Source organism: Lactuca serriola, chromosome 3 (assembly GCF_051521515.1).
Source record: "Lactuca serriola cultivar US96UC23 chromosome 3, Lser_US96UC23_V15, whole genome shotgun sequence".
Taxonomy (NCBI): domain Eukaryota; kingdom Viridiplantae; phylum Streptophyta; class Magnoliopsida; order Asterales; family Asteraceae; genus Lactuca; species Lactuca serriola.
This window is the reverse complement of record NC_136410.1, coordinates 4,945,321-5,017,409: the sequence shown is the minus strand read 5'-3', so window position 1 is coordinate 5,017,409 and position 72,089 is coordinate 4,945,321. Positions and strand designations below refer to the sequence as shown.

The window sequence follows — 72,089 nt, the reverse complement described above, 5'->3', positions numbered from 1 at the left end:
CATTCGGTTTTCAGCATTGAAAATATTGGTTAAACGGCTCCAAAACATTGGATCGCTCAACTTGCTTGTCTCGTATACATGAATATAAGCATGTGTAAGAACCAAGAACTCTTCATTTCTCCATGATATAGAACTCATTTTGATTGAAACAAAGAGAGTAGAATCTAAAAAACAATATTGAGCAGCTGTATTGGTTTATTTAATAAAGTATTTATGTAACTTAAGGTCAATTTATAGTAGTTTCTACACAAAATCGTAGTCCAATCTTCTAATATGTCTGCAATTCATAGTCAAAATTAACTGACGAATGTAGTGTACTATACTTATAACACAACAGATCACTGTTCGAGTTGACAAGTCATCCCGGGTCGAATGACAACACAATACATTGCTGCTAGAATTGACAAGCCATTGCACCAGGAAAGTAAGGAGTCGTTATAAATAGATTTTAATATCCGTTGCAATTGTATCGTATTACTTCCCTCCTTGCAATTATGGAATCACCACATATTTGGAGGAACGCAGAGGAGGTCGCTTTGGTTCAAGCTTGGATTATAACTGTAGAGGAGGATTTTCCACCGGGTCCCCCACAAGTTCGTGTTGGATCATTTTGGTCTCGTATCTGTCATTTGTTTCACCATTTAATGAGGCGTACTCAATATCGAAGAAGAAGAGATGTCAAAGAGAAGTTTCTAGATTTGAAAATAAAGGTGAAACAATTTCAACGTATTTATAACGAGTTGGATAATGAACATGCAAATACGGATGAAGACATTCTACGGCAGGTGGCTTTGGAACTATACCGTTTTGAATATTATGGTAGCGAGTTTACCCACTTAGATGCATGGAATCTTTTAAAGAATGTCCCTTATTTTTAATATGCATGTTGGTTAAGTTAATTGTTTTTCGTTATTTAAGTTGCTTGTTGTTGTATGTGTGTAGTCGTTACTATTTAATAAACGTCCATTTCTTTTAATGTATGTTGTTTCCTCAATAGCCAATACATAGAACGCCATAAAATATAAATGGGGTACATAAATAACTAATACATAATACGACATAAAATATAAACATGGTACATGGATAACTAATACGTAACACGACACTAAAATAAAAACGGGGTACATAAAAAACTAATACATAATACTACATAAAACATAAAGGTGCTACATGAATAACTACTGCATTGAGGTAGGTAACAGGACCACCGTTTCATTTGGTATTTCCCAATGCACATGTGATGGTATAGTATTCACCAACTCAGATCCATATGCAAGTCGATACACATAATTAGTGAACTTGTAATCAACCATTTTGTGAATGGATTCAGATGTACGGGTTCTTAGACATGCTATAGCGTGACCACATGGTATACCGCTTTTTTTCCATTTACCACAACTACATACCCTTCGTTCAAGTTGTACATTGCTGGTGGCAAAATTGTCATCGACTTCAAATGTATCCCCATACAAACGTCTTGCATTACAATTATAAGACTTGTTGAGACATTTTTGAACCTTACTCTCAACGTAAGGGGTCAACCCACCAGACAACCTCCGTGTAAAATTTGATATTTTAATAAAAATAGTAGCACAATAAAAAAAACTAAATATAACAATCTCCCTTACCCGCCACTTCGGCCCGTTCAGCATACTTTGATTGTATCGACGTGGTGATTAACTCAATTATCGTTGTTATAGGAAACTCACGTGTGGATATAATTTGCAAAATTTCAGGGACATCAATCGATTTAACATTGTAACGTATTTTTGGAAAAAATGCTCGTGTCCATTTTGAAATCGGTATATCGTCAAGCCAGTAAATTGGACTCATAAGCAAGGTGCAGAAAGGTGGTTTCCTACATGTACTTTGCAACCTTTCCAAACACAAGTAAAAATCATCAACGCTATATGCATTGCATGACTTCCAAAACAACGATTCGACTTCCGTATTGTTATGTCCGACAGACTCACGTATCTTTCGAGCTATATCTTTAGGACAATATCCATGATAGGAATCCGGGTAGGCACTCTGAACACCAAAGTCTATTTTATCACACAGGTTGCTTATGAAACCAACCTCTATGTCCTCACCTAAACAATCTTTTAACCTCATCATGAACCATCTCCATGATTCTTCACACTCTAAGGTTCCCAAACCAATTGCTATGAGTAGTGGTTCATGATTTCCATCTAAAGCCACTGCGAAGTACATTGTTGTCAAATAGCTCCCAAGAAGGGGTAAATAACCCACATATATCAGCGGTATCATGCACCTAAGGAAGGTACGAATCTACATAAAAACGAACACATATTAGTGATAAGTAAAAACTAATTGAGATACATTACCATGAAATATTATATAACTCAATAAAAGAAGTATGTTATACCACGCAACCTAAAGCGACAAAACAGAATTGAAAGCGGTTGGTATCGATTTTCTTAATGGCTATGAAGGTATTAGGATTTGTTCTTTGAAGGTTATGCAAGAAAATTGGTAGTTGAGAAAAGTTTCTTTCGCTGTAAGTACTCATTTTCAATACCGATGATAGTGCTCTACAATCATCACACAAATGCAATATGAAACAAATGCAATTATAAATAGAAAATATTGTATCTCTACTGTTCAAAATTCATAGTTTAACCTTTTAAATTCATAGTCAAACCAGTTCATTTCATAGTCAAATTTCACTGTCCGACATGACAATACTACAGAATGTACTTGTCTGGATTTCGTAGTTCAACTTTTTGAATTCATAATCAAACCAGTTCATTTCATAGTCAAATTTCACTGACCGACATGACAATACTACAGAATGTACTTGTCTGGATTTCGTAGTTCAACTTTTTGAATTCATAGTCAAACCAGTTCATTTCATAGTCAAATTTCACTGACCGACATGACAATACTACAGAATGTACTTGTCTGCATTTCGTAGTTCAACTTTTTGAATTCATAGTCAAACCAGTTCATTTCATAGTCAAATTTCACTGACCGACATGACAATACTACAAAATGTACTTGTCTGCATTTCGTAGTTCAACTTTTTGAATTCATAGTCAAACCAGTTCATTTCATAGTAAAAAAGAATTGTCTGTAATATGATTTCTTCTATAAATGGGTGTCACTCAGTATGAAAAATTTAACTGAGAAAGTAACTCCGATTTAAAAGAAAAAGAAGGCTAATGGCATACTGCAATTGCGGAGGAGAACGTATCGTTAGGATTTCGGGTACAGCTAAAAACCCGGGAAGATTGTTTTACGCTTGCCCATATTTGGTATCATGTTGTTAACGTCATTCAAATTTAAACCCTCGTGTTAAATTTAATAGGGACCAAAATGCGGGTTTATCAGTTGGGTTGATGAGGAGAAGGACGAATCATCTATGGTAATAGCTAAAGTAGCTAACTCTAATAAGCTCTTTCAATCAGAAAATAAGAAGTTAAAGATAGCGTTGGTTTGTAGTTGGGTGTTGTTCTTGGCAGTTCTTGTTTACAAGTTGTAAGCTTTTCAATATTGTTTTTATGGTTTTGAAGTTGTTAGGTCAATAAATTGTTGTATTTGTAACGTTAAAACAAATGTTGTAGTCGTTCTTATGTTGTATGTATTGATAAGTTATTAGTAGGTCATTAATTTGTTGTAATTGTCGTAACGTTAAATTTTTTTGCCATCCGTTGAGTAAACTGTAAAAATAAACTAATAATCAAATCCAACATTGATTTAGATATACAATTATATAATCCAACTACATAGGACCAAGACTAGACCCCCAAAAATTTTTTGCCATCCGTTGATAGAACTCTAAAGCTGCGTTCTTTGGGTCAATAAGAAAACGTATTGGTTGACCTGAAACGAATTGCTCCATAAACATACAAACAAAAACACCGCAATCTCCCAAATGACTACTTTGTTGGGGAACATTTTCTTCATAAATGAATTGCATATTCAATGGAATCCTTGGGATGTTCCTCCGGGCCCAATACTTAATCTTGTCCAAATAATTTGCCACCCGACGTTCAAATTTGGAAAAGATTACTTCAGATTTGAATTTTTCATAAGCCCCTCTACCAAGAATATCATAAATATGCACTTCCATTGACGTTAATCGTAGTTCCCCAAATAGCCAATGATTAGGAGATGAATGAATCGGCAATAAGACCTGTATAAGGATCAGAAAATAAAATTATGTTTTTTTACATCACAATACAAAAACATAACAAAAATAACGATATTATTTTTAATTTAAATAATTAAGTTTACCGTATCAACATCCCACCAAGCAACCATGAAGTTGGGGTACGTAGCAATACCAGCCATAAACGCCCTCCAGTCATGTCCTTCTTCCAAAGCATGAGAAACAAAAAAATTTGGAGGCATTATTGTATGTCGGTCGCTCTCAAACCGTCTATCCATCAATAGTCGGTACCAAATGGTTATATGCTGCACACATGATACTTTTGTTATTGACTAAAAAACAATTAACTTTTAAAATAATAAATTAACAATTAATTTACCGCTGACTCCAACCATCCGTCGTGTGTATGCCCAAACAATGAGCTCCAAAAATCTATATCTAACACGAAATTAAACAAACGATGTTGGACATCATATGAATGAAATAAATAATTTTGGATGACAACCTTACCGCCTGCTACGTAAGGTTGCAGGCGCAACATGGAAAAGTCATGGGCAACACCAAAAACTGGAGGAGGAACGGGACTTGTTGATTTGATATCAACCTTCTTTTTTGTTCTTCTTTTTTGCTTCGGTGTCGTGTGCAACTAAAAACAATATTCAAATGTTTAAATCTATATCTTTCAGATAATTCACATAAACATAAAATCATGAGTTTATAAATAAAACGAATACCTCGGTGTAAGGAGGGCACAAATATTATGATGGTTTTCGAGTCCTCGGTTTATCGGGTGTAATTTCTTTGCCATCATACTCATCAAAATAATCTACAATTCCCGTTATTATTATTTCGTCTTCGTCCGGCACATCATCATCAAATTTGTTCCCCGCATTGTCATTCCTCTCCTCCAACTCCTACATTAAAAATAAAACTTTATACTTAATAACGAAATACACATAATTTAATAAGCAATAATATCTAATTAAATAAATGATTTAATCTACTAAAAACAAAATATAAATTAATGTAACTATAAGAACCTCTTTAACTTCACTATAATCATTTACATCAAACAGATCATCATCAAATTTGTTCCCCGCATAGTCATTCCTCTCCTCCAACACCTACATTAAAAATATAACTTTTTACTTAATAACAAAAGACACATTATTAAAAAGTAATTATTAAAATCGTAAAGATAATATCTATAACAACCTTGTTGTCTTGAATATCACCAAAAACATTTTCAGTTGTATTGTTTTTATTCATCACTTCATCTTGCACAACCTATATTTTCAAATATAAAATATGAACACAGGTATTCATATATGTTAATAAAATTTAAAAAATAATGTAGCGTGTAACTAACCTGTTCATTATATTTTCTTTGTGACACTATCGGATCATCAAAAGTAATGTTGTTCCAAAATTGTTCAGTATTCACTTCTTCAACAAAAACCTCTGTAGGTTGTCGGTTCATAAACACATGCTGCTCCAGTGCATGTAGCCGTTTCAACACCTCGTCTAGGTTGTGTTTCCCACTGCCCCTACCTCTACCATGAGAGCGACCACTGGACGACATACTAGACGAAGATTCGTCTTGTCTCCTAAAATGGTCCCGTACTGGGGATGGAACTGCTTTCCCTTCACCATATACATACTCTTGAAATGACATATAATAACAAGATGTCATCTCACCATCACCCGGTAACATGTTTTGTCTTGGTGGTTGTCCCTCCTAAAAAATTAAACATATTAAAAATGCATATAAAAGTATAATAATCAAGTTTATTAATAATAAACGAAAAATTTATAAACCTGTATCTTTAACCATATCTTGTTCACGTCAACCCATTTCAATTTTTTTGTTCCACTCCATCGTTTCATCCGAGGCAAGTCTTTATTTTTTCTCAATACAAATCAACATGCACGAACAGCCGGAATCATCTCATATATCCATATCTACAATTTTTTACAATTACAGTAATAAAAGTTAAAATAAAAATAAAAAACATAACAATAAAACAATTTAAATATAAGAAAATTTTTATACCCTTATTGGAGCCGTAAATCCTGAGACGGAGTACTTTAAAGTTTGACGACGCTCAGAAAGTGATAAATAATTATGTATTTTGTTCCATGTATCCTCAAGGTCAACATAAGTAAAATCCCAAAGATAGCTACCCCAAGCGAAACTAACAAAACAAAAAAACAAAATTGGTTTTTATATAAATTATAACTTTAATAAAATAAAACTTTTAACGTAAACAAAATATACCTGTTCTAGAGATCCAAATTCTCAGCAAAAAAAAAAAAAAACCAATCTTGTGGCACCCGATCATTAACTTCTTTTCCCAAAAAACCTTCACACAAAATGTATATCAAACATACTCTAACTGCATCAACGTCGTCAAGTGCTAGGAATGTTCGATTTAAAATTAAACGTTTCAGGTCGCCGATTTTCACCGAACTATTAGTATGGTCCGGAAATAGCCGTTCACGCAATAAACATCTTTTTTTACTGCTTAATAATTTTTCCGACCCTTTTCTCCCAATGTTTTTTGGATACTCCCCAAAATTGAAGCCCGTTATCAAACAAAACTCTTCCGGCCCATAAACCATTTTCGTATTGCCTACTCGAAAATATAATCGTTTTATTCAATCTAGAGATAAAACAGGGTCCGACCGGATCTGATGAAGGAACATTTTATGGAACAACAATGCGTCCCCTTGTAAACGAGGGACATCAATAAAATAACCAAATACGGTATCTCTGAAAATGACACGTCTGACATCATCTAAAACTTCAAATACTTCCCATATGTTACCGCCCGAGCCTTTTAAGTTCACAAAGGCTTTCATATTGATAAAACTAAAATCATGTTGCAAAAAAACACAAAAACAAATTAGAGAACTAAAAAATATTTTGTTTTTAAAATATATGATTACGAACTGCAATAAGTACATAAACAATTAGTAATGCAAATACAATTTCTTAATTAATAATTTATATATTTCCGATAAAAAACAATAACATACACATATATAAACAATTTTCCAAGTTATACAACAAATATATTTACGATAAAAAACAATATCATACCTAATTATATAAACATTTTATTAAACAAATTTTCAACTTAAACGACAAATATATCAACGACAAATTTTCAACTTAAACGACAAATATATAAACAATTTTTATCTTTCTAATTAAAACTAACATTTTATAACCATATAAACAAACAATTTTTCAAATAAAACGACAACCAAATTAACAATTTTGCAAGTTATACGACAACTTTATACAAATTTTCAACTTATACGACAAACACAAACAATTTCTAACAATATATACGACAAATTTTCAACTTATACAAATGTTATACTTATACGACAAATATATATACAAACGACTATTTTGCACATACTATAATTTAACTATTTTTCACTTTATATAAACAATTATACGATAAGAATATACAAGTTTTCAGGTTATACAACAACTAAACAAACAACAAAAATAACAAATTGTAAACATTATCTACGCAGTCTCTATTTGTACATTCAAACAAACACTAACAAAATAGCATTTAAACTTCAAGTATACTAAAGAAATATTAAAACTATCAAACACAACAAAATTACCCTTTTTTAACACTAAATAATACAATAAATGATAAAATAAAAAAAAAGTTTAAACATTAAAAGAGTTAAAATCTAACCATATTTGCGGGATTGTTGACATAATCCCCAATTTTCTTCAAAAACTATCCAAAATTCCGAGAGAAGCCCAAAGATAGAGAGAGTTTTTGTGTAGAGAAGGGTGAAAATGGACAAAAAAAAACGTTTATATAGTGAAAGAGAAGGGGATTTCGTAGATGGACAACGATTTCGCAAATGGCACATCTCATCTGCAAATGTACAAGCACCTAAAGCACAGCTGTGTTGTAGGTGCTTGTACATTCGCAGATGAGATGCTGATTTCGCAGATGGGGCATCTCCATCTGCGAAATTGTGGGCTAATTTTGTAATTTCGATTTTTTTGGCTATTTTTGTAATGTCATTAGTGTAAATGGCTATTTTTGTCATTTTCTCTATAAAGAATGCTGAAATCTGAGTTATAACGAAGAAGTTATGACATGTCGAAGTTTCGCGACAGAACCGGTACGACACTGCGTGACGTAAATAGTGAATTTACGATAGAATGATATTTAGCCTTAGTGATCTAAACAAAAGTCGTAGAACACGTTAAACCGAGAGCGTGCATAAAAAGAAAGTCTAAATCTGACTTCATATGAGGAAGTTATGATTTTTCGAAGTTATAGCTTAGCAGTGTGTAGCCCAAAGTTCGAATATGAGATCGAGTGATTTTTAGTTCAAACAATCTAAACGGGAATCGTAGATCTCGTTAATAGTAGTGCAAAAGTAAAAAGACAGACGAAAACGGACGTCGAATGAAGAAGTTATGAATTTATAACGGACTTTTTATGTCCCGGTCTACTAAAAATATAATAATAAAAATAAAATCAAAATTAGCCGACGGAGTCTAAATGAAAGTTGTAGAGCATAGTCTCACCTACGCGTGGATATAAAGAACATCGAAAACGGAGCTCATATGTAAAAGATACGAATTTTAGAAGATTGGAAATTGGGAGTACGCCCAGCGTACTCTTATGCATGGTCTGAATTGGGCCATGAAGCCTACTCCATTTTCATGATTGCTCGGACTTGTAGTCTTGATGCATCTGAGCTTATCCGCTTAGTACGCCCAACGTACAATATGTACGCCCAGCGTACATGTCGACGAGCCAGTACGCCCCGCGTACAGGGACGCACGCCCAACGTAACTCGGGGTTTCAGCCTTATAAATAGTGAGCAAGGCCAGCCGGTTTTTGTTGCTAATTTACCATTATTCACCCTCTTCTTTCTTCTATTTTTCAAGAAATACCCCTCAAAGCCATGGTATCACCTCGACACCTGAAGCAAGCCCCGAAGATCCCGAGAAGAAAAGAGTTTCGAGCCGAAGCTCTGCCCGCGAGAAGCCCGGTTTTTGGAAGATATCCCGGTTACATCAAAAGAATAGTACTTGAAGAGCCGTAGTGCGGTCCGAGCATCGTCTAATCAAGTGAGTGTGTAGTTACTTTTTTCTAATACATAGATATGGAGTATTTGCTATAAAATATGTTTTATGTGTTTATATACTGATTTTTTACTTGAGATGGATGTTGAATGAATGTTTCATACAGGTTTTTAAATGGTTTAAACTGAATATACTTTTATCTACAAATATGTTGGGTAGAACATGGGTAGACGGAATAATTGGTGTGTGATGAAGGATGAGTTTGAGGATGAGACGAAAGATGATATAGATCATGAGATGAGGGTGACAGGTGAAAAATGAGTGAAACCTTTACCCAAACGATGGCCCTGTCATTCAGCAGAGTATGGATGACATCCACGGATTATTCTTGACAGTCCTGTGGAACACTAGCAGGCTCGCAACTTGTAGGTGTTGTGAACTTGTTGTTCACCGGTGTACTCTAAAAACCCTGGTAGCTATAGACTTAGTGCCTTATATAAGAACGATGATAGCTATGGATTTAGTACTATGTAGATGAAGTTTGGTAGCTATGGATTTAGTACTATGTAGATGAACAATGGTAGTTATGGATTTAGTACTGTGTAGATGAACGATGGTAACTATGGATTTAGTACTGTGTAGATGAACTTTGGTAGCTATGGATTTTGTACTGTGTAGATGAACCTCGGGCAGCAATGGACTTTGATCCAATTCCTTAGTTTAATTCTTAGGAATGAATGAAGGAAGGATAGTTGATTCTTAGGGTAAAACCTTAAGAAATAAAGAAGATAATGGGGATGGGTAATTAGGTTGTTTGTTTGATGATTAAATATAATAATTAGATTATTGTGGGTTGAAAACCCTATATGCTCACCAGGCTCCCAAGCCTGACCCACTCAGTATCTTTGTATTACAGGTAGTGGTGCGAGAGCATAAGTTGGATGACTTATCAAGATATTTTGGATTATAGATCAGTAGTTGTAAATAACTGTTGTAAGGTCTATCTTGTACTGTTTATGCTTTTGGTGTGTATCGGAACATGACACCCCGAGATTTTTGTTATATAATGCAAAATACATTTCTTTAAAGAAATGCTTTGATAAATTCTCATCACATTTTTTTTGGAACAAATTCCATAACTCTTTTAATCAAAAGATTACTTTGATTTTATAAAACAAAGCATAAACAAATCGGTCTTTTATGTCCGTGAAAATGGGGATGTCACACGTTGTATGACAGATGTAGTGGGTTCAAATCTATTACCCTGAATTAAACGCCTTGTTTCCTCCATCTATCGGTCTAGCATCATCTGCATCATTTCCTATACTCTTGCCATCGTTATTAGCTCGGGTGTAGTTGCTGCCTCTAGTGCACACTCGATCACTCGTGGGTCAGGCTGTTGGTTTCCATTAGCGCTTCCTAATCCGTTGCAAGTTCTCACCATGATTTCCTATATATCAATATGCACGTTCATTATACTGAGAACAAAATATAAATAGGGAAGGTTTAGAAGCGTTATCCCCCTTATCAATCCGTAAAGCTATATGTCAATTCTAATACCGTCATTAAACATTTAGAAACCTGAACACATAAAGTTTCCTAATTCTAGGTTGGCAACAAACCTTAAAGTAATCTAGATAGGCAACCTAAGGCATGTTATGCTATAGATCATTTAGTATATAAAAGCAAATTAGGCATCTTATCCTAAAGTAAGCTAGTGCATGTGTCAATTCTAGTGTACTGCCTAAAATATAATAGTCACACATCTCATGATCCTTGCTTAGCATTCTAAGTTTAAGTCTAGAGAATACAAGTGATTTTGTATTTTCATTCGACAAAAGCAAACACAAGTCAGTATTAAAAGACGCTTATCATGTTTCAATAATGAGAAAAACCTAATTTATGTCCCTTAAATGACGGCTGATGGTTTTTATGTGTTATTTGGTCCAAAAGACGTGAGAGTCCTCAAAGAATTTAAAACTCCACTGGTTTCGTTTCCTCGAGGTCACAAGACTGAAGTTGTATACGTGCTCAATGCAGAATCTGCATATGTTGAAAGAGCTAAAGGAAAGTCGATGGCTGACCTTCGGCAACAAAGGATGGGTCACACAAAGTTTGAGAAATTGGACCTTGTGGTGGATAAGAATTGGGTTCTTGTGCTTCCAAAATAGACGTGAATAATATCTTCGTATGTTTTTTATATGGTCTTCTTTAACTATATATCCTACGCCATTTTCTTAATATTTTGGAAAAATGTTATATTTTAAGATACATGATACTTAATATGCTTGAAAATCTTTAATCACAGTTGAAATGGGAGTTGGGTTGCAAAAGGAGGAGAACGAAACTGAAAAATACAATGTAATTGCAAAGCGGATGTTGCTGAACAGCCTGACCCCTTGCTAGTATTTTGGTAATATCTAATACTCATAACTCCGATTGAGGAGATTCAAGATGTTCCAGAAACTTGACAAAATTTCGGACGACTTTCGTATTCGTAAAAAATTCAAATTTCCAGTTCCCACATCGTGGAAAGGGCATTCCCACGACATGGTGAATCAAAAATCCTGAAAAGTTCTCTCTCTCTTTGTATACTCGTTCGTGTTTGGAAAGGATACCCATCACCACGATGTGGGGAGACCTTTACTTTGTTTTGAGGTCCAGAAACCCGCTAGGGGTCGATTTTAAAGCTAGAGATTCGATTGGAGAAAGGATTTGAACATTCAAGCGCTATTGTATCGAGATTTCACTTCGGGTTTGATTAATGATCGTGTCTCGCAATCTTTTGTTGATGTTTTTCTACTTTTTTTTACGGAATATGGTGTAAAAACCTTTACTTTCACTAGATCTTGATGAACCCTCGTTGATATGCTTTGATTTCGTTAGTAGGATTAATTGAGTTTTATTTTTACTTGTGTTTGATTGATTGATTTACCTTTCATGTTAAAGTTATGATTTTTATTGTTTATTATTGAGTATTATTAGGATTAGATGATCATTCTATCTTGATGGACTTGAATCATATGAATCTATGATCATTAGGTTTGTATGATTGGGACTTTGATCGTAAGTCTAGGGTTAGGTAATATTAATCGGTGAGTTTGATTGTGTTAGATAGCACTAGATATCCATGCTATGCTGAGATTGATTGTCATGATCTTTGACAAGAAATCACTAGATCGTATCTTTCATGGTTTGAATGTATTTAATTAATTATGTGATCACTAATTGCATGATCATTGAGTTGGTTGTTCATTAATTACTAGTACTAGGAAATCCGACCAATATAACTAGTCATATAATAATTCGGTAATCAACCCATTAATCCATGACACTTCTAATAAATCAAGCATAGAAACTTGGGTGATTTGCATTCTAGTGGAAGTACTTATCTATTGTTTTCATTTAGTTCTTTTGTTTCGTTTGATTAGTTAAGTGTTAAAACCAGTTTAAATTAGTTTATACAAAAACCCCCCATTATCATTTTTTTGTTATAAATTTAATTAACACTTGAACTGTTTCATCTAAAAAATTCCCGTTCCCTGTATTCGATGCCCCTTCTTACCTTAAACTATATTACTTCATGACTAGGTACACTGCCTATTTGTGTTTAAGACTAGTTGAGATTTGAAAGGACTTTATAAATAAAAAAAACTAGTGCATAAATAACACATTAGTTTTGGATGTCAATATGGAAAAGGTAAACAATTGCCTTTTGAGAAATCAGATTATCATTCTAAGGCTCCATTGGAGCTTATACACTCAGATGTGTTTTCCCCAATCAAGAAATCGTCAATGTCAAGTATCAAATACATGGTGATGTTTATCAATGATGTCTTACAATTTGTAGGGCTCTACTTTATGAAGGAGAAGTCTTAGGTATTTTTAAAATATAACGAATTCGAGATTAAAGAAAATATAGTTGTTGGAAATCATGTTAAGTGTTTGAGATCCGACAACAATGGCGAGTACATGCCGACTAATTTTGGAGAATATCTCAAGCAAAAGTGGGTTAAAAGACATTTTACGTGTCTGAATCTACCCCAAAAAAATGGTGTATCAGAATGCAAAAACAGTCATCTCGCCAAGGTGACTGGACGTTTAATCCATGGCAATAAGATGCATGGTCGTTTCTAGGCAGAAGCAATGTATACAATTGCTTACATTATCAATCGGGTACCGTCTCAAAGTCTCAAGCATATGTTATCATATGAGAAGATAAATAGATTAAGCTAAATGTAATTTAGTTTCATGTCTTTGGTGGTGTTTGTTACATGTTTGTACCAAGTCATCTTCACCATAAAATGGACAAGAAGGATTTTTGTTGTGTTTTTGTAGGTTATGAAACGGAAATGAAAGGGTAGTGATGTTGCAATCCTAATACTTGGAAGGTGTATATCTCTAGAAACAGGATATTTAATGAGAAATCATCCTAGTGGTCCTCAAACAATGAAATCCAACTTAATACTCAACAACTCAAGTCTAGCATCGAAGCTCTCAAGAAAAATCTTGAATTTAAAAGTCAAGAACCAATAGATAAAGAAAGTGAAGCCTTGGGGTAGCCCACTATAGATAAAAAAAAGTGGATCTGAATCAAGATCTAAGGAGGTCCCAAAGAGAAGAAAGGCCTAACCTAAATTATGCTAATTTTCCAATCTAGAAGATCTTTGGAAGGAACAAAGTGTCAAAGATGAATAGTAGGCAGTCACGAAGGAGGAGATGGATGTTCTGACCAAGAATGAGACGTGGAGTGTTAGACTAGAGAGAGAAATTGTATACAAACCCATTTGTATAATCTTTCTAGATCTAATAAGAGCTTAAAAAGATTTATTTACTCCTTGTGTTCTTGAATTTGTATGATGAATTACTAGATCTTTCTAATTCCGCACATGCCATCAAAATCAACACCACTACAATTGGTATCAGAGCGGGTGTTCTTGAATCTCATCAAGAATTGATCCATGATGGCTATTTTGATTTGGTGATTCTTTTTGTTCATTGATCTTTGTGTTTAGAGAGTGTTTTTGTGTTCTAGAAGTCGAATTGTTCTTTGATTTGATCCATAATTCGACTTTCTCTCTCTAGAATACTTGTTTGTATCACTTTATCTCTCTAGAAAACTCATTCAAAATCACTTTCTCTCTCTAGAAATCTTCAAGTTTTTGTGATCATGGTAGGTTTGCCATATGATTCTTGGATTGTGATTGTTAAAGATGTGAAATACAAAGTCAATGAAGATCAATTTTATGGGTTGGTGTTAAGCAAATTGATTTCATGGGGTAATATGGTTTCTTATGGAGGTTTGAAGGATGATCATGGAAGCTTGGTATTTCAACCAATTTGTAAGATTGCATGGTTGAATAAAATTGCCTTGTCCATATTAGTTTGTAGTAGAAATCAAAAGGAAGGAGAAGAAAGAGATTTGTTCAATAAGAAATATGTTTCTCTTATTGAAGACCCAAATGATCTTCGTGCTCTTAAATTTCTTGAAGTTCTTGATAATGGACAAAACTTAATGACGTGAAGCTGATAACTTGTAAGTGGGTTTATAAGATAAAACAGTGAGTCAATGGTTTTGTTGAAAGGTTTAAGGCACGGCTCGTGGCATGTGGGTTCTCAAGAACACAGAATCAATTACGAAGATATGTTTAGTCCAGTGGTAAAGTGGACTACAATTCAGATTTTTCTCGCGATTACATCAAGTAAACAGTGGGATCTTTGGCAAATGGACGTGGACAATAGATTTCTTTATGGGGACTTGGATCACGTCATCCATATGGAGCAACCTAAGGGGTTCAAAAGAGAAGAGTAAATGAATTACGTGTGCAAGTTAAATAAATATATCAATGATCTAAAACAATCCCTAAGGGCTTGGTTCAGGAAAATAGCTGAGTTTTTAGAGTTGATCGGGTTCAAGATAATGAACATAGATGCAAGCCTATTTGTGAAACATGTGAATGATAGAGTTGTGGTGGTTCCAGTGTACATGGACGATATAATTATTACATGTGATGTTTTGGAGGAAATTACTCAACTAAAGAGTAACATGTGTATTCATTTTCGTATGAAAGATTTGGGTAGGCTGTCCCGGTTCCTCGTTTTAGATCTGGAATATTCCAACGAAGGAATATTACAGCATCAAAAGAAATATGCCTCTGATGTTGTACAAATGTTTGGTACATTGAATAGCAAACTGGCGCCAACACCTATGAATTCCGATACAAAGTTGTATGCTCATTTGGGTAAGGATGTTGAAGACCTGACCACATACAGGAAAATGGTGGGCAACCTAATTTGTTTGACTCTTATTCACCTCGATATCTCCTTTTTTTATTGGAGTTGTGAGTCATTACATGCAAAATCCCAAATGACCTTACCTTAATGTCATTCGCAAAGTGCTCCGTTATGTGAAAGAAAGTGTGGGGGCAAGGAGTTATGTTTAAGAGGGAGTCAAATCCATAACTGATGGGTTTCTGTGATGTTGATTATGCCAAAGATCTAGACGGAAGACGATCAACCACCAGATATGTGCTCAAGTACGGATCAAGCCCAGTTTTATGGCTAAGTAAACTGTAGCGAGTCGTGTCGTTATCAACAACTAAAGCCGAATATAGGGCTGTTGCAATAGTTGCACAAGAATGTGTATGGCTAGCTTTACTTTTAGGGGAATGAATCAAGAAACTGGCTACAAAGTTCACCTGATATGCGTCAATCAATTAGCTATAAAACCAGCTGAAAACCCAATGTTCCATGCCCGCACAAAGCATATAGAAGTCCGTTATCATTTCATACGAGAAAAGGTTTTGAAGGGCGATATAGATATGAAATGGATCGATATAGAAGGTCAAATTATTAATGTGTTCACAAAGAATTTGTATCGGGTAAAGATGATGAAGTTGTGTGAAAATATTGTTCTAACTGAAGTGAACGATTAGAGGGAGTAACAAAGTTCGTCATGTCACGTGAATTTTGTTGTGCACGAGAAAATATGAAAAGTTATTTTTATTTTTATTGTTTATTTCACATGTTGATTTCCTTGGTCTTTTCAGTGAGTAGTGGTCTCCTGATTTAGTGGTAGTAGCGTAATGATATCTTAGCTCAAGTTTTATTTTGTATATTTAGTCGGTAGTCTTTCCTCTGTTTTAATAACATAGTCAAGTCTAAGCATCAATTGCTTTTTCCTTTTTAAATGTCAGAAAATGACATTTGCCACCAATTGTCTTTGTGTAATTTCCCTGATTGCTTTTGAAATCAAGTTCATCTTGTTTTACAAAGACGTGTTATGACACGCCATGGTGTGTTATGACGCGAACGTTTTCTTTCGAGACACATTTTTTTGTTCTTTGTTATACTTTTTATGATCGCACATATAATCATTAAGTTTTTGTTAGCTTTTTATTATTAGTTTTTGATATAACATTTCTAAAAACTTGATATATTTGATCTAAATCTATACTTATATGATAATGTAATTATAAATTAATACAAAATTGTCCTCATACATAATGTTTTAGAAAACATCAAGGTTTTGTAGAGTTTGATACTAGGCTTTACCACCACATCACACCTCATGTTTTTTAGAACCTTGATTTTGATATATATATATATATATATATATATATATATATATATATATATATATATATATATATATATATATATATATATATATATATATATATATATATATATATATATATAAAAGAAGATTAAATTTCAGAAATTGTCCCGAAAATTTTAATATACATTTTAGTCCATTTTTAGGATTTTTTTTTCTTTACACTTGGGCACCGGTAGTAGACTATTATTTTATGTTTATTTTAATTTAATAAATGTGTTATGTATTTATTTTATAATATGAATTATTTTTCTGTATTCTTTATGTTATTTTTAATTTTTTTTAGTTACTTCTTTTATAAATTTTATCAAACATTATTTTATCAAATAGCAAATAACTTTTCAGCTGTATTAGCAACTAGTTTTTTAGATGATCTTTATTATTGTTGCATCAACCTAACATTAGCTAGTAGTTATATGCAGGCCTGCAGACTCTATTGAACTTGTAATACCTTACCCACATATTAGAACACAGACAAAATAAACCGTCCAAGTTGGTGCAATATCGAAAAAACAATTGCTTAAAATTCAAACTGAATAGTACATATGAGATGTTTTAAAACATATATCTAAATGATTAACAACTTTTCATATCAAGAATTTGCTTTAACAATATTCTTTAAGAGTATTAACATATTTCGGCACTACCTACAACTATCGGAATGTCCTTTAAATACCTTCGAATATAAGCTTAATATTAATGCAACAAATTGTGTCAATACACGATAAGTTATATATGGAGAAGTGGTCCAAGTTCGATTACTAAAAAAACCTTCATTGCTTGTTTAGCAGAAATACATACCTTTGGATGATATATATTTTGATATATATGTTTTTAACCATCTTTTAATTGTTCAATCATTTTTTGATGAAACTACTGAATTGTCTCACTCATCCACTTTGAGAGACGATGAGGATCCAAAGGTCACCATATCATTCCAAGATTTAAACCATTACCAAATTGTCCAAAATCAAGGGTTTGAGTAGTAGGTCTCATGTCATTTCAAGACATAACTCATCATTAATTGTCATTTGACAACAATACCCATAGCCATAACTAGGGATGTAAGTGGGTCCAAACCTAGACCGGATGGACCCGGATCCGGAAAACCCGAACCTGTTAACGAGATTTTATAGAACCAGAAACCGGACCGGTATATCGGAACCGGTTCCGGGTACGGTATCGGGTAAAGTGGGTCTACAACCGGAAAACCCGGAAACATCAAAATGGGTAGGTTGGAACTGGATAAAGTGGGTTTAGAACCGGAAAACCCGTAAAAACCGGAATTTTTTGGTAATTACTAACTACTTAGTGGTTTGAACTTTGAAAATTTTCATATTGATATCCCGATTTTGGGGGACTGTAGCTTGAATATAAAACCAAAATTGACAAAATTATAGCCTAAAATCAAGTACAAACTGTAAACTACACTCTGGAAAAAACCGCATGTCAATCCGACTTTAAACGAATGAGATATGCATTTGTTAACATTTTCACAGAATACAAAGTACAAAAACATATAGCTAAAAAGTTGAAAATTTTCAGTTTTGATATCTCGACTTCGGGGGACTGTAACTCATTGAATATTAAACCAAAAATGACAAAATTACAGTCTAAACTCATGTACAAACTCTAAACTACAAGTTAGAAAAAACCATATGTCAATCCGGCTTTAAACGAATTAGATATGCATGTTTTAAAACTTTCACAGAATACAAAAAAACTAAAAACTTTTAGTTTTGATATCTCGACTTTGGGGGATTGTAAGTCAATGAATATAAAACTAAAAATGACAAATTTATAGTCTAAAATTATGTACAAACTCTAAGCTACACATTGGAAAAAAACCTCATGTCAATCAGAGTTGAAACGAATGAACTATGCATCTTTTAAACGTTTCACAAAAACCGGTTCCGACGCTAAAAGTGCTTACAGTTCCTAATACATGTTCTAGTTTTTAGACCCAGTTTACCTGAACCCGATGGACCCAAACCCGGATAACCTGAAACCCGGATAAAACAAATTTTTAAACCCGGAACCGGAACTGGTTCTAACAATTCCGGTTCCGGTCCGATTTTCCGATTCTAAATCTCATCCCTAGCCATAACTTATTAAACCATGGCTTCGTGTCTTATATTACAATATCACGCATTTATATATTATTATTATTATTATTATTATTATTATTATTATTATTATTATTATTATAACACCTATTTTTGCAAAATATATAAGTTGAAGATTTAGAGAGATCAAATGTAAGGTTTTGGAAAAAAAAAAAAAAACATTTTTCCACGACGTGGTAAATGGAGTACCACCATGTGGCATGCCAATTTCAAGAAACACACATCTAATGGTCGCCACGACGTGACAATAGGGATGCATGAACGTAGCAGTTGTTGCAGTCCAAACCCATAATTTTTAGGGATTCTTCCATATTTAAGCACCTAAACTCAAGGATTAGGGCATCCTCTTCAGCCTCCAACCCTTCAACATGAAACCCTAACCTCCATGCATTATTGAGAGCTTGTGTGCTTGACTGTGAACTTATTCTTTGGAATTTGGTGAGGCTTAAGGAAGAAGGAAGGTGGTTTTGGTCCCTTCCAAGGATGCTCATGGAGTTTGAGGAACTCTAGAGCATGTGATTGAGAAAAGAGTCATTTGTGGAGTCACTTAGTGTCTATAATCAAGTGTTTGTCATATTAAGGAATTAATGGACTTAGGGTTTTAGATCTTGCCTTGGGGTGAGGTCCTAATCGATAAAGTTAGAAACTTTATCCATTAAGTTATTAAAAAGGACTAGATCTGAAGTTATGGGTTTAGATCTGTAAGGATTAAGTTATTAATGAAGAATATGACATTATGCCAAAACAACGATGTGGCCAAGGGCTTTCCATGATATGGTGGTGTCCTACATGTCGACTGTTTTGTCCCGATATGCCCACAACGTGGCCAAGAGGTCTCCAGGTTATGGTGAGTACTAACTTGGTTGGACATTGACTCTTGTTGATCATTCACTGTTGACTCTTGACCAATTTTATTTTGTAACAAACTTGAAGGACTTGAGTTATTGATTAAGGATTTATTTGGAGCTAGTCGGTTCGCTTGAGTGATCAGTGTATGGAGTGAGGGTTGTGTTTCCTTGGGTCTTCGATTTAGGTGAGTTTCCTTACTATATTATGTGTTATAGTGTAATGTTGTATAAGGTGTCTAAGTCTATAAGTATAATTGGTATATACTTGACCCGAAAATAGCATGGTCCATTTGGGTTGCATTTCACCGGAACAATTTGACGGGATGGACTTTTGAGAAGAGGTTATTTATGATTTATTAATATATTATAAGTTCTAATATATTAATGTGAAATCATATTATTATTTAATTAGTATTGATCAAGAATTAATTTGGAATTAATTCAGTGATCAAAAGAGACTAATTAAATATACGGGTACTAATTTGGCAAATCAATGATTTTAATAGTGTGGGCCAACGGTTATTTAGGATGGGCTATAAGTCCATGGATAGTCCATGGAGGTTTAACCCATGGAGCCTAAGTAATATGAAAGGTCATGTCCATTAGGTTTTCCATGGATATAACCCTAGACTTTACCACATTATAAAAGAAGCCCCTTAGCTCCTAAAATCGGCACTAGTTGTTCTAAGAGATCATAAGAGCCGATTTTTGTGCAAGTCACTCCCTCTTAAATCCTCCATTGTTGGTGGTGTTTTGTGAAGCATTTGAGGCATCATACTTGGGGTCCTAGGTTCTTAAAGGTCCAAGTTAACAAGCTACAACAAGAGGTATGTCATCTAACTAGTTTTGGTTGTTCAAGTACCCATGCTTTGTCTGCTAGTTAGGACAATGTTTTGGAAAATCAAATTGCATGTATAATTAGATAAAACATAGATCCAAAGCATTTAGGGTTGCATGTGCACCATAAGGTTGTTAGAGTGCTCAAAACCCATCAGTGGTATCAAAGCCTAGGATTGTTTTCTGTATACTTGATGCTTATTGGTTTTCAAAGTTGAAAAAATTGATTTTCTGGCTTCTAACTGGTGAACGCGCCGAGTCCACTAGCTGACTCGACGCGTCCACTCAGTAACAAACCAACTTGACGAGTCCAATTCATGTACTCGCCGAGTTGGTGCTCCTGTATGCAGAATTTCGAGTTTTTGGCCAGAATTGGATTAGGATCATTACCCCAAACTTTTTTTTTGAACCATGAAATTTGTTTTTTGATATGGTAATGGTCATGCTTATCCAATTAAAGGATAATTGTCATAATTTCAAGATTTTTATTAGTTTATATGATTAGGCTAATTTCTTGAAGATTGTTGATATGAATTATCTTGTTCTTATGAGTTTAATTAGATCATGTATGAATTATTCGATTATTGTGTTAATTAAAATAATGACCTAAATGCCTTTAATGGACTCCATAACTTGTCCTCAAGTTATGGAAAATGAAAAGTTTTGAAGAGTTTCAAAACTTGCCCTTAAGTTTTGGAATTTGTAAAGTCACACTTATGAATACTTTAATTCCAAACCCTAGAATGTTAAAAGTTTAAAATTCAACCCTTATACTATTATAATATTATAAGTTTAATAATTATATATATATATATATATATATATATATATATATATATATGTATGTATAAGACAAGTCAGTCTTATCGTTAGTAGCCCTCATTCACGAAGCTAGTCTATAAGGGAGTATAAGGTTACTGCTGATAAAATGGTGGTTTAATGGGTGTCCACTCTCACCCATCGTTTCCTTGACTGGTGGAGGGTCGGTAGCCGAATGGGTAGGATAGGACATTAATTCTTGTTAAAAGTATAATGAAACTTATAAAGTAACTAAATGTTTTATTAAATTCCCAATCTTAGTTACTTTAGGAAAAATGTGAAATTGATGCTAATCCATGAAATGTGCTTTGCACCTTGCCAATTCATTAATGGAGCGTGTGTGGTTAACCGACACATTAACTTGGACTAGTTAGGGTGGCAAAGGGTAACTTGATGTTTGTCATAGATCGATGGAGCGTGTGTGGTTAACCGGCACACTGATTAAGTGATAAATGACATCGAGTGTACCAAGCATATTTGCATGGTTATTCACACCTTGTTTGTGATCCTCGGTATCTAAGTCACAAAATTGAAGGGCATAATCGAGATTTAAACATGCCATTGGAAAGTTGAATGAATCTCAAAGGAATCTAGGAATTTCAATCCAATTAAAACTTAATAATCAATTTCGTTTTTCATGGTGGAAATTGGTAAATCGTCATTTACTTACCTTCAAATATTTTGCATTTGGATTACGGCATCCCTTTTCCAAATTGTAAAATATTGTGTTGGGTCCTAGCCTTAATACTTCATTTTGGGTCTTATATTAAGGATTATTATCTAATCTAAACTTTGTCTTTCCTTTTCAGATGTCTTCTAACACTGCTTCTGGCTTAAACCCTACTGACTCCTTTTCTCTCATGAACTTGTGTGGGAGAGTCGTCTTTGATGGTACCAACTTCAATGAATGGATTAGGAACATCAGGATGGTCACTTGTTATGAGGACAAGGAATATGTCCTCGATAAGGAGCTTAAGGAAATCGATTAGTCGTCTACTACTCCTGAGGAGATCACTGAGTTTAAGACTCATGAGAAGGATGCCACCAAGGTGTCTTGTATCATGTTGGCCACCATGACAGTTGAGCTCCAAAAGTCCTATGAGGACTTCTACCATTTTGAGATGCACCAAGACCTAATGGAATGATACCATCAGAGTGTTCGTCAAGAGAGGTATGAAATCATCGCCTCCATGATAACAACAAAGATGAAGGATGGTGAACCCATCACGGCCCACTTGCAGAAAATGCAAAGGTTTGTGGACCACTCACTGAAGTTGAATGTGAACTTCGATGATGAGTTGGCCATAGATATCATTCTACACTCCTTACCTCCATGTTATGATCAATTCCGTTAGACCTATCATATGAACAAGGAGGAGGTCACGCTTAGAAAGATTCAAGGCCTTTTGAGGACTGCTGAAAGTAGTCTCAAGGGTAAATCTGTTGTTTCTACTCTGAATGCTACTGCCCCTATCTTGGCAATTGGACATGGGAAAGGGAAGAAGAGGAAGGCTCCCTCTAAGAGTTGCAAGGGAAAGTCTCATGATGGATCCTCTTCAAGTGAGACCAAGGTTGAATATGTTGCTCCCTCTACCATTCCTAAGGAAGAAGAGTGTTTCTATTGTCATGAGAAAGGGAACTGGAAGCGCAGTTGCCCTAATTACTTGCAGGATGTCAAAGATGGGAAGGTTAAGGCCACCCATGCAGGTATTTATACTATTCTATCTAATAACTCATCACATTCTTTTTCTTGGGTCCTTGATACAGGTTGTGGATTTCACATTTGTTCTGATTTGCAGGGACTAAGAAAAAGTAAGGATGTGGAGCACGGGACCATGAACTTGATCATGGGGAATAGGAAGGTTTCACCTATCACCAATATTGGAGTTTATTCTTTATTGTTTAGTAGTGGGTTAGAATTAGACTTGAATAATTGTTGCTACTCGTCTGAAATGGCGAGAAATATTATTTCCTTTCATGGTTTGTACAAACAAGGTTTTAGTTTTTCATTTGATAATGAAATTGATGCTATTAATGCTTTTTATAATGGTGTTTTTTTTTATTTTAAAGCATTTCCTTGTAATGGTGTATATGAAATTGTGATGGTTGTAGACAACTTAGGAAATAATGTGTTGCACATTGATTCTTCCAATGATTTGGATAAGGCATGCTTGTGGCATTTTCGTCTTGGACATGTCAGCAAGAAGCGCATAGGCCAACTCCAAAAGGCTGGAGTCTTGGAGTCATTAGACTTAAGGTTGAATGACACTTGTGAATCTTGTTTACTTGGAAAGATGACCATATCACCATTCACTGGTACTTGTGAAAGGGGTGAAGGTTTGCTGGATCTCATACACACCGATGTGTGTGGACCCTTCAAAACCACCACAAGCGATGCTAACCGCTTCTATGTGACTTTTATAGATGATTACAGCAGATATGGCTATATCTACTTAATCAAATGTAAGTCAGAAACCTTTGAAAGATTCAAAGAGTTTATAAAAAGAAGTGGAGATTCAGCTGGGCAGGAAGATAAAGATGCTCTGATCCGACAGGTTGGTGAGTATTTTAGTATCGAGTTCCAAGACTATCTTAAGGAATGTGGGATTGCTTCACAATTGACACCACCTAGGACACCACAGCTTAGTGGTGTGGCTGAGAGGCGCAATCGAACCTTGTTGGACATGGTTTATTCCATGATGAGTCGAGCTTCGTTAACTATCTCATTTTAGGGGTATGCCTTAGACAATGTTGTCTTCATTGAGAGGAGAGGAGTCTTTCGCGAGAGAGAACTCATAGGCCAAGGAGATAGTGGGAGGAAAATTGACCTTGAAGAGCTTCAAGAGTCAAGCGGTGAAGGAACCTCAAACACTAGCAATCAACCTGAAGAGGAAACTCCTGTTGAGCCGATTGATGAGTCTGTACCTCTGAGGCGTTCCAGTAGAGTTAGTGTTCCACCTGTGTTATATGGTTTCCATATAACATATGAGGGTGATACATTTATCAGTGATAACACACTTATAAATTTGGATGAACCTAACAACTACAAAGAAGCCATGGCAGGCCTTGAGTCTGCTAAATGGAAAGAGACTATAGATAGCGAGATCCAGTCCATGTATGAAAATCAAGTTTAGAACTTGGTTGACAATGTATCGGGTCATAAGACAGTCAGGTGCAAATGGATCTTCAAGAGGAAGAGCGACATAGATGGGAAAGTACACACATATAAGGCACGACTGGTTGCGAAGGGCTTTACTCAAACTCCAGGAGTTGACTATGATGAGACCTTCTCACCAGTGGCGAAGATTAAGTCTATTAGGGTTATGCTAGCCATAGTTGCATTTCATGATTATGAAATATGGAACATGGATGTCAAAACCGCTTTCCTTAATTGAAAATTGGCTGAGGATGTTTACATGAGTCAACCGGAGGATTTTGTCAATGCAAAGTATCCTAATAGAGTGTGCAAGCTTGAGAAATCCATTTATGGATTGAAACAAGCATCTCACAGATGGTATCTTTGTTTCGATGAGAAAGTCAAAGAGTTTGGTTTTTCGAGAAGTGAGGATGAGTCCTGTGTGTATGTCAAGGCTAGTGGGAGTACAGTTAGCTTTTCGGGGTTGTATGTGGATGACATACTTCTCATAAGAAATGACATCCCAACCTTGCAAGAGGTTAAGTCCTAGCTTGGGAACTGTTTCGCTATGAAGGACCTCGGAGAAGCTGCCTATATTCTAGGGATAAGGATATTGAGAGACTGGAGTAAAAGACTAACTGGAATTAGTCAAAGTACCTACTTGGATAAGGTGTTGAAAAGATTCAACATGATGGATTTCAAGAAAGCTAGGTGACTTACCCATCCAAGGCAATACCAAACTGAGTAAAACTCAGAGTCCAAGAATAGAGGCTGAGATAGCTGAGATGAGTCGAGTACCATATGCTTCCGCAGTTGGTTCGATCATGTAGGTGATGAATTTTACTCGCCCTAATGTGGCCTTTGCTTTGAGCATGGTCAACAGATATCAAGGGAATCCTGATAAGGCTCACTGGACTACGGTAAAGAATATTCTCAAGTACCTGCGGAGGCCTAAGGATTGGGTCCTTACCCTCGGTAGGAGTAATGACTTGAGAGTAACGGGGTATAGTGATGCCACCTTTCAGACTGAAAAAGATAATTTCCGCTCTCAGTCGGGCTGGGTTTTTACCCTAAATGGAGAAGCAATAACTTGGAAAGTTCCAAGCAGGAGACAATTGTTGATTCAACGTGCGAATCAAAGTACATAACAACAAGCGAAGCGGCGAGGGAGGCAATATGGTTGAAGAACTTCATCAGAGACCTTGGATTTATACCAGCTATAAAGGAGTCTATGGAGATTTTCTATGATAGCGAGAGTGTGGTTGCCATTGCCAATGAACCAAGAGATCATGGAAGATCCAGGCACATCAACAGAAAATATCACTTTATAAGACATCAAATCGAAGAAGGAATCCTCATAGCAAAGAGCGTATTGTCAGAGGAGAACCCAACAGATCCCCTCATAAAGGGACTGAGTAAGGTTAAGTATTTACAGCATGCGAGGTGCATCTGGCTGAAGGACGATATTAGTTTAAATGATTAGATAGAAATTTAGAAACTTCTAATAGTTGAAATGTAATTGACATTTGATGATTGAATAAAAGGTGTTTTTTATTTATAAGTAATGTTACTATCTTATGTCAATCATTTACTATTGTTTCGTTTTGCATGTTTTGACTTCCAGAATAATTATATTATTCAAATTGTCCACAGTCAATCATACTTTGGAAGTAGGTATTGAGGCAAGACTGTCATGAAATTGGCTTGTAGATTGTCTGAAGTGTACTAGACATAGCAAAGTTTGCTACAACATTCATGAGTGCTCATAAGTTCTGGGTATTAGATTAAACTCATGCTCACTTGAATCACTTCATGGAATTTATCTCGAGTGATCGTGAGATGATAATATCATATAAGTCTTCAAACCAAGATATATAAGTTGTTGACTGTGAGTTGGTTGTACATTGATAGTGCGAAACCGTATTAGTAAATTGATGTTATAAAACGCACTATTGTGTATGATTTAACAAGTAGTTAGTACAAACATATATTTTCGAAGTTTATCTATTCCTTTTAGTCCTTGGAGGATTAAAAGCAATATCTTGAGCCCCTCGATGATTTTGTTTTGAATTATGTGTCAGGACCGGTCAGAACTCAATTGATGTGTTCGATTATGTTCTATGTCAAACAAATCGGAAATTGAGAAACAAACTGCTGGAAAATAAGTATGACATTTTTCCATGTATTTGTCCGGCTGATATCTTGAAGAACAGAGGATTATATGATCCCTTATCTAAATGGCATGTCAGAGTTTGATAGAGGCTTTTTAAGAGCTACGATTGTTAGTTAGTTCCTGAAGTCGTAATTTCAGCTATAGTTATTAGACTTATCCAAGTGGGAGGCTTTTGGATAAGGTGTCTAAGTCCATAAGTATAATTGGTATGTACTGGACCTGAAAATAGCATGGTCCATTTGGGTTGCATTTCACCAGAACAATTTGACAGGATGGACTTTTGAGAAGAGGTTATTTATGATTTATTAATATATTATAAGTTCTAATATATTAATGTGAAATCATATTATTATTGAATTAGTATTGATCAAGAATTAACACCTTCTTAATGAAGGGTTTTGATAAACTTTTATCATATGTTGTTTGGGGACCAATTCTGCAACATCTTTTGAAATGATTTCTCTGATTTTATTTTAAAAAGCATAAATTAAATCGGTCTTTTATGGCCGAGAAATTAGGGGATGTCACATATCCATACTTTCCTTAAGAAGCATCCAGAGTCCTCTAAATCACCTACTCATAGTAATACTCCTAATACCCGCTAAACAGCGCAACAACCACACTAAAGCACTTCTTAGGCTCTCCTAGGATCTCATCTCATCCTGCCATCAGCTGCTGAAAGACGCCCATTGGTTCCAGTTAACTGCTTCATGAATACAATCACATGAAACATAACTTAAATAATCTTAGATTAAAAGATTCAACCCTACAATGGTTGGACTCAGACAAGAGCTGCGCAATAAAGAAGTTAATTCACACCTGATTATTTAACCCATGAAGCATGTGACTTAACGTATTCAATTAGTAGTTAATTCACACCCGAAAGAGTGCTACAAGTAACAGCAAGCAACATTCGAGCAGAAAAACTCTCTAGGATTAAGGCATCATAATTCAAGCAATTATATTATGCAATTCCTGAAGATCCCTACCCTACAACTAGCATGCAGTTCTATCATAAGCAAATAACAGTGTGGATATCATGGGGTATACTTTCTTGCTTCGTATGATCGTAAACATCTCACCCTTCTTTGGTTACCCTTGAAAACCATATTTGAAAACTATTTTGAAAATTATTCTAAAAATTATTTTGAAAACTTTTACAGATCCTTAGTTTGAGTCTGGATTCACACAAGTGCTCATCCAATTCTCACAAACCAGCGCTATGATACCAACTTGTAACATCCCAAAAATCAAGGTAATTTTTCATATTTCAAAACCAATCCATAAACCATAAATGTTTACAAAACATAGTTTCCAAAAGTTATAATCGTGAAATAGAGTATCCCAAAATCAAACATCATAAAATACGAAGGATGTACACGATCAAACCTTTTCCTTTCCCCTATCCTCTGAAGTACCTAAAATCATAACAATCAAACTGTAAGCCAAAACTTAGTGAATTCCCCTAAAGTACCTCACACAACTATACAAATAACAACATGCATACTATCACCCTTCAACTTAACTGGACCGCCTCACAGGGCCTACAACCTATCTGGACCGCTCTTCGGGCCTTCGACCTCACTAGACCGCCTCTCGAGCCTTCGGCCTATCCGGGCTGCCCCAGGTATCTTGGCCTTTAGCACAAAGCAGGACCGCCTCAACCCAATAACCATAACATATCAACATATACAATAAGAATCAATAACCAGCATGTATAGGTAATCGTATAGATTTACCAATCTAACCCATACTCGGTGAACACATGTAATCATATATATCTACCAGTCTAAAACATAACCAGCACACCATTAATTCAATATATTTGTATACATAATCCAGTAGGTCGACATTGGTGCCTTTGACCCACAAGTAAAGTGAGGAAAAATCACCTGAAATGAACGGCCCAGAAACACTGCAACACGCTTCCCTTCTGCATTGCTTGCTCTCACGATCCATCTATCACCAAAACATAGAAGAGTCTTAATGAACAACCCAAATCCTTCAAGTTTAACCCGAAGTCAAACTGGTCGAAAAGTCAACAGTCAAACTTGGTCAAAGTAAACGCCACATCCTAGCCTTCCTTGGCCACGTCGTGGCCATGCCAAAATAGGACAGTCATGGTTTTTTACTTCACCACGTCGTGGCTACCTTTGCCATGTCGTGGCTACTGGAAAAATGTCATTTCTCTCATTAAGAGCTTAATCCTTTAAGATCTAAGCTCATACTTCCATATCTATTCCCCCACACAAACTTAATGGATAAAGTTTCCAATTTTATCCATTTGGACTCTATTTCAAGGCTAGGTCTAGCATTTATTGTTTAATAGGTCCTTAATGAGGTTGAAACTTGCACATGGGGACAAAATACACCAAGCATAGTCCCTTTTCTCAATCAATAGAAATATAATGACCAAGAAACTCCATCACAAGTCATGCTTTAACTCTAAAGCATCCAAGGAAAGGAGCAAAATCATACCAAAAGGAACCAAACTTGCATCAAGAAGAACATAAGTCAAGATGAGAACTTTATACCTTCAAACACTCAGAAATCTGGAGAAGATAGTGGACCCAAGTTCTCTCCTTGATCCCCTGCACCAAGATTTCCCTCCTTCACAAACTTCACCAAATCAAGGGAACAACCCCAAAATCAAGTCATCAAGCTCAAACTCATGGAAAGGAGGCTAGAAATTCGAAATGGGGGAGATGGAAGCTGAATGAGATAACCTAAAGAGTGAGTTAAGGCGTTTATATATGAGAGAAACCCTAAAAATCTTGGATTTGAGTTGTAGGGGCTGCGACGACATGGCACCTCCCAAAACACACGTTCATTAAATTTCACGCCATGTTGTGGGCACCATGCCCCACATCATGGCCGAGCATTTCCTCCAAAACCTTATTTTGATTTCTTAAGTATTATCCAACCTTCTTGGAATACAGGTGTTACATTATTATTATTATTATTATTAAGTTTTGTTCATGTTTTTTATAAACTATTTCCAACAAAGTTATTGTAAAATACAATAAAAACATAATTTCAATCAATAAATTCCAATAAATTTTTTAATAATATATCATTTGAACTAACAAAGTCAAATATTTTTTTTATTTACAAAACAGTCTCATTGAATGCAAAACATAAATTTCCAATACAAACCATTATTGAATTATAACATAGAGTTATATATATATATATATATATATATATATATATATATATATATATATATATATATATATATATATATATATATAAAGGCAGTAAGATATACAAATTCAAAACAAAATATTTAGTATTCAGATTATAAATTTATTATAGAATATTTACATAAACTTTTATTCCAAATTGAAAGAATATTAACGTATTAAATAATATGTTATCACGTTTTTCTATTCTTGACCATGCCTTACTTTCTTAAGGTTTCTTAATTGTAAGTACACACAAAAACATAAATAGTAAGTTGTGTGTATAAATTCATTAAAAGTCTTCACATTTTGATTTTATTGGCAAAAAATCATTTTTTTTCTTTTTTTTTTCTTTTTCCTAGTTTAACCATTGAAACCGGTAAACATCACCAAATGAAAATATATACCTGGTTGGTGTCGGTCACCATTGTCATAAAAACTCTTATGTTTACACATCACCACCACCACACTCTGCCACCACCATCATCATTTGCCACTAAGAACACCGTCTACTACCACTAGCGTCTGGCACCACCACCACACTCTGCCACCACCATCCGTCAGCACAACAATCACCACAAACAATAAAGAAACCATCATCTTCACCATCTCAAGACCTTCGGTATTCAGAAGATCATGATCATCACTAAGATCTCCAAGCCCCAAAATAAATTGTATGCAGAAAACCATAACAGGGTAATATCATTAAGCAATAAGTTATATGTAAATTTAAAATAAATAAATAAATAAATTAAAAAAACTACACATCTTTTTTTACATGAAAAATACTGGAAGTAATGTTCATTCCATTCTAAGTTTATGCAAAAAGTAAGGTATATGAATTGATTGTCCCTATGTATCTTTCTGGTTTCACGAAAAGGAAAGAAAATAAGACAAATACTTCATAACTAAAGCTATGAGGAGTGGTCACCATCAACGCATCGAAAAAATGTTGTAATCTCTATGTCACGTCAGCTTCACCACTAATCCACTAGACATTGAAAATGGTTACCACTACACAATTATCGTTTTTTTTATTTTTTTACTTTTTGATTTTTTGTAACATTATATTAAATAAAAAAACATATTTTATAACATAAATCTGTTGCCGACCGGATCTGGAAACCTTATGTGTTCAGGATTCTAAGCGTACGACTACGATATTAGAACTTGTAAACGTTTCAGAGTGATAAGGAGAATATAGATATCTATTGTGAATAAAGAACTAAATTCGCCTTATTTGGTATATAGATTATAATGGCAAGAACTTGTAGTGGAACTGGAAATGCAAACAAAAATCAGTAACCTCAACCCCAAGTGATGGAACAGGTGCCTATAGTAGAAGCTACACCAGAACCAATCACAATGGCTGGAGTACGAGCCATGATTCAGGCAATGATGGCTGAACAAAGGGAGGAAATGAGGCAACTATTGCTAAACAATAGGAATGAATCTTCAATGCCTGTTAAACAACCTGAATTAAATGATGATCAGTCAGAAGAGGGAAATTACAGTAGTTTTGTTGTTCAAACTGAACCGCTTGTGGTTAGGAGGAATAACCACGAGGATGGAGTGGAGAGAAATGGATGAAAGTATAAAGAATTTATGACTTGCAAGCCATTAACTTTTACTGGAAAAGAAGATCCTGTCAGAGTAATGGATTGGATCTCGGAAATGAAATTGGCCTTCATGACATGTGGATGTTAAGGAAAGTTACAAACCATATTTGCAGTACGTCAGTTAAGAGGCGGCGCTGTTCCCTGGTGGAACACTCTGGGGAAGAACCTAAGCCCTAATGAGCCACTGCAACTAACTTGGGCAGAGTTCTTGGTACAATTTAAGTGCAAGTACTGCTCGGCACAAAATGTGCTTGAGCTAGAAAACCAATTTCTTAAACTGAAGAAGGGAAGTATGACCATTGATGAATACACCAATAACTTCACAGACAAAATGGAGTTTGCCTTGCGTATTGTCCTAGATGACCTGACGAAAATTGATAGGTACGCAAAGGGACTTCCATGGGAGTATGTGGTGCCGGTGCGTCAGACACTTACTTTGGAGGCAGCTATCTGGGCTGCCAAGTCTGTTGAAGATATGATTAAGGGGAGAGCCGCCAGTAAGGTTGAAGTTGGCGAAAAGAGAAAGTTTGAAGGAACTTCAGGTTCCAATAAGAAGAATAATTTCTCGAAGTCTGGTTCGAGGAAATTCAGGGGAGGAGCCGAAGCGAAATGGTGTGACAAGTGTAAGAAGAAACATGTTGGGAAGTGTAGCGAGGAAGTCACTTGTTACAAATGTGGAAAGTCTGGGCATTATTCCAATGAATTCACCTTCGTTAAGAAAGTCTGTTATGGGTGCAACAAAGAAGAGCACATTTTGAAGGACTGCCCGAAGAAGTAGGAGGCAGTAAGGCCCAATCATCCACCAAAGCCAAAAGCCAGAGCTTTTCCAGATGACACTAGAAGCCGCAAAGGATGCAGTGGATGTCGGATCAGGTACCTTTCTTGTAAATGGGTTGCCTGCCAATTTATTATTTGATTCCGGAGCGAATTACTGCTTTATATCACATAAATTTGGTGAAAGACTAACATTTCCTATAGAAAAACATGATGATGCCCTAATTGTAAAAGTTGCTAGTGGCAAATCCATACTTGTTAACGACTGTATTAGGAATAGCGTCATCGACCTGAATGGAAACGAATTACGTGAGAAGCTGTTACCCATCAAGTTAAATGGTTTCAACATCGTTCTAGGGATGGATTGACTTAGCGCCAATGATGCCAAAATATTGTGCAGGAAAAAGATAGTAATGGTAAATCCGCCTGGAAAAGAGCCATTTATGGTGTACAGAGATAAGCGCAGAGTAAATTCTAGAATCATTTCCCTAATGAAAGCTAGAAAATGTTTATCTAAAGGATGCACCTCATACTTGGCATTCATCATCGATGCTAACAAGGATAAAAACTATATGCAAAGTATACCAGTGGTGTGTGAATATCCGGAAGTTTTTCCCGAAAATCATCCTGGATTGCCCCCTGATAGACAATTGGAGTTTAGAATAGACTTGTTACCAGGAACAACACCAATAGCAAACGCCCCATATCGATTAGCATCGACAGAGATGAAAGAGCTTTTGACTCAACTTCAGGAGTTGTTGGACAACAGTTTCATTAGACCTAGTTCATCGCCCTAGGGAGCCCCTGTGTTATTTGTAAAGAAGAAAGACGGGAGCATGAGAATGTGCATCGATTATAGAGAGCTGAACAAAGTGACGATAAAGAACAAGTACCCGTTGCCAAGGATCGATGACCTGTTCGACCAGTTACAGGGTTCGAGCTATTTCTCGAAGATCGATCTTAGGTCAGGATATCATCAGCTAAAGGTAAGAGATCAGGGTATTGAAAAGACTACATTCATAACAAGATATGGACACTACGATTTTTTGGTTATGTCGTTTGGACTAACCAATGCTTCAACAGCCTTCATGGATTTGATGAATAGGGTTTGTAAACCATTCCTCGATAAATCCATGATAGTGTTCATAGATGATATTTTGATTTATTCAATAAGCAAGCAGGAGCATGACAAGCATCTGTGTGAAGTGCTAGAAGTTCTAAAAAAAGAGAAGTTGTATGCAAAGTTCTCCAAATGTGATTTTTGGATTCAAGAAGTCTAATTTTTGGGTCATGTGGTTAACCAAGAAGGGATTATCGTTGACCCAGCTAAGATTTAAGCTATAAGAATTTGGGAACAACCAATGAGTCCTACGGAGATCCGAAGCTTTCTAGGATTAGCTAGATATTATCGAATATTTATCCAAGGCTTTTCTTCGATAGTTGCTCCATTGACAGCTTTGACCCATAAGGGAGCTACTTATACTTGGAGTGAGAAGCATAAGGAAGCATTCGAGAAGCTAAAGAAGAAATTATGTGAAGCATTGATTCTTTCTCTACCCAATGGAGTTGAAGACTTCGTAGTTTATAGCGATGTGTCAGGAGTCGGGTTGGGATATATTCTAACTCAAAGAGAAAAGGTGATAGCATATGCATCTCGACAATTAAAAGAGCATGAAAACAACTACCCCACTCGTGATCTGGAGTTAGCAGCGGTAGTATTTTCCCTAAAGATATGGAGGCATTACCTCTATGGCATAAAATGCAAAATTTTCACTGATCATAAGAGTCTTCAATATCTCTTTAATCAGAAGGAATTGAACAAGAGGCAACGACGCTGGTTAGAGTTACTCAAGGATTATGACTGTGAGAAACATTACCACCCTCGTAAAGCAAATGTTGTCGCGGATGCTCTCAGTCGGAAGGTAAACCTTGAAAAGAAAAGGCCAAGAGCGTTGAGAACTGAAGTTGTCTCGACAATTGTGGAAAGTATAAATAAATCCCAGGAGGAAACTTCAGTGAAAAATGACGGAAAGGAAGAACGTTTGGGAAAAACGTTAGTGTTTAGTACAAATAACCAAGGGTTGAAGGTATTCCAAGACATGATTTGGGTACCTAAGATGGGAGGATTAAGAGATCTTCTGATGGAAAAAGCTCACAATACCATGTACTCGATTCATCCCGACAGCACGAAAATGTATATTGATCTGAAACCCTACTACTGGAGGCCGACGATGAAGCTCGATGTTGCAAAGTATGTGGCCGAGTGTGTGACGTGTACGAGGGTTAAGGCACAACATCAGAAACTATCTGGGAGTTTAGAACCTTACATGTACCCATGGGTAAATGGGAAGACATCGCCATGGATTTTGTAACTAAACTGCCCAGAATAAAGAATGGCCACGACATGATTTGGGTGGTCATTGATCGGTTCACAAAAAGTGCACATTTCATAGCCGCGAATGAGAAGTGGTCTATGGAAAAGTTTACAAAGGTTTACATAAAAGAGATAGTGAAAGCTCATGGTCTTCCCCTGACGATTGTGTCAGATCGTGATAGTTGTTTCAAGTCAAGGTTTTGGCAAAGTCTATAAGAGGAATTGGGTACGAAATTATGTCTAAGTACAGCTTACCATCCACAAACCGATGGTCAGAGCGAACGAGCGATTCAAACATTGGAGGATATGCTGAGAGCATGTACCCTGGAATTCTAAGGTAACTGGGATGAACATTTACCTCTGGTAGAATTTTCCTACAATAATAGTTTCCACTCAAGCATCAAGATGGCAGCTTATCAAGCTTGTATGGACAAAAGTGTCGAACACCGTTATGTTGGCTTGAAGCTGGGGAAAAGCAATTTATGGGACCCGAGATAGTTCATCAAACTACTGAAAAGCTGAAAGTGATTAGGGAAAGGATGTTAGCAGCTCAGGATCGTCAAAAGAGCTATGCTGAGAAGAAAAGACAACTGATAACATTCGAAGTTGGAGATTCGGTTTTACTTAAAGTCTCACCGTGGAAGGGACTTATAAAATTTGGCAAAAGAGGAAAGTTTAGTCGAAGGCTTATTGGACCATTTAAAGTTCTTCAGAGGATTAGGAACCAAGCTTACAAGCTAGAACTACCAGAAGAACTAGATGGTATTCATAACACTTTCCATGTGTGTTATTTGAGGAAGTTTATGGGAGATGTTCCCGATATAATTCCAATTTCTGAATTAAGGTTGGATGAAAGCAAGAGATTAATTGAAGAATCGGAGGCAATCGTTGACCATAAGACTAAGAAGTTGCGACGCAAGATGGTCGATTTAGTGCTTGTGTGATGGAAACATACGAATGGGCCAAATCTCACCTAGGAAATGGAGAGTCACATGATGAATCACTATCCGCATTTGTTTGGTGATGTATGAATCTAAGGATAGAATCATCCTAATGGGGGAGAAAATTGTAACTTCCGTGTTTCTAGGCTAGGCATTAATGATGATGTAATAGCCTACGCCAACCTTTGTAACTTGTTTTGAAATAATAAGATGTATTATCTGATTATTATGTGTTTTATGCTTAATTATTATAATTTAATGAATTAAGGGTAAAAATAAGCGTCGAAAATAAATGTTATACAAACCTGATATCTATGAAGAAAGTTGTAGTTGTTGAAATAAGGATTCCGGGGATATAAAGAATACCGAAATCCGAGTTATAACGAAGAAGTTATGACCTGTCGAAGTTTCGCAACAAAACCGGCATGACGCTGTGTGACGTAAAAAGTGAATTTATGATAAAGTGCTTTATAACCTTAGTGATCTAAACGAAAGTCGTAGTGTTCGTTAAACCGAGAGCATGCATAAAAAGAATACCTAAATCTGACTTCGTATGAGGAAGTATCGATTGTTCTAAGTTTCAGCTTAGTAGTAGACAGCTAAAAACTCGAATTTTAGATCGAGTGATTTTTAGCCGACACAACCTAAACTATAATCGAAGGTCTCATCAATAGTAGTACAACGGAAAAAAGACAGACGAAAACGGTCGTCGGATGAAGAAGTTATGAATTTTTTATGAATTTTCCTGTCTCGGTCTGTTAAAAATAATAATATTAAAAATAAAGTCAAAATTAGCCGACGGAGTCCAAACGAATGTTGTAGAGTTTAATCTCGCCTACGCGTGCATATAAAGAACGTCGAAAAGGAAGTTCGTATGAAAAAGTTACGAATTTTTGAAAATCAGGGCACAAAAACCAAGAATTTTCGCATGCACAAGGTCATGGTTCGGCCACGTCGCCTCGCATACGAGCCTGCCCCATGTCCGCCTTCTGATTCGTCCGAATGCACGGCCCAGTCATGATCCGATGCATGTCATTGTGGTGGAGGCATCCGAACCGAGACGCGTGTCTCGCCTCCTATCCGACGCATAGCCCTCCCCCTCGCCTGTGAAGCTGCCGCGTGTCCTCCCTTCTTCCCTCGGATCCGAACCTCGCAGGATATAAAAGGAGGTGCGAACCCTCCAGGTTCCTACACCATTTTTCATCCTTTTTCACTTCTTTCACCTCCCTAAACTTCCTTACAACCCCCTAAAGCCTCGGTATCATATCCAACACTCGAAGAACGCCCCGAAGTGTCCGAAGACCCCAAGAAATTTATCTTTTCGGTTTAAAGCTCAACCTTCGCAAGGCCCGACTTTTTCATTAAAGCTCCCGATTTTATCGGAAATGATCTTTTAAGAAACGAAGTGTTGCCCGATTATCGTTAAATCAAGCGAGTGTGTGGTCATTTTCATCTTACACATAGATATAAAGTATTTTCTATAAAATACATGTTATGTGTAATTATATTGTTTGTTTATTTAAGATGGGTGTTGAATAAATGTTTTATACAAGTTTTAAATTGTATATGTATTTTTATCTACAAATATGTTGGGTAAAACATGGGTAGATGAAATAGTTGATGTGTGTTAAAATGATGAGAGACCTCGATGTTGTTGTTGTTGTAGTCATCTAGCGGAGTATAGATGACGACCACAGACCTTTCTAGACAGTCCAGTGGAACGCTAGCAGGTTCGCAACCTATAGGTGTTGGTGAGCTATATGTTCATTGGCATACTCCATCCTCCTCATGGTTTCCTTAAGGACATGTATGGATGAGGAATCCCCATAGTAGTAGTGTCCATCCCGATGATGATCCTTAGGCTAGGTCCCTTATGATAAGTGTTTAGAGACGTAAAGTGAGGATAACGGGAACGGGTAATCAGGGTTATTGTTGGTTGATCAAATTAATAAATTTATTGTTGGTTGATGAAATTAATAAATTTATTATTATTTGTGGGTTGAAACCCCTATATGCTCAACAGGCTCCCAAGCCTAACCCACTCAGCTTTCTGTATTACAGGTAGTGGAACAAGAGCATAGTTGGACGATGACGAGGGATTTTGGATTATAGGCCAGTAGATGTAAATAACTGTTGAAAGGCCTATATTGTACAGTTTATGCTTTTGGTCTGTATCGACGTGGACATCCCGAGTTTTTAATGAGATGAAAATACATTTCTTTAAGAAAAGATTTGATAAATACTTTTATCATATTTTGTTTTGGGGACAAATTCCTCAATACTTTTTGAAAGATTACTCTGATTTTATTCTAAAAGCATAAAAGAAATCGGTCTTTTTCTGGCCGTGAAATTGGGGATGTTACAACCTCAATTTCAAGAACAAACCCATATTTGATCTTCATCGTGTTCATCAAAACTCAGGTCCGATCTTCATCTTGTAGAGTCGTTCCTGTTGCAGAACCTCGTCAGTGCTCCAATCTCGTCTTCTCCAGCTCCGATTTTTTATCCAAAAGTGGTGGCAAGCATGGTTTTTCCAATTAAGAAATAGGGAGGGGCAGTGACCGGAGGAAGGAGTGATTTCTGATTCACACACACATATACCTTCTTGAAACAATTTTAGATGCATACACACACACACACACATATATATCTCTTAATTCCTGCTTACTAGAAACAATTTCCAAAACCCTAACTCTCCAAAAATGTTCCCCACAGCAACCACCCTCATATCTGTAGATGGAAAGAATTTAACTGACAGTATCTTGTTAGTTACAACATTAGTAATATTTTTGGGAATCAACTTGTAACATCCCGACTCTCAGGTATAAATTTTTAAAGCTTTTATATTCATAATTATAGACATGCTCGATGAGTTGGCTGCCCCAACTAGTCGTGTAGAAACTGATAAAGTTGCGTGGATTCTAGAACCTACTCGACGACTTGGAGGACTCAACTCGACGAGTTGAGGCTGGACATGAAAACCCTAATTTTTAGGGTTTGCACCCTATTTAAAGGACCTTAAGTCCTTCCCTCCAGCCTCCTAACCACTTTTCACGTCCAGAATCAAACCCTACTCAAGCTAACCTACTTTTTGAGTGTGTGTGTGTGTGTGTGAGGCTAAAAGTGTGTGTTTGGTGCATTTCTTGAAGAGACTTGAAGATTTAGATGCTTGGAATGAGAAGGAGCTTGTATATCCAGCATCTACTTCGTTTTGGCATTCATTTGAAGGTAAAAAGTCATTACCTTGATCATTTTCTTGTTAGATCTCTTTATTCAAGAGTTTAAGTTTATTTCTAGCTTATTCTTGAAGCATTTCTGGGCTTGAGCACGTTTTGAAGTGAGGAGTTTAGATCTAGACTCCTCTAGGCCCTCATGGACACAAAGACTCAAGCTTTATCAAGCTTTGTCCCTTCTCCATGACCTAAACCTCTTCCTAAGGCTAGTTGTGGGTGTTTTAACCTCTTGAGGCCTTGCATGCACGTAAAGTTAGCAACTTTACGTGATAACTACACCCTAGGAGTCTAGATCTACAGTTTTGAGCCTTGGTTTCGCTTAAAAGCGTCTAAATGAGAAAAGGGTCGAAGGAACTCGATGAGTTGCATAGGAGACTCGACGAGTTAGCTAGGGTTTACCCGCCTTCTAGATTCTGAGTGAACTCAGCGAGTGGGTGAGACGACTCGACGAGTTGGTTAGGGTTTTCCTGATATTATAGATGCTACATGGACTCGGTGAGTTGACTCAGTTTTTCGCGATTTTCTGAGTTCTGAAGGAACTCGACGAGTCTATAAGCTGCACTCGACGAGTTGGGTCAACATGGACTGTTGACCTTGATCGTTGACTTTGACTTTGACCAAGGGTTGACCGGTTTTACGTCTGAGGGTATTTTGGTAATTTTGAATTTATGGGTTTGGATCAATGTTGGTTGTAGGTGTTAGAGTTTGAGAGCCGTGTTTCGGGAGTTTGATCTTTTCAGTTCAGTTCGACATTAAGAGGTGAGTTCTTCTCACTATATCAACAAGGTCGTAGGCACCACTATCGGCCCTTCTTTTGGATTGTTATCCTGGTTATCACATGATGATATGCTTAGTGACTTGTTAGGTCGGTATCCTAGTATATAGGATGATGTTATGTTTAGTGACCTGTTAGGTCGGTATCTTGGTATATAGGATGATGTTATGATTAGTGATCGGTTAGATCAGTTTGACTGTTTATACATGCTAGCATTGTTATCTATGTGTTGATTGTATGCTTGGGGGTGGGTTGAGGCGGACCTACTTTGTGATGTAGGCCAACATACCTAGGGCGGCCCAGATAGACTGCAGGCCCAATAGGGCATACCAGTCAGGCCGAAGGCCCGAAGAACGGTCCAGACAGACTAAAGGCCCGGTAGGACGGACTAGACATGCTGAAGGTTCTGAGAGTGGGCCGGACAGACTGTAGGCCCGGTGAGGGCGGTCCAGTCATACTGTAGAGTCTATTCATGTTGTTTGTTATGATATGGTTATGGTTTGTATGATGTTGGTATTTTGGGGAACTCACTAAGCTTCGGGCTTAAAGTTTTGGATTTTGTTTCAGGTACTTTGGATGATCGCGGGAAGGCGAAGGCTTGATCGTGCACCTCCTCGCATTTTATGATTTTGATTTAGGGGGTACTCTTATATGAAACTATTTTGAAAACATTTTGTAATAAATAATGGTTTTTGAATGCTTGAAAAAGTTTTAAATTTTCATGAATTTTATGGATGTTACACAACTTCATCGACTCTAAATTAACCGAAGATCTAACCCTAATTCCAGCATCCTTGTTTACCCCTTTTAATCGCGACTCCTCAAATACACTCAGAATCTTCTTGACAAGTGGTTCATCCGGTTTAGAAGAAACACTCACTTCTCTCAAACTAAGTGGCTTCAATTTTAGAGAAAATTTCTCAAGCGCAACTTTTGATTTGGGCGATTTTGGTTTCTCAGGTGCTTCGTAGACATTATCTATTATACCTGTTGATTATGGCTTTTCTCCTTGGTTTCTTAGAGATCTATGGGTTACAATTGGGATTTCAGATTTTGCTTTCTTCTTTGATCCCTAATCACAAACAACATATATAGATTCACCGACTTAACAAATCCATAACCAAAGTCTCCAAATCAATGTGTTTCAGTTTGCATAGTTGTATCAAGTGTAGAGAATGAAAGAGTTACATGTGGCGCTTAGTTGATGTAGATAGATCAGCAAGCTTGGAACGGATGTTAAGAGAAGCAAGTTGTTCGTTGTTTCGATTGATGTTTTCAAGGCGTTTGCGCTCATACTCTGTGAGTCTCTCAGACGGCATTGATATATATATATATATATATATATATATATATATATATAGAGAGAGAGAGAGAGAGAATGGTGGGTCCTCTATTGTTTTTTAATTGTTAAAATAAACAAATAAATATTAAATTTAAAAAACATGAAAGAAAAATGAAAAATAAATACCACATGGGTATTATAGTCATTTCAATTTTCGGAGAGACTATTTTCGCATACAAGCTAGTCCAAAAGGACCACGAAGCCAAAAAAAAGTCGTGGTATAGACTAAAACCCCAAAAAAATACATACTACAAGGATCATTTTTGCAGTTTTGTCAAGCCAAAAAAATAAAGTGGGGATCATTTAAACAAACACTCATAAGAATTCATAAAAACCAAAACTTTGCATTGTTTCATCGTGGAGTTGTTAGGAGGAAGTTGCATTTGAAGTGGGGAATTTGATGAGACCGTTGATAACGAATTGTACTCAGAGAAAAGAATGTAATCCAGGGGCGGATTTAGGGGGGTTCTGGGGTGGCACCGGCAACCCCTAAATTTTCCGGCCGCAGTGGAAAAACTTTCTAAATTTTTTAAAATTTTTATTTTTTCTACTATCGTGCAACCCCTAATCTTCCCGTGCAATCCCTACTATCAAATCATGCGTCCGCCCCTGATGTAAACGGAATGAGGAACTACCTGCATCAACCAACGATGTTGGCATCGACGATATTGATTTTCCAATTGATCACACCCTAGATGTCGCTTTGGTGAGAAATATTATGCGTGACTGAATTTCTGCATGGCAGAAGTTCGTCGTTAGCATGTAAGTAATGTCTATATCTCGTTTTGAGCTTCACTTGTTTCCCGTGCCCCATCGGCTCCCATTCCACCAACAAGTCGAAGCGATTGGGAATAGCTTGTAAGACGTTTTTCCGAAAATTCCGAGCAGGAGACGGTGGCGCTGTGTTTTTGGGAATAGTTTGTAAGACTTTTTTTATGCAAGCGATTAAGGAAAAAATGATTTTTATGATTTCTTTGAGTTTTGGTTAAATGATCCCTAACTTATTTTTTTTAGCTTTATGGAGGCATAAGGTGAATGGTCCTTACCGCATTGTTTACACGTTATTAGGGGTTAAAGGAACCAAAAAAACATATCATAACCTACCTTATTCCCTCATAAAACACTTTAGGAGTGAATACTTTAGGAGTGAATGAACCAATTCTAAAAACTTCATAAGACATTCTTCCAACTTTTAATCTATAACATACTTTTAATCTAAAAACTTCATTAGGGTACTTAAGTACTGTTTGATTGCTTTTTAAATTATCAATTAAAAACAAATTTGTAATTTTTTAGATTCAAAAACATTTAATAGACTTATAACTGTTTAATTGTTAAGCAGTCTTTTAATTTTTAAGAGAATAAGTTATATCTAAACAAAAATAAATAAATATATTCTAAAAATACCTTAATTTTTCAGCAAAACTTTTCTCTTTTCTCTCTGTATTACACTAATACTACCGCTTCCCTCTCACTACAATACAACTTCTCAAAAATTCAGATCAAGATCCTACCTGACAGACGCTTGATTAATTTATTTTTTAGTGTAACAAAAAGTGTATACTTGAAGGGTATCAAAAACCACAAACACAATACTATGAAAATCATAAATTCTCTATAGGAAAAGATATGACGTATCCATGGTCTACAATACAAAATTTCAACAAAACATGCAACCGCTATCTCGATTTAAGTTTTACATGGGCCATAAGTTTAAAAGCTCAATAATCCCGAAATTGCCCCTCACTTGGCTCCTCCAAATTTGTTCATCATTTTGGTGATCACAGGAGCCACCTTAGGATTCGCCTGGTGCTTGGCAAGATTACCCGGATTTTTCATCACTGCAAACGCCAAATTCAAATGTATAATAATCAACAAATAAAATAATATATAATAATATAACTATAAAATAATAGTAGTAATGTATAGGTAAATAAAAAATATTACCATCTTGTAATGCTTCCATTACTTCAGGATCTTGGAATGCTGCCATTAGTTCAGGATCCTGCCATGGTTTTTAAAAATTAATACCTAACAAATTTGTTGCTAATCAAATCTCCAAATTCATTCAAACTTACATTCAAAATCTTGGTATAGTCCATTCCACCAGGCATGCCGCCTCCAGGGGCGGCACCTCTAGGCATGCCGCCACCTGGAAACCCTCCCGGCATGCCGCCACCTGGGAAACCTCCTGGCATGCCACCACCAGGAAAGCCGCCCGGCATGCTGCCACCTGGAAAGCCACCACCGGGAAAGCCACCAGGCATGCCACCACCAGGAAAGCCGCCAGGGAACCCACCTGCACCTGGTCTTTCACTTGAAGATGCTTGTTCTTGCTTTTTGGCCTTTTCGTATGCAGCCTATAGATATCCAAAAAAGATTAAAAAGATTAAAAAGTTAAAAGAGTAAATTATAAAAACGGTCCTTGGCTGTTTTTATTTGAGTTTTGTTCCTTATTTGAGGTTTGTGTAACGTTTTGTAAAAAGACTATATTACCATTTTCTGATTTTTTTTTATTTGTTATTTAATTTAATGTTTTACAATTATTATATTTGGCACAAAATCCTGAAATAAGGACCACAGTTGCAAGGGAAAGCTTTTGGGGACTAAAATTGCAAAAAAAACAGTGATACTCATGGACTACTTTTGTAATTTGTCATATTATAATAATTGTTTGTTATTGAATTTAATTTTTTATTATTAGATTTATGTGGAAAACAGTTACCAAAACCACAAATAAGGACCAAAATAGCAAGCAAACTTTTTAGAACTAAAAATGCACGAAGCAGTGATATTCAGGGACTACTTTTGTAATTTATCATATTATAATAATTAAAAAAAAAAAAAAAAGTAATACTTAGGGACCTTTTTTTTAATTTAGTCATAAAAGGAATATATGAGTTGACCTTGGCTTCAGCTCGTCGACGTTGCCTCTCACGTTCTGATTTTCTGTCCTCTCTCTCTTTCCTCAATTTATCATATTTCCTTCGGTGTTCCTCTATTTTATGTGCATTAGGTTCAACCTTAATTCACCAAGTAATTGTATTAAAATAAAATTGCATAATAACAAACACAGTTATACATATTACTTAATGTTTTTCAAGATTAACCTTTTTCAGAACACAACTTATTTCCTCATCATAATCAAGCTTTGATGCAACATGAAGATCCTTTGCAGCCTCTTCCCATTGACCAAGCATTGACCGTGCCATACCTCTCGACTTGTAACCTTTAGCAGAATCCGGATTAATCTGCAAAATCAACAAAAAAAAATAGTTAAATTAATAACCAGAATTAAACATTATGATCATATAGTATATAGTATTGTACAAAGATTATAAAAAAAAATGGGATACCTGTAGTGCAGCATCAGCATCCCGAATGGCAGCATTTGGTTTCTTCATTTTGATATATACAGTGGCTGTATGAAGAAAAAGAAACCATGACATTTCAGATTAAGGGAACTAGAGTATAGTTTATATAAAACATAAACAAGGATAAAATCTCATAATTTTGTTTTTACTTTTACCTCTAGTTGCATACATGATAGCTGAAGTAGGATTGAGCAGAATTGCCTCCGTGAGATACTCAATTGCTTCCTCTAGGTTACCTATTTATGACATTTCAAGTAAACTTTAAGTTTGATCTTAAATTTGATGATAAAGAAGAAGAGATAGGAACAGACCATTGGCAATGGCTTCCATGCCCTTAGCTTTTGCTTCTTGGGAAGCATCACGATTTTCATCAGAGACTTCAACAGAAGAATCTCCCATCTGAGATGTAATATGTTCAATGCTAAATAAAATACGCCACCAAAAGCTTAAAAAGGGGATTAAAATGGAAGTCAGACCTTCTGTGGAGGATCATTATCAGGCTCCACGGTTTCTCCTTCAAGCTCAATGTCAGATTCTATTATCTCGTCTTCTTCTTCTTCTTCTTCTTGTGGTGGTTCTACTTCTTCGTCGCTCTCTTCAACCACATAAGGCTTCTGTGATGTCAATTGTCAAGTAAGAGTGTTCATATATGACCCATTTTACATCAACAACAAAATTTTGCAATCGAAATATATATAGCGAAAGCACCTGTAGTAAATTTTGTTTGATTTTATAAAGAAACGAATCATTTCAAAAGTGAAACAAAAAATCGACTTTTTCTATGAAGATCCCCAAAACGTTAAAAACGTTTCAACAAGAAGAAACACACGATAAGAAAACACTAAAACACAAGATCAGAGTAAGAGAAGTACCGATTCATTCTCCTTATGCTTTGAAGACGACGGAACCTTACCACCGAGACTGAAATAAAGAAATCCAAACATATACGTAGTTAATCAAGCAAATCCAGGAGAATGAATCAACAAATCGACAGTTATGAAAAACCGAAAGAAATTAAACAGATATTTGCCTTTCGATATAATTACGGAAGAAGGACAGCGAAGGGTCGTTGAGAATAGACGGATCGGACTCGCACTTATTAACAAACTGCTTTAATTGCTCCAGCTTAGCGGCATCCATTTCCGATCAGTGTATGTGATTTTGATTTTTGGGGGCGGGTTTGCCGAAGGTTACCTTCCGACACTTGAAGGTTTTAGCTGCTTCTAGTAGCTTCTAAACCAACGGATAAGATGAGACTCGGGTCAAGATAGAGACTTTTGATACTGTCGTTTCAAGTCCCTCATCCAATCTAGTTACTAAAAGTATCAATCAACTAATTCCAACAACCCTAACAAGACTCAATAATTAGCGAATATGTTTGTCTACTCAACTGACTTGGATTCTTTGCTTGCCTTTTTCATTACGGGCCCTCTAAATAATCCATATATAACCATACAAAATGGCTGACAAAATTTTCGGTTTCTTTGGGCATTTTCCTCGGTCCGCGGCAAAGGTAACGAGCCCATTAACCGAAGAGAATTACACCCCGCTCCCGAGTTCAACTTAAAGAGAGAAAAGAAAGGAAATGAGAGGAAAGCAAGAGAGAATGGTGCTCCCGAGTTTCATTAAAGGAAGGAAGTGAAAGGAAATGGAAGGAAAACTTTCCCTCCTATCTTTCCTCCCGATTTGGCAGGATTTGAAAAGAAAGAACAAAATGTTTAACTTTCCTTCCAATTCTCTCCAACTCGGGAGCACAAATGACAATTTCTTTTTCCTTTCTTTTCTCTTCTTTTCTCTCTTTACTTTCTTTTCTCTTCTCTTCTTTTCTTTGCTACAACTCGGGAGCGGGGTATTACTGAAAATGAATGCAAGGATCCGCTGCAGAACACTGGACGCAAAAGGGCAGCAAACAATGCATCGTTTCGTCCCCAAAAATATATATATATATATATATATATATATATATATATATATATATATATATATATATATATAGATATATATAAAAGAAACATTCAAAGTTTTCACTATAGATAGACTTATAGGTGATACCCAATTAATGCATGGTTTCGTCCCCAAATATATACTATAAAAAAAATATTCTAATAAACGTGTTTACGAATCGAAAATACAAGTAAGTCGTTTACTTAAAAATGTTATAAAAGGTGATCACGATTATTCTCATGAAAACAAAAGCATGCTCATCACGACTCTCAAACCCGAGTTTGACATGACTGCTTTGGGTTGGGGTGTCTCACTTTTTTTGGGCATTTTGGTCACCCATAAGCCCATGTGTACGTTCTGGAGCCAACATAAATATGTTGAGGAAATTCTTAAACGAGCCAACACGGAGAATTGCAAACTGGTTGCATCCCTTATATATTCTATAACTTAATGACAGATTTGGTGATCTAATGTTCGATCCTTCTTAATTTCAAAGTCTTGGGGGGTGCCTTTCAATATCTTACATTTTTAGGCTCGACATTTCTTATACACACCCCATGAACCAAACTACAATGCATTTAAAACACAGTATGAGGAACATTAAAGGAACCCTTGTTATTGGTCTCTATATCTCGTAATGCAGTCCAACATCATCGCACAACACATATAGGGATGAATATACATTATGTATGGGAAAAAGCCTACGTTTGGGCAAATTTGAGTACTACACATACTCTCTACATACCAATACTTAGATATTTTCATGAAGGCTCAACCTCATCGGTTATTTTTCGACTTCAGAGATACATATTGAATATCGGTTTTCCTTCCGCTCGAACTATAAGGATCTATCCAAAAACTGATTTGATCTTTGAAGATTTGATAGCTTGCTATTTTAGAATGACTAACTATACTAAATAATTAGATTTGTCAAAAGCATGTGATACAATTTTTTTAATAGTTAAAATTGTAATTAATAATTAATTAGTGATCACAATAAAATGAGTAAATAGATAAATGAGAAACAAGTTGTGATGGTTGTGTAAGTAAAAAATATTAGTACCTATGTAATTAAAAAAAATAATAAAAAATAATAATAATTCAACAAAATGAAAAAGAAGATACAACTCAAATGTGCAAATTGTTAGGTAGATGTAACATACTTATATTTGAGGAAAATAATAAATTTCATGAGCATAATTTTATATTTTTGTGTGTATTGTGATAGATGGTAAAATAATAGCTTTGGAATAATTTACAAGGCCACATATACATTTGCAGTTGTGCATGTAAATTGGTAAAATAACATACCAACAATAATCATGAATTGATATATAGTTGTGGGACATTTTGTCGGATGGAATTCAAATCTTGTTAATTCACGACGTGATGTTTATGATCAATTCCCTATATTTTATATAAAAAAAAAAAGGTTTCATGAATTATATAAAACATAAAATCACTATAAAATTGTAAATTTTAGGTGTTGGTTGTTTTTTCGAAACGGAAATTCATGAAGTTTACAGACTATCTTTGCAACCCTCTGCAGCAGAAGATGTTGATCAAACGACTGCAGTCTGTAATAAGAAACATGTTTGTTTTTTAACATTTGTAGATTGTTGCAATAAACTGAAATTTAAATAAACTAATTTTATAAAATTAAAATAGTTATCATGTAACACCCAAAGTCAGGAAGGCCAAGAAAGGAAATAAAACCCTAATTTTAAGGGATGACTCGTCGAGTCCAAGGAGGAACTCGGCGAGTCCGAGCGGGATCCGAGTCAATGAGTAAGTGACCGACTCGGCGAGTCAGCCAAGGAGACTCGGCGAGTCTGGTCTGAACGAGGAAAACCCTAAATCCGGGACTTGGAGCCTATTTAAGCGTCTCATTCTCTTCCCTAGGGTTCCTTTACTGCCTCCCTCACCCAAAACATCGAACCCTAAGCCCCATTGTTACTCATTCAACCTTCCAAGCCATTTTTGGGTGGTTTGAAGGAAGAAGAAAGAGGGAAATCATTGAGGCTTCAAGGATTGGCCTTAGATCTGGAGTTTGTGGAACCTTTTCTGAGTTATTGAAGGTACTACGTCGTTTCCTTCATTTAGATCTATTCTAGTTGTGAGTTTTGGGGCTTTTTAGCCATGATTAGTTATCCATTTGAGTTAGAAGCCAGATCTGAAGTTGCTACTTCGGATCTAAGCATATTTTGGCCTTGTGAAGCATAAAGTATCTGCCCTTGAGTTGATTATAGAGCCTCCTTACCTTAAACCCTAGTTCATGGTGTATTTAGCCTAGATCTCCTTCTCTACACGTAAAGTTTGCAACTTTACGTGAGGAATAGGCTTGGGAAGGGTAGATCTACAGTTTGGATTCCATGCATGACTCAAAAGCCCTCTGCATGTATGAAGATCTAAATGGACTCGGCGAGTCCTTTGAGTGGACTCGGCGAGTAGCATGAAGATTAGGAGGAACTCGACGAGTGGGATGAACAACTCGTCGAGTCGGTTGAAGATTGCCTTGGACTCGGCGAGTCAGGTCGCGAAACCCCAAACCCTTCGAGTTGAGACTCAAATCAGTGAATCGAGTGGAGACTCGGTGAGTCATGGACTGACTCAGTGAGTCGAGTCGCGAATGGAAGGACTTTGAGCATATGAATTCGGTGAGCCAGTAGGTAGACTCGGCGAGTAGGGTTGACCTGGAAGGTTGACCTTGACCAGGACTTTGGTTTTGGCTAGAGTTGACTTGGTTGACTTTTGAGAAGTCGGTTAGGCTAAGTGTTGTATTGATATTGGTAGCTCGGGGAGCTAGCGGAGCAACGGTTCAGAGAATTGTGGGTCAGCATCCAGAAGATTATCAGCAAGTTCAGCAGTTCGAGGTGAGTTTCCCTTTTATGTGAATGGGTCTACGGCCATAATGCCGGCCCATGTAGTTATGAGTAAGAAGACCCGGGGGTTAGCCCTAGGCACAGTATGCTAGTATGATATTCAGGACGAGGTCCAATGATAGCGGGTGGGTGCCCAAGGAATGGTTTATGTGATAGTTTATACTTGTTGTCTGTGTGATACTTGTATGTGCCTGGTAGGGAGGTGAGTGTGGGCGAGGTCCCATACCTCACCAATAGCAGAGTGTGGATGGTGTTCCACATCTCATTAGCAACAGATCAGGGGCGAGGCCCAAGTTAAGGAAAGAGTGAGTGTGGGTTGGGCCCGTATCTCACTATCAGTAGGAGCATGGATGGGGTTCCATGACTCATCAGTAGCAGGACAAGGGCGAGGCCCAGGATAGGCGAGGCCTTAGGACAGGATCCGCTAGTATGTGTTTCACTTATGTGTTGTGATATGTTTATATGTTATTATATGTTAGCGGGCGAGGCCCTGTGATAGGCGAGGCCTAAGTGAATCAGATCTGTATCCGAGCGGGGCTCGAAGCCAGGCGGGGCCTGGAGCGGCGGGGACGTTGTTGTTGGATTAGTGTCTAAGTCCATAACTATTTGGTATGTACTTGACTCGATTATGAGCATGGTCCTTTTGGGTTGCCTTCACCATAGCAATATGTAGGATGAATTAAGGAGAGAAAGGTTTAAATATGATTTATTGATATATTATGACAATAATATATTAAAGGAGAAATCATATTGTTTAATTAATATTAGTCAAGAATTAATTTTTGTGACTAAAAGAGATTAATTAAATTTAAGGGACTGGACTGCAATTATTGGATAATTGAGTTATTAGGCTAAGGAATGCTAAAGGAACAAGGGGTGAACGAAATTATGATAGGAGCCCATGATATTTTCGTCCATGGCCTTATCCAGAAGGTTCCATGGGCTGCTTAGAGTTTAAGCTGTCTATTAGGGTTTTGACTGAAACCCTAGTAGCCCACACAAGTATATAAAGGACCCCTTAGGCCCCAAAAACAAAAACAACTGATTCTCTAGGGTTTCTAGTCGTTTTTGGGCCGCCTCCTTTCTTTTCCTCTTCATCCAAGTTGCATAAGGTCTTTGTGACTCCATTAGAGGTGCAACACTTGAGGCACTAAGCTTTCTAAAGCCAATCAAAGCAAGGAATTGATTGTTATTGCAATATAACAATCAAAGGTAATTCTCTAAACCCTAATTCAGTTTATAATATGTTAGATCTAAGTTTATTAGTCTTGGATTCAAAGCATGTACAATAGAGAAACCTGGATCCAAGCATTAGGGTTTGTATGAGCACATAGGATTGTTTCTTATGCATAAAACCTATCAGAGGTATCAGAGACTTGATTGGTTTCAGTTGTATGTGATGCTTAACTGTTTTGTTTGCTAAAAATCGAGTTTTTGGCCTCTGCCCGACTCAACTCGGCGAGTCAGTATCTGGACTCGGCGAGTTGGCCCCTACTCGGCGAGTTCAGAGCTGACTCGGTGAGTTCGAGCGTCAGACAGAGGGTATTTCGGGATTTAACTACTGTTTTGACTTGGATTTAATTCCTAATTCGTTTTTTGAAGTTAAAATCCGATTTTTATCTTAAATTAATGATTATCCTTGCTAAAACAATAGATAATTTCAAATCTTTTGAATATTGGTTGTTTATATGATAAATATGGATTATTTTAAATTATTTGGTAATTATCTAGTGACTAAAATAAGATTAGGTCAAATATAGATAATGACTAAATTAATTGTTTAACTTATATTATTTGTTATTTGATCCTTTGTGATGTGAAAAAGTTTCAATTGCACCCTTTAGGTTTTATAGTTTAAATTTGAACTTAAAAGTTTTGTTTATGAAATTTAAATAAGTTAAACCCTAATGTTTTGAAATGTTTGAAAACTTGCCCTCAAGTTTTGGAATTTAAAAATTGATTAAATGTTTAATTTTGAAATGTTAAATTCTAAAACCCTAATAATTTGAAAAAAGTTCAAATCACACACTTATGGTTTTATTAATTAATTAGAGTGTATAATTAAAAGTGATTTAATAAATCCATAAAGTTTTGGTTTACATTTAATTAAATTAAATTAAAAGTATAATTTACTAAGTTAAACCACCTAGTATTTTAAAAGTGTAAAATACACCCTATACTATATATAACATTAAAAGTCTAATATTATATATGTATGAGTAAACAGTCAGTCTTACCGTTAGTAGGCCTCATTCACGAAGCTGGTCTATAAGGGGTGTTTAAGGAAATTGCCGATAAAATGGCGATTGAATGGGTATCCACTCTTATCCACCGCACTCCTGACTAGTGGAGGGTCGTTAGCCGAACGGGTAGGATAGGACAGAAACCTTCCATTATAAGTATAATGAAGTACAAAGTAACTAAATGCTTTTTCAAATTCCCAAGTCATAGTTACTTTAAGAAAAATGTGAAATTGTATGCTAATCCATAGAACTACACTTCGTACCCTTGTCAAACGTTAGTGAAGCGTGTGTGGTTAACAGACACACTAATTTGGGGATGACATTGGTAACGAAGGGTGACTCGATGTTTGTCATAGATCAATGGAGGGTGTGTGGCTAACCGGCACATTGATTAGGTGATGGTAGCATTGGATGCACCACGTGATTCGTATGGTTATTCACACCTTATTTATGATCCTCGGCATCCCAGTCACAAATAGAAGGACATAATCGAGATTATACATGCCATTGAAAAGTTCAATGAATCTCAAAAGATCTAGGAGTTTCAATTCATTTAAAACTTAAACTTCCTTTTCATTTTTCATGGTGGAAATGGGTAAATCGTCATTTACCTACCTTCAAATATTCTGCAACTAGATTACGGCATCCATTTTCTAGGTTGTAGAATATTGTGTTGGATCGTAGCCTTAATAACTCATTTGGGTGTTTTATTAAGGACTCAATCAACTTAACTTGAACTTTCTCCCGTTTTGTAGATGTCTGACTCTAACCGTGGTATTCCCGAATCCCAAGGAAAAGGTGTTCCTGATGAAAGTGGAAGCTTGGTTCAAAGTGAAGGATCAATGTGGACTAGCTTGATTTCACTTCCTCCTCTTCATCTCGTTGTTCTCCCTAACCCACAAGATCGAAGATTTGAAAGATTCAAGATCACCGAATCCATATTGGCAATGGAACATGAAGATGGTAAACTCGTGTGTGCTCACATCCTAGGGATGAAATCACACATTGATAGGTTGATTATGTTGGGTGCGTCTATTCCCAATAAGTTGGATGTGGACAGGGTTCTTCAGTCACTCCCTGAATCATATGATAAGTTCATAAGAGAGTATTATATGATGAATCTTGACGCTACCCTCATTGACTTGACTTACATGCTTATTGCTGCTGAATCAGAAATGATTTGGCGAAGTAATGGAGCATATTTGTCTGATAATTCAACCAACCATGCTTCCATGGATACTCTAGAAGAACCCACCTGTTTCTGCTGCCAAGAGAAGGGGCAATGGATACGAAGCTGCCCAAAGGACCTGAAGAGTCTAAGAGATGGGAGAGTCGAGAAGTTTGGCTCTACTTCAGGTATAAAATCCACTATCTAACTCCATTTAAATTCCTATTCTTTATACATAATGTGATAAGATTACATTTGCATGTTTTGCAGGATTAGAGAAAAGAAAGGAAGTTTGATGGAAGAGCAAGATGAGTATGATCACGAAGAAATGGATTACGATCGCATGGATTCGAAGATCAGATTTTGAGTTTAGGAAGTTATGATAGATTTGTTAGGAGTATATGATTACATAGTTTTTCATTCGAATTTTGCATTGTAGGGACATGTTTTCCGCTGCCTTTATGAATAAAATAAATTTTGGTTTTATCTTATTTGTTTATCCTTACAATGGCATATATGAAAAAAAAAATTGATGTATGTGTACTTCTATTGTTAGCAAAATGGATTTGATTCTTAATTATGTTATTTGTGGAAGTGTCAAAAGTTTACCAAATAGGGAGAGTTTCTCATCGCCCAAAGTTTCAATTGGACAAAAACTAGGAATCATACAATGTGTATTGTATGATGAATGAAAAAATTTCACATTTGGGAAACTTAGACTAATTCTTTGACAAAGTGTCAATTGAAGGACTAGGAGATCAGGTACACTAGGTCGTACGTTGATCAAGTCTACCACAAGAGTGACAAAGATATTCGTCATGATTTACTAAAGTTTAGTAAATATGGTTATACTTATAAGATTGAGTATAATTCTGAGTTAACTGAAAGAGTTTCAATCAATAGCAGAACGAATAAGAAGAATCAAGAAGGCAGAAAGATAAAAGTTTCTCCATTTTAAGAAGAAGGGAAAGTACCTTTTATTGTGTTTTATGATGAAGTCTTAATGATTAAGAACCATATCTCAATTGATTCTCTAAGTGAGTCTTAGTGCATTTACATGTCAAAGAAGAGGAATCGAGAATTGTAGAAATGGTTAAATCAAATACTCAATCATACTTCGTTCCAATATCAAGTCTTAGAGTCATACTCCAAGATTGTGACATTGAGTGAAAAGTCTTAAGTAGCTTTATAACATTCATCAAATGAGGAGTTTGGAAAAAGTTTATCATTCTTGCACATTTGAAATTGGTAAGTTGTGTTGTCTTGGATAAGACAAAGACCAACTAGGACCAATTATGTGAAGTGTTTTGTCTTGATAAGAACTACACTAACTCTTGAATATTTGCTTTATCAAGAAATGTTTCTTGACAAGAGAATCTTATATGTCAAGGAATCAGTGGGAGTCTTAATGGTCTTGAAAGGTTTCAAGAACAAATCAAGAATAAACCTTATCGATCATCACTAGCACACGACTTGAGGTTTACAACCTATCGTGTTGACATTATTTTGTTTCTGTGCCATTCCAATTGAGTTAATTGTGTATGTGAGTTCTATGAGCTCTCATTTGAATGCATATTAGCGCCTTAGTCGATGGAAAGTACATTGATATGTAAGGACAAGTTATTAAACTACTTGGAAGACATGGTGGGCACTCGTGTTACCATAAGGCAAGAAATCAAGATTAAGAAAGTTCAGTCCATATGAGTTTGGATTTGTCGCAAACTTTGGTTTTAGCAAATTCACATGGATAGGAACTCATACACCATAAAATCTAAGTGTCATATGATTCCCTCCTTCATGAAAATGACTGTGAGGAAATGCTTTCACTAAGAGAGATCTTAAGAAGATAGCAATTGTGAAAATTGTATTCTCAAATTCGATTATGGTTACGACATCCCTTTCCATAGTTCGAATTGTGATATTTGGCAATTAGTTTGAACATTTGGAACTTAGTAACATAACTTCTAAATTGTTTAAGCACACATATGAGCTATCTAAGGCAAAAGTGTATAAGTTTAAGAAGCTTAGATAAAGGCTTATCGAAGCATCTGGTATTAGAAATATGAATTTCAGAAATTCAATAGGCATCGTTTTCTGGAAGTTCATTTGTTTTCTAAATACATGTCCAAGCTAGTGGGAGCATAAGTGTTATGCTTATACGATAATCATGATAGTGGGAGCATAAGTGTTATGCTTGTATAATTATGGCGAGTATTGCAAGTTAGCAATATTAATTATAGAAAAATAAAGATTCAATTTGCAAAGTTGCATGGGGTGAAAAGTTGTTTTGCTATAATTAGGGGAGAGGATATTATACTTCGTTTCAAAATCTAAAGCTTAGATTGAGAAATTTTAATAAATTTAGTCAAAAGATACATAGTGTGTTCTCAAATTTCGATTATGACTACGGCATCCCTCTTCATAGTTCGAATTGTGAGAACGTGACACATAAAATATTATGGCAGAAGATTGATAAAGTATCATAACTTTATGTAAGACATTATGCATCGTGTCCCATACGCTTCAGGTATAGGATCGATTGCAAATGCTATAATATTTGACCATTCTAAAATTTTCCAAATGTCTAGCACATTAAGAGGGAAAAAGGACTAGAATCGGTTTTGACTAAAATAATTAAACAACTATCAAAGGACGATCCAAAGTTCGCTGAGGATTGGTCGCTTGTGAGTAGTTAGAAGTATGGTATTGGATGGACCATTTTGACATTATTATGAATAGATAAGATTCTATTAAGAATGATTTGTCATATGGAAAATGTGGAAATGTTTTCATATTAGGAGTTGGATATTGAGAATCGATGTCTAGATTATAAACTTTTATGCAAGAAGGATGTTCAAAGGAATGTACTTTGAATGTGAGACTTCACGTCTATAGAATTGTCTTGTAACAATTTCCGATAGAGTACTTTGTAATTTCATTGGCCAAGTCTTGGTGACTTTTGTGCTATGATTTTGCAAAAGGATCATTGCATAAAATGTTAGAATCTAGCATATTCTAGTAGTGGCAAGAACCTTGTGTTCTTACACTAACAGTTAGGATTAAGGAATTGTGAAATGAGCATCATTGGAAAAGTTTTCAGTTGATCTATTTCACAAAGCATGGACCATAGGAAACAAAGGGTGCATGCTTGGAGCATGGGACAATTGTTGTTGTAATTCAAGTAATGAGTTGATTATCCGAAACATTAAATGATAAATAATGAGTAATCAATATGGTGGATAAATAGAAGTGTTTTTATTTACTCTCACAAGTTTGGGGCCATATAGGATTAAGTATTATTGTTATGTTTCAGTTTGCATGTTTTGACTTCCAGAATAACTAGGTTATTCTAACATCCACAGTCGGTCATACGTTGGAAGTAAGTATGAAGGAAGACTGTCATGAAGAGTCTGTAGATTATCTGAAAGGTTTAGACATAGCACAAGTTTGCTGCAGAGTTCATGAGTGCTTTGATAAGATTAGAGTATTGGATTAAACCCACGCTCACTTGGATCACTTCATTGTTTTATCACGAGTGATTAGTGAGACAATAATATTGTATATTCTTGAAACCGAGACGTGTGAGTTGCTATTTGCTGGTCGGTTGCACATTGATAATAAGTAAACGCACCAGTAAGTTGGTGTTATAAAACTTATTGTTGTGTGAGATTCGATCAATGAATACAAGCAAGCATATGAGTCGAAGTTTATCCATTCCTTTTACCCAAAGTGGGATAAAAGCGATATATATGGGCCCCTCGATGATTTAGTGATGGCACTTAAGTGCTTGGCCAAGCCAGGACTAAGTTGATGTGTTTAATTGTAGTCTGTTGTCAGTCGTCATAAATCGGAAGTCGGGAAACAGTATAGAGAGAATGATTAAAATTCATGTCTTATGTCTATACGATATCTTGAGAATGGAGGAATATATAATCCATTATCTAAAGGACACGCGAATCTGATAAGATCAAAGTTGACAACGACTTTTGAAAGCTACGATTGCTGATCAAGTTCTGAAGTTATACGGAAATTAGTTATTAGACTTATCCAAGTGGGAGACTGTTGGATTAGTGTCTAAGTCCATAACTATTTTGGTATGTACTTGACCCGATTATGAGCATGGTCCTTTTGGGTTGCCTTCACCATAGCAATATGTAGGATGAATTAAGGAGAGAAAGGTTTAAATATGATTTATTGATATATTATGACAATAATATATTAAAGGAGAAATCATATTGTTTAATTAATATTAGTCAAGAATTAATTTTTGTGACTAAAAGAGATTAATTAAATTTAAGGGACTGGACTGCAATTATTGGATAATTGAGTTCTTAGGCTAAGGAATGCTAAAGGAACAAGGGGTGAACGAAATTATGATGGGAGCCCATCATATTTTCGTCCATGGCCTTATCCAGAAGGTTCCATGGGCTGCTTAGAGTTTAAGCTGTCCATTAGGGTTTTGACTAAAACCCTAGCAGCCCACACAAGTATATAAAGGACCCCTTAGGCCCCAAAAACAAAAACAACTGATTCTCTAGGGTTTCTAGTCGTTTTGGGCAGCCTCCTTTCTTCTCCTCTTCATCCAAGTTGCATAAGGTGTTTGTGACTCCATTAGAGGTGCAGCACTTGAGGCACTAAGCTTTCTAAAGCCAATCAAAGCAAGGAATTGATTGTTATTGCAATATAACAATCAAAGGTAATTCTCTAAACCCTAATTCAGTTTATAATATGTTAGATCTAAGTTTATTAGTCTTGGATTCAAAGCATGTACAATAGAGAAACCTAGATCCAAGCATTAGGGTTTGTATGAGCACATAGGATTGTTTCTTATGCATAAAACCCATCAGTTGTAGCGGGCGTGGCCCGAGGCAGGGGGCGAGGCCCAGGATAGCGGGCGTGGCCCAATATGTGCAGTATGTGGTTATGCATGGTATGTGGTAGGGTGGGGAACTCACTAAGCTTCGTGCTTACGGTTTTCAGTTTTGGTTTCAGGTACTTCCGGTAGCGGAGGGAAGAGCTCGGGGTGATCGCATGACACACACCATAGATTAGATAGCATGAGAATGTTTTACTCTGATAACGAATATGTGTTTGGAAATTAATACTCTGATTATGTTTTGGATTGATGATTTTGCTTTAAGTAATGTTTTATTAAAAGAAATTTTTAATCTTAAATTTTGGGACGTTACATATCAGGGATATATACACCAAAGCCCCAATATGTTCATCGATTTGACAATAAAATCCTAAACTTTATTTTTTTATAGTAAAATCCTAACTATCGGCAGTTTTTGACACTTTTACTCTTTTCTCTGGTTAGTCAGTAATTAGGACTGCCAAAAAAATAAAGTTCAAGACTTTCTTGTCAAATCGTGAATTAGGACTTTACTGTAAAAAAAAGTTTGAGACTTTCTTATCAAATCGATGAAAATATTAAGACTTTAGTGTATTTTCATAGCTCAAGAACTTTTAATTGTGATTTTCTTCGTAGCACCATTGTTTTTTCTTACCATCATCATCTTTACTCTGATACAATCACGATCAGGGGAAACAAATGCAAAAGAGAGAGCAAGAGAGGGTGAGAAGACTTGTAAAAACTTTCTTCCTGGTTCGCCGTTAAATCTTGAACTGAAAAGCAGGGAAATATTGTACAAATGCAAACAACATATGCCAAATGCCCAAATCTAAAGGGTGTGAATGCAAAGAAGGGGTAAGAAAGACAAAATCGTTTTTTCCGGTTTCTTAGTTCTCTATTTTTAGGATTGCAAAAAGCAAATACAACATTGATTCTTTCTTTATTTATTTATTGATTATCTTTTTTTTTTCAATGTCGCTTTATTAAAATTAAAAAACACTATTTAATAAGAAACAAACATTAAGAATTTCAATAGGATCTAACTGACCAAAGCAAGTTTCAATAAGTATTATGTTTAAAGACTGTCAGACCATTAAATCTCTAACAAGAAAAAAGGATATGTACACTCAGGTCTCACTATTTTCAACGATTTGACAACAATGTCCAAAAGTTTATTTTTTGACAGTAAAGTCCTAAATCACGATTTGACAAAAAGTCGTAAACTTTATTTTTTTGACAATAAAGTCTTAATTACCGGTTAACCGGAAAAAATGGTAAACGTGTTAAAAATTGTTGATAATTAGGATTTTACTATAAAAAAATAAATTTTAGAACTTTCTTGTCAAATCGTTGAAAATATTGAGACTTTAGTGTATATATCCGTAGTTCTCAACACTAAAATTAATAATTTTAATCTTAAAACATTGAAAGAATACTAAAAAGAACATGAAAAAAGAAACAAAAACTATAAAATTTCTAAAAAAAAAATTAAAATGTAAAAGTAACTATCAGTTTTATTCTAAAAAAAACAAAAAAAACGAAAAAGAAGTTGTATCAAATGCGTAAATCAAAGTTAAAAAAAAAAGAAAAAATCAAAGTTTGAAAAAAAAAAAGTTACATCAAAATTCAAAAAAAAAAAACAATTAGAAAAAATGAAAGTAAAAATGGTTTAAGAAAACAAGTCAAATATTACACATACACAAGTTTTATAGTTTGAAGCCTTTCAAAACAAAAACAAACTATGGCATAACTTGTAACTGTACTGAAAAGCAGCCTTTTGGTTAAGCCCATATTATTTGGGCAGCCCATAGGAAATGATTATAATCCAGAATACAAGAGTCGAAGACCCAATATTTGAGTTCAGTTTCAGAAATTACTCTATAAAATATCAAAGTAATCAAGATAATATCCTCTGCGCGCGTTTCAAAGGATAAAGCTCCAACCAACGTCGTGACCACCACCCGTCCCTATGGCCGGTACTCTTGCTCTCGGCATCGCCACCGCATCAACCGCCGCATTCACTCGCGTAACTATCAATCGTACCAGAACTTCCCCCAGCTTCAGAACCAAAATTCGCTGCATAGGATGGGTATACATTCACTCTGTTAGTTTCGTTACTACTTCTAATTGCCTCTCTTACATTTCTATCTGATTGTGCGAAGGAAGGATCCGGAAGGGATATTAGGGCCACCGAGCACAGGCCACTTAGCCAGACGTGAATTCCAGAAACGCCTCGAGAGAGACGCCGACGCCCGCGAAGATTTCCAACGTCAAGTCCAAGAAGAAAAGGAGCGTCGTCGCGCTTTGCGTGAGGTCAATTCTGAATTCTTTCTACGTTTTTTCCGAAATTGCGTCATTCGATTCTCATTTTCCTCTACAGCTGATGAAATTGGGACTTTGTGTTTGGAAATTGAATTTTTTTTGGTATCTGGTTGATTCTTATGTTAATGTGATTGCTCGTTTAATATGTGTTATAGTCTCGAGGTGTCCCGGATACTCCTGCAAAGTTGATTGAATATTTTCTTGATACCGAAGCTCAGGAGCTTGATTTCGAGATTGCAAGAATGAGACCCAGGTAAGTTCTTTCATTTCACCTTCAGTTCCTACTTCCTACTTGTGTGTTTAAACATTTACCTTATTGTCACCATTAAAGCCAAATTAACATCGTTATTCACAGGTTAAATGATGAATTTTTCTCTTACTTAAAGCTTGAACTTGGTCAGCTTCGGTTTGCTGTATCAAAAACGGAGGTATGATTGACTTCTTACTATATAATTATATTAAAAATATCCCAGATTAATAAATGTTCATGACTTCATGATTATGAGAGTAACAATGGCCTTTTGTAGGATATGGAAGACAGAGTGATTGAATTGGAAGCGCTACAAAAGGCTCTCCTTGAAGGAACAGGTTATTAGCTATTTCATGATATTTTCAAGTTCTTGTAAACCTTCAAGATTTCTTACTCTTTTTTTTTTTTTTTTTTTTTTTTTTTTTTTTTTTTTTTTTTTTTTTTTACAGAAGCATATGATAAATTGCAACGTAACATAGTGAAGGCAAAAGAGAACCTAACCAAAATCTTTTCATCAAAGGACATGAAAGCAACTGTATGTGACATAAAAACTATAACTTATCTTAAAAATCTTTAAGAGTCTTATTATGTCCCTTAATGTTTTTGACAATATTATTTTGGCAACACAGTTATTGGACATGGTGGAAAAGAACGAGATCAACAAGCCGTTATTGGCACTTCTTGATGAAAACATAGCAGGTGCTCGCAAGGCTAATCAGGTAAAAGAAGCAGAATTACAAATATCTTATTAGTAACAACTTTCTATGTTCAATAATAATTAATCAATTAATTAAAAAGCTAATTTATTTTTTGATATATATGGATGCTTTTTTTGATGATGCAGAAAGAAGCAGCAGAATACATGGAAAAGCTTCGTGGGGCTGTGCTCAAGTTCATTACTGTTTAGTGTCGAGGTAGAAAATATGCAATAGATTCTTGTCTATATCATGAGCATTTGGTGTTCTTTTTGAGTGCAGTTACACCATTTTGAAACGTGTTCATATAATGATACTTAAACTATGAGTTATGAGTATATTGTATTTAAACATTCGGTTATTTTTGAAAGGTGTTCATAATAACTTCCTATAATGATTCTTGTCTAGATAAACAAATTCATTGACATCTTTAAGATGTTCTAAAAATACAAAGAAATTCCAAACATCAACACTTCTTTTATTGTAAACAAAGAACCACTTGGTTTCAAAGAACTTACGATTGAAAACTCTCTACAAAAATCACTAACACTCTACAACAATCCTCACTGGTCACTACAAGACACTCCCTACACTACACTCACCTAATCTAACAACGAAGAAGAAATCTATGTAGTTACAAGACTCACAAACTCAAAACCCTAACACGAAGACAACGAGGAGAGAAATGAGAGAAAAGTGTAAGTTGTGTGTGTGTGTGATATTTCTAGGTTATGAGAAATAAACCCACACTCAATCAATATGTACTTTGGAGCAAACAACCATATCAAATACATATACACCCTGCTCCCGAGTTGAACGTAAGGAGAGAAAAGAAAGGAAATGAGAGGAAAACATGAGAGATTGGTGCTCCAGAATTTCATTAAAGGAAGGAAGTGGAAGGATCATTTTCCCTCCTAACTTTCCTTCCGATTTGGGAGGATTCGGAAAGAAAAAACAAAATGTTTAATTTTCCTTTCATTTCATTCCAACCGAATCATAACCCACGCGTCCACAAGAAAAAGATATCGGATCCATCTGCAATTTAAGAAAAAGAAAAAAAAATGAGCCGTAGCAGTCCACAAGGATAAAACAAATACACTTTTATCCCTTATGAACAATTAAATAACAAAATTAATCCAACAAATATATATATATATATATATATATATATATATATATATATATATATATATATATATATATATATATATATATATATATATATATATATATCCCTAACGTAATTACAATAATTCTGCATATAAGATATATGACATTCTCAACACCCCCCTCAAACAAATATTAGAAATACATTTATTTTTCTATGAAAATCGTCCATTAACCCATTTTGTCACACAAATATTCATGTTGATTAGAACACAAAGATTTAATCAAAGTATCTACATAAAGAAACTTTCTCTCTAATGAAATGAGTGTCAGCATCAAAATGTTTAGTCTTTCCGTGAAATACAAGATTAAAAACCTATTTTATAGTCGACTCATTATCACAAAAAATTGGAATAAGCATTAAGTTCTTAATCTACAGATTATATAAAACCTTCGAAATCCATATAATCTCACAACAAATAGAGCCTAAAGCACGATATTCAGATTATGTAGAAGAACAAGAAACAATTCCATGTTTTTTACTTTTCCAAGATATAAGAGAATCACCTAGGAAAATAGTATAACCTTTTTGAAATAAGACATTTGACCCAATCAACATCAACATACCCCTTAAATAAAAACATCGAGATCGAGAAGTTTATGCCTTTATTAGGATTAGACTTTAAAAATCGAAGTAAACACATGGCAATATTTAAATGTGAATTTTTAGGACTATGCATAAACCGACACAAAACGTGAAGTGTATAAGATATATATGGCCTAGTAATAGTCAAATATATTAATTTACTAATTAACTTTTTTTGACAACCTGAAAATCTCTATCTCTAAGTTACCTCGATCATTGAAAGTCGGACTCATTTCTGCTATATTTTAGCATCGTTTAGGGTCTGTTTGAGTATTCTAAGCCTAGTACATTCAAGGCTTAGGTCTGGGGATGAGTTATTTTAAGTTCATCGGGTTTCATTCAAGCCAAACACACCATCAAGAGGTGTGTACGGCCGCACACATGGGTGTACGGCCGTACACTCAAGGTGGCCGTGAACTCACCCCATGTGCTTCATATTCCTTCATTTCTCTTCAAGAGCTTTTAACCTTAGGGTATAATTAAGGTTGGAGAGATTGAATCGGTCCGGAAAACCGCTCACAAGGTGTGTACGGCCATACACAGGTCTACGGCCGTACACCACCCTATATATATATATATATATATATATATATATATATATATATATATGTGTGTGTGTGTGTGTGTGTGTGTGTGTGCGTGTGTGTGTATGTAGAGCTCATTTTCTCCTCTTTTCTCCTCTTCCCAACCATGATCACTCCCATTCTCTCTCAACTACCATCGGCTGTGAACACCCCAAGACTCCAAAAACTTAAGTGTTTCATCCTTAAACTTGTTATACTTGAAAGACCTCTTGATCCAAGCCCTGATTCTTCATGTTTCAACATGAACTTCATGACCTTGAAGGGTGTACGACCATAAACCCTTCATAAGTTGGCCATACACACCCTAAATCCAAAGTGAGAGTTCTTCCCTTATCAGCTAGTTAGACATGTTAAAGCCTTAATTCTAACCTTGAAACACCATAAAACTCATGATCATCAAGAGTGTACGACCGTACACCCTTGTTAGGGTGATAACTTTGAACCTAGAACACTTCCTAGATAGTTGTTACCCATTAGAACTCTAGAACCTTTGAATCCCTAATAATCAAGACCCAAATGTCACAATTCTTGGAGTGTGTATGACCGTACACTCATTGGCCATACACTCTATGATCGTACACTCTCTTGAGTGGCCGTAAACCCCCTTAAGTCAATCACATGTGATTGTAACACTTAGTTTCAAGTGTTTCCTAGTCCCTAATGGTGTTTCCGTGCATGTTAGCTGTCCAAAACACTAATCACATGCCCATATATGCCATTATATGTCATTTAGGACTTTTTTGTGTCTCGGAAATTCATTCGTGGAGCTATTCATCCTTACGCGAACCTTCATTCGAAACGCTTACTTCAGGTGAGTTCATACCCCTACATTTTCCGAGTTTTTAATGTTTTCAGGGGGAATACAAGTAAAAGCACAAGTAACCTGTGTTTAAAATATAATTTGATTTATTATATTTTCCTATGACTACTATACATTGAACATAGAAATTGTATACATGGTAAACATCATCACCACTAGACTTGAAATCAGTTTTACAAAACATGTTAAAATACAAACATTACAAATATAGTTTTCAGAATAGAGGTAACAAACTTACGAATTATGAATTAAAAGACATTATTTTATAAGGATTCATAACAAAAAGGGTTTTCATAGTATTATTCATGAATTCGTTGAGAGAGCCAGCAGTGCGAGACACCTTGTAACCAGAGTCTCCTGAGAGGGAGAGCGTGATTTTGTGTATAGATCTATACGGGAGTGACAGTCCCGCACCCTGACTATTAGCTATAGTCAACCGAGGGTGACAAACGTCATTTTTATCAACGTACGTCCGAGTACGTCGTATTGTTGAGCGTCCATAGTATGGTTATAAGAATCCACAGGTGAAACAACGACTCGTTCACATAATAATACACCTAACAAACAGACACTAAGATTAGTAACTATGTAATTACTTAGTATATACACCAAGGTAATATGAAATTAACATCCAACTTGCAGTGGAATGTGTGATCTCCCCCTCATTTCCTGTTCGTTGTTTGGTTGTGGGCTTAGGGCGAAATCACCCAATCAACTATTTGTTTGATCCAGATTTCTATAACTCGTATGCACTAAGTGATCACTGTTGGATTAATGTCTAAGTCCATAACTATTTTGGTATGTACTTGACCCGATTATGAGCATGGTCCTTTTGGGTTGCCTTCACCATAGCAATATGTAGGATGAATTAAGGAGAGAGAGGTTTAAATATGATTTATTAATATATTATGAGAATAATATATTAAAGGAGAAATCATATTGTTTAATTAATATTTGTCAAGAATTAATTGATAATTAATTTTGTGGCTAAAAGAGATTAATTAAATTTAGGGGACTGGACTGCAATTATTGGATAATTGAGTTATTGGGCTAAGGAATGCTAAAGGAACAAGGGGTGAACGAAATTATGATGGGAGCCCATCATATTTTCGTCCATAGCCTTATCCAGAAGGTTCCATGGGCTACTTAGAGTTTAAGCTGCCCATTAGGTTTTGACTGAAACCCTAGCAGCCCACACAAGTATATAAAGGACCCCTTAGGCCCCAAAAACGTGGACAACTGATTCTCTAGGGTTTCTAGTCGTTTTTGGGCAGCCCCCTTTCTTCTCCTCTTCATTCAAGTTGTATATGGTGTTTGTGACTCCATTATAGGTGCAGCACTTGAGGCACTAAGCTTTTAAAGCCAATCCAAGCAAGGAATTGATTGTTATTGCTATATAACAATCAAAGGTAATTCTCTAAACCCTAATTCAGTTCATAATATGTTAGATCTAAGTTTATTAGTCTTGGATTCAAAGCATGTACAATAGAGAAACCTAGATCCAAGCATTAGGGTTTGTATGAGCACATAGGATTGTTCTTATGCCTAAAACCCATCAGTGGTATCAGAGACATGATTGGTTTCAGTTGTATGTGATGCTTAACTGTTTTGTTTGCTAAAAATCGAGTTTTTTGCCTCTGCCCAACACAACTCGGCGAGTCAGTATCTGGACTCGGCGAGTTGGCCCTACTCGGCGAGTTCAGGTCTGACTCGGCGAGTTTGTGCGCCAAACAGAGGGTATTTCGGGATTTAGCTGTTGCTTTGACTTGGATTTAATTCTTAAATTGTTTTATGAAGTTAAAATCTGAATTTTATCTTAATTAAATGATTATCCTTGCCAAAACAATAGATAATTTCAAATCTTTTAAATATTGGTTGTTTATGTGATAAATATGGATTATTTAAAGTTATTTGGTAATTATCTAATGACTAAAATAAGATTAGGTCAAATATAGATAATTATGAAATTAATTGTTTAATTTGAATTATTAGATCCCTAATGTTTTGAAATGTTTCAAAACTTGCCCTCAAGTTTTGGAGTTTAAAAGTTCATTAAAAGTTTAATTTTGAAATGTTAAATTCTAAAACCCTAGTAATTTGAAAAAGTTCAAATCACACCCTTATGGTTTTATTAATTAATTAAAGTGTATAATTAAAAGTGATTTAATAAATCCATAAAGTTTTGGTTTACATTTAATTAAATTAAATTAAAAGTATAATTTACTAAGTTAAACCACCTAGTATTTTAAAAGTGTAAAATACATCCTATACTATATATAACATTAAAGTCTAATATTATATATGTATGATTAAACAGTCAGTCTTACCGTTAGTAGGCCTCATTCACGAAGCTGGTCTATAAGGGGTGTTTAAGGAAATTGCCTATAAAATGGCGATTGAATGGGTATCCACTCTTACCCACCGCACTCTTGACTAGTGGAGGGTCGTTAGCCGAACGGGTAGGATAGGACTAAAACCTTCCATTATAAGTATAATGAAGTACAAAGTAACTAAATGCTTTTTTCAAATTCCCAAATCATAGTTACTTTAGGCAAAATGTGAAATTGTATGCTAACCCATGGAATTACACTTCGTACCCTTGTCAAACGTTAGTGGAGCGTGTGTGGTTAACCGACACACTAATTTGGGGATGAAACTGGTGGCGAAGGGTGGCTCGATGCTTATCATAGATCAATGGAGCGTGTGTGGCTAACCGGCACATTGATTAGGTGATAGTAGCATTGGGTGCACCACGTGATTCGTATGGTTATTCACACCTTATTTGTGATCCTCGGCATCCCAGTCACAAATAGAAGGGCATAATCGAGATTAAACATGCCATTGAAAAGTTCAATGAATCTCAAAAGATCTAGGAGTTTCAATTCATTTAAAACTTAAACTTCCTTTTCGTTTTTCATGGTAGAAATTGGTAAATCGTCATTTACCTACCTTCAAATATTCTGCAACTAGATTACGACATCCCTCTTCTAGGTTGTAGAGTATTGTGTTGGATCCTAGCTTGATATTTCATTTGGGTGTTGCATCAAGAATTCTAATCAACTTAACTTGAACTTTCTCCCGTTTTGTAGATGTCTAGTTCTGACAATCATGGTCTTCCCAAATCCCTTGGAACAATTTTTCCAAATGAAGATGACGTTCCGAGATACGATCAAGGAAATGAGAGTCATGCTTCACTTCCTCCACCTCCTCCAATTGTTCTCCCTAACCCACAAGTTCAAAGGCTTGAAAAGTTCAAGCTCACTTAAGCCCTTTTGGCAAGTAAACACGAAGATGGGTAACTTGTGTGTGCACACGTCTTAGAGATGAAGTCACACATTGATAGGTTAAGCATGTTGGGTTTCGAGATTTCAAGCGAGTTGGCTGCTGATTGGGTTCTTCAGTCACTTCCTGAATCATATAGTGAGTTTGTTAGAGAGTACTATATGATGGATCACGACGTGACCCTCATTAATCTCACCTATTTGCTTATAGCTGCTGAATCAGCAATGATTTGGCGTGCTGGTCAAGCAAATTTGTCTGGTGAATCAAACTCTCAAACTTCAATGGACACTGGCAACATTGGAAGTGCAGAAAGAACTAAGTTACTGATTGTCCGATGTGTTGTGCCAAAGGAGTCGATTTGCTTTTATTACCAAGAGAAGGGGCATTGGAGACGAAGCTGCCCTAACTACCTGAGAGATCTAAGAGATGGGAGAGTCAAGACGTATGGCTCTACTTCAGGTAAAATCCATTATCTAGATTCTTAATACATGATGTGATAAGATTACATTTTGATGTTTTGTAGGATCGAAGAAAAGAGAGGAAGCATAAGGGAAGAAGTGAGCTGAATCTAATCGTGAAGAAATGGATTTCGATCGCATTACTTGAAGAATGGATTCTTGAGCTACTACTTGGAGTTAGAATAGATTGTTAAGAAATATGTAATAACATAGTTTTTCAATTGAATTGCATTGTAAGGACAAATTTTTTCCGCAATAAAATGAATTTTGACTTTATCTTATTTATTTATCCTTGCAATGGCATGTATGAAAGAATTGATGTTTGAATGTTTATATTATTAGCAACAATGGATTTGATTCTTAATTATGTTATTTGTGGAAATGTCAAAAGTTTACCAAATAGGGAGATTTTCTCATCGCCCAAGTTTTAATTGGACAGAAACTTGGAATCATGCAATGTATATTGTATGATGAATGAAAAACTTTCACATTTGGGAAACTTAGACTAATTCTTTGACAAAGTGTCAATTGAAGGACTAGGAGATCAAGTACACTAGGTTATGCGTTGATCAAGTCCACCACAAGAGTGACAAAGATACTCGTCATGATTTACTAAAGTTTAGTAAATATGATTATACTTATAAGATTAAGTGTAATTCTGAGTTGATTGAAAGAGTTTCAATGAATAGTAGAATGAATAAAGTGTTGGAATAGTGTCTAAGCCCGTAACTATATTTGGTATGTACTTGACCCAGTTGTGCATGGTCCTTTTGGGTTGCCTTCTCCAAAGCAACTTGACAAGGTAATTTAAGGAGAAAGAGAGAGTATTATGATTTATTAATATATTATAAGAATAATATATTAAAGGAGAAATCATATTTATTTAATTAGTATTGGTCATAAATTAATTAGGAATTAATTTGATGATTAAAAGAGATTAATTGAATAAAGGGGTATAAACTGTCAAATGTATGATAGTTGAGTTTTAGGTTAACGAAACCTAATGGGCTTAAGGGGGGACGAAATTATGATGGGTAACCATCATATTTTCATCCAAGGCCTTATTCCAGAAGGTTCCATGGGCTGCTTGGTGACTAAGTTGTACATTAGGGTTTAGACTGAAACCCTAGTAACCTGTAACTATAAATATGACCCCTAGGGCTTTGAATTCAGCTACCACTTGATTCTAAGAGATCCCTAGGCCGATTTCTAGCCTCTCTCTACCTCTCTCATATTGCCTTCTTGCTTGTGGGGTTTGTGAACCATTAGAGGAGTTGCATTTGTGACTCTAAGCTCAAGAAAAGAAGAAAGAGAAGATCTAAGCCAACAATTGAAGAGGTAAACATCTAGATCTAATTCTATATGTTAATTTAGTTGTTTATATGCTAGATTAGGGTTTGTAAGTCTTGGAATCAAAGCATGTTCAATAGTGAAACCTAGATCCAAGCATTAGGGTTTGCGTGAGCACATAGGAATGTTTCTTATGTCTAAAACCCATCAGTGGTATTAGAGCCTTGATTGGTTTCAGTTGTATGTGATGCTTAACTGCTTTATTTGCTTAAAATTGAGTTTTTGGCCCCTGCCCGACTCAACTCGGCGAGTCAGTATCTGGACTCGGCGAGTTGACCCTACTCGGCGAGTCCAGGTCTGACTCGGCGAGTCAGTTCGTCAGGCAGAGGGATTTTCGGGTTTTGGCTGCTGTTTTGACTTGGACTTGATGCTTAATTTGTTTTATGAAGTTAAAATCCGAATTTTATCTTAATTAAGTGTTTATCCTTGCCAAAAGAATAGATAATTTCAAATCTTTTAAATATTAGTTGTTTTATGTGATAAATATGGGTTATTTAAAATTATTTGGTAATTATCTAATGACTAAAATTAAGATTAGGTCAAATATAGATAATTATGAAATTAATTGGTCAATTTGAATTATTTGTTATTTGATCCCTTGTGTTTTGAAAAGTTCAATTCTTGCCCTCAAGTTTTGAAATTTGAATTCATGATTAAAAGTTTAATTTTGAGTAATCTTAATTTCAAAACCTTAGAATTTTACAAGTTTAAAATTCAACCCTATACTATTATATATTATTACAAGCTTAATTAATATATATATATATATATATATATATATATATATATATATATATATATATATATATATATATATATATATATATATGTATAACTTAAAATGCTAGTCTTACCGTTAGTAGGCCTCATTCACGAAGCCGGTCTATAAGGTGGGTATAAGGTTGCTGCCTATAAAATGGCGCTTAATGGGTGTATACTCACACCTACCGCTTGTCTGACTGGTGGAGGGTCGTTAGCCGAACGGGTAGGATAGGGCAACCCTCTCCTCATTAAAAGTATAATGTTGATTATAAAGTAACTACATGTTTTACAAATTCCCATTCCTAGTTACTTTAGGGTAAAATGTGAAAATGATGCTAATCCATGGAATTACACTTCGTACCCTTGTCAAACGTTGATGGAGCGTGTGTGGTTAACCGGCACATCAATTTGGGGATAACATTAGTAGCGAAGGGTGACTCGATGTTTGTCATAGATCAATGGAGCGTGTGTGGTTTACCGGCACATTGATTAGGTGATAGAGACATTGAGTGCACCACGTTTATTCGCATGGTTATTCACAAATTTGTTTGCGATCCTCGACATCCCAGTCGCAAATTTGAAATGCATATCAAGATTTAAACATGCCATTGAAAAGTTCAATGAATCTCAAAGATCTAGGAGTTTTCAATACATTTAAAACCTAAATTGCTTTTTCGTTTTTCATGGTGAGAATTAGTGAATCGTCATTCACTTACCTTCAAATTATTTACTTTTAGAGTACGACATCCCTTTCTAAGTTGTAAATAATGTTGTTGGATCCTAGCCCTAATTTCTCATTTGGGTGTTTAATTAGGGATTCATTTCTAATCAAACTTTGTTCCCTTCTTTTTCAGATGTCTGCAAACAACAACAACAACAACGCTTCTGGGTCGTTCTCGTTGATGAACTTGTGTCAGAAAGTGACATTTGATGGTTCAAACTTCAACGAGTGGATGAGGTATATCCGCATGATCACACGCTACGAGGACAAAGAATATGTCCTCGATGAAAAGCTTGAGAAGATCATCCCAGATGTTGCTACTCTTGAGGAATTGGCCGCCTTTGAGGCCCATGAGCGTGATGCCACGAAAGTTCACTACATCATGCTAGCCACCATGAACCTCGAACTCCAAAAGTCCTATGAGGACATGTACCCATATGAAATGCATCAGGAGTTGCTGGACAGGTATCACCAGAGCGCGAGGCAAGAGCGCTATGAGATCATTACTAACATGATCACCGCTAAGATGAGGAGTGGAGAATCCCTAACCTCTCATTTGCAGAAAATGCAGAGGTATGTTGATCATCTTCTCAAACTTAATGTTAAGTTTGATGAGGATTTGGCTATCGACATAATCCTCCACTCCTTGCCCTCCTGCTACAATTAGTTTAGGATGACCTACCATATGAACAAAGAGGAGGTCTCCTTGAGCAAGCTCCAAGGACTCTTGAGGACTGCTGAGAGCAACCTCAAAGACAAATCCGTTGCACCGTCCCCTGATGTGGCCGCTCCTGTGATGGCAATAGGTCAAGGAAAGGGAAAAAAGAGGAAGGCTCCATGTAAGAGCCACCATAAGGCGAAACCCCGTGATGGTTCATCCTCAAGTGGGACCAAAGCAGGCCCCGTTAAACCCTCTTCCGATCCCAAAGAAGCAGAGTGCTTCTATTGCCACCAAAAGGGCCACTGGAAGCGAAGCTGGCCACAATACCTGCAGGACATAAGAGATGGGAAGATCAAGCCCACTTTTGCAGGTATGTATTCTATTAAATCTAATAACTCATCATTTGCTACTTCATGGGTTCTTGATACAGGGTGTGGTTACCACATTTGTTCTGATATGCAGGGCCTAAAAAGAAGTAGGGAGATGGAACATGGGAAGATAAACCTGATTATGGGAAACAGAAAATCGTCGCCTGTGACCAGAGTCGGTGTTTATTCTTTAATGTTAAATAATGGGTTAGGGATAGATTTAGAGAATTGATGTTATGCGCTAGATATGGCAAGAAACATTATTTCTTTTCACGGGTTGTTTAGATAAGGTTTCAGATATTCTTTTGATAATAGTAATGGTTCTATTAACGTTTATTTGAATGGTGTCTTTTATTTCAATGCATTACCTTGTAATGGGATTAATGAATCTGTGATGATTGTTGATAATTTAGGAAATAATGTTTTGAATATTGATTCGTCTACTAGTCTAGAAAAAGCATGCTTGTGGCATTGTCGCCTTGTCCATGTCAACAAGAAACGCATAGCCCAACTCCAGAAGGATGGAGTGTTGGAGTCATTTGACCTTAGGGACGATGACACATGTGAATCTTGTTTACT

At 35.8% G+C, this 72,089-nt stretch overlaps 2 protein-coding genes across 2 annotated transcripts; one reads left to right on the top strand and one right to left on the bottom strand.

Annotated features, from left to right (window-relative positions):
• Positions 1–42,614: 42,614 nt before the first annotated feature.
• LOC145091349 (FAM10 family protein At4g22670-like) lies at positions 42,615–45,681 on the bottom strand. Its single transcript, XM_079029045.1, has 11 exons — positions 45,423–45,681; positions 45,265–45,313; positions 44,869–45,006; positions 44,704–44,791; positions 44,548–44,628; positions 44,375–44,439; positions 44,129–44,269; positions 43,925–44,041; positions 43,097–43,378; positions 42,966–43,023; positions 42,615–42,859 (listed from the first exon to the last, which is right to left on the bottom strand). Exons 1-11 carry the CDS (start codon positions 45,530–45,532, stop codon positions 42,762–42,764), a joined length of 1,227 nt encoding a protein of 408 aa, XP_078885171.1. The 5' UTR covers positions 45,533–45,681; the 3' UTR covers positions 42,615–42,761.
• A 13,681-nt stretch (positions 45,682–59,362) lies between these two features.
• On the top strand, positions 59,363–61,145 carry LOC145091348 (dimethylallyl, adenosine tRNA methylthiotransferase). The gene is made up of 8 exons (XM_079029044.1): positions 59,363–59,573; positions 59,651–59,797; positions 59,962–60,059; positions 60,162–60,234; positions 60,334–60,394; positions 60,506–60,591; positions 60,686–60,775; positions 60,901–61,145. The coding sequence occupies exons 1-8, from the start codon at positions 59,454–59,456 to the stop codon at positions 60,961–60,963; spliced, it is 738 nt and encodes a 245-aa protein (XP_078885170.1). The 5' UTR covers positions 59,363–59,453; the 3' UTR covers positions 60,964–61,145.
• Positions 61,146–72,089: the final 10,944 nt, after the last annotated feature.

What these genes read in the sequence shown, in the direction of transcription:
- LOC145091349 (XM_079029045.1), bottom strand. Translation starts at nt 45,532, where the DNA reads ATGGATGCCGCTAAGCTGGAGCAATTAAAGCAGTTTGTTAATAAGTGC. An exon ending in AGCATAAGGAGAATGAATCG is followed by an intron (nt 45,007 to 45,264) that starts GTACTTCTCTTA and finishes TTGACATCACAG; the next exon opens with AAGCCTTATGTGGTTGAAGA. An exon ending in TATCATGTATGCAACTAGAG is followed by an intron (nt 44,440 to 44,547) that starts GTAAAAGTAAAA and finishes TTCTTCATACAG; the next exon opens with CCACTGTATATATCAAAATG.
- LOC145091348 (XM_079029044.1), top strand. Translation starts at nt 59,454, where the DNA reads ATGGCCGGTACTCTTGCTCTCGGCATCGCCACCGCATCAACCGCCGCA. An exon ending in GTCGTCGCGCTTTGCGTGAG is followed by an intron (nt 59,798 to 59,961) that starts GTCAATTCTGAA and finishes TATGTGTTATAG; the next exon opens with TCTCGAGGTGTCCCGGATAC. An exon ending in GGCTCTCCTTGAAGGAACAG is followed by an intron (nt 60,395 to 60,505) that starts GTTATTAGCTAT and finishes TTTTTTTTACAG; the next exon opens with AAGCATATGATAAATTGCAA.